General features: G+C 37.2%; 8 protein-coding genes across 21 annotated transcripts; 4 read left to right on the forward strand and 4 right to left on the reverse strand.

Annotated features, from left to right (window-relative positions):
* Positions 1-978: 978 nt before the first annotated feature.
* On the reverse strand, positions 979-4,236 carry LOC137748027 (uncharacterized). The gene is made up of 3 exons (XM_068488131.2): positions 3,324-4,236; positions 1,531-3,098; positions 979-1,239 (listed from the first exon to the last, which is right to left on the reverse strand). Exons 1-3 carry the CDS (start codon positions 4,234-4,236, stop codon positions 979-981), a joined length of 2,742 nt encoding a protein of 913 aa, XP_068344232.2.
* Positions 4,237-11,953: 7,717 nt separating this feature from the next.
* Positions 11,954-15,361, forward strand: LOC137746498 (uncharacterized). 2 transcript variants are annotated; one of them, XM_068486519.2, is made up of 2 exons: positions 11,954-12,078; positions 14,382-15,361. In XM_068486519.2, the coding sequence occupies exons 1-2, from the start codon at positions 12,043-12,045 to the stop codon at positions 15,171-15,173; spliced, it is 828 nt and encodes a 275-aa protein (XP_068342620.1). In that variant the 5' UTR covers positions 11,954-12,042; the 3' UTR covers positions 15,174-15,361. The 2 variants fall into 2 exon arrangements, with proteins under 2 accessions (XP_068342620.1, XP_088537787.1); XM_088681661.1 differs by lacking the exon at positions 11,954-12,078 and adding an exon at positions 14,171-14,281.
* A 2,070-nt stretch (positions 15,362-17,431) lies between these two features.
* LOC137748981 (uncharacterized) lies at positions 17,432-20,054 on the forward strand. 4 transcript variants are annotated; one of them, XM_088681680.1, is made up of 4 exons: positions 17,432-17,571; positions 17,659-17,788; positions 18,976-19,019; positions 19,101-20,054. In XM_088681680.1, exon 4 carries the CDS (start codon positions 19,107-19,109, stop codon positions 19,908-19,910), a length of 804 nt encoding a protein of 267 aa, XP_088537806.1. In that variant the 5' UTR covers positions 17,432-17,571; positions 17,659-17,788; positions 18,976-19,019; positions 19,101-19,106; the 3' UTR covers positions 19,911-20,054. The 4 variants fall into 4 exon arrangements, with proteins under 4 accessions (XP_088537806.1, XP_088537804.1, XP_088537799.1 ...); XM_088681678.1 differs by having other exon boundaries at positions 17,659-17,727; XM_088681673.1 differs by lacking the exon at positions 18,976-19,019.
* Positions 20,055-21,160: 1,106 nt separating this feature from the next.
* On the reverse strand, positions 21,161-22,272 carry LOC137748858 (protein SENSITIVITY TO RED LIGHT REDUCED 1). Its single transcript, XM_068489045.2, has one exon. It carries the CDS (start codon positions 22,169-22,171, stop codon positions 21,320-21,322), a length of 852 nt encoding a protein of 283 aa, XP_068345146.1. The 5' UTR covers positions 22,172-22,272; the 3' UTR covers positions 21,161-21,319.
* A 1,311-nt stretch (positions 22,273-23,583) lies between these two features.
* LOC137747264 (SUPPRESSOR OF ABI3-5) lies at positions 23,584-32,918 on the forward strand. Of its 3 annotated transcripts, none has more exons than XM_068487340.2 (16): positions 23,584-23,768; positions 24,315-24,434; positions 24,641-24,681; positions 24,895-25,672; positions 25,759-25,830; positions 25,927-26,019; positions 26,102-26,181; positions 26,855-27,008; positions 27,565-27,652; positions 27,732-27,823; positions 27,937-28,005; positions 28,460-28,624; positions 29,678-29,870; positions 30,636-31,640; positions 31,998-32,182; positions 32,501-32,918. In XM_068487340.2, exons 2-16 carry the CDS (start codon positions 24,387-24,389, stop codon positions 32,678-32,680), a joined length of 3,243 nt encoding a protein of 1,080 aa, XP_068343441.1. In that variant the 5' UTR covers positions 23,584-23,768; positions 24,315-24,386; the 3' UTR covers positions 32,681-32,918. The 3 variants fall into 3 exon arrangements, with proteins under 3 accessions (XP_068343441.1, XP_088537816.1, XP_088537819.1); XM_088681690.1 differs by having other exon boundaries at positions 23,630-23,768; positions 26,858-27,008; XM_088681693.1 differs by having other exon boundaries at positions 23,630-23,768; positions 24,901-25,672.
* Positions 32,919-33,664: 746 nt separating this feature from the next.
* DET1 (light-mediated development protein 1 / deetiolated1 (DET1)) lies at positions 33,665-42,632 on the reverse strand. 8 transcript variants are annotated; one of them, XM_068488226.2, is made up of 12 exons: positions 42,447-42,632; positions 42,086-42,210; positions 41,297-41,721; positions 40,961-41,189; positions 39,717-39,833; positions 37,877-37,945; positions 37,648-37,704; positions 35,843-35,923; positions 35,574-35,747; positions 35,365-35,460; positions 34,915-35,014; positions 33,665-34,242 (listed from the first exon to the last, which is right to left on the reverse strand). In XM_068488226.2, the coding sequence occupies exons 2-12, from the start codon at positions 42,197-42,199 to the stop codon at positions 34,103-34,105; spliced, it is 1,602 nt and encodes a 533-aa protein (XP_068344327.1). In that variant the 5' UTR covers positions 42,200-42,210; positions 42,447-42,632; the 3' UTR covers positions 33,665-34,102. The 8 variants fall into 8 exon arrangements, with proteins under 8 accessions (XP_068344327.1, XP_088537844.1, XP_068344330.1 ...); XM_088681718.1 differs by having other exon boundaries at positions 37,648-37,698; positions 39,717-39,818; positions 42,447-42,618; XM_068488229.2 differs by having other exon boundaries at positions 39,717-39,818; positions 42,447-42,618.
* A 6,232-nt stretch (positions 42,633-48,864) lies between these two features.
* On the forward strand, positions 48,865-53,819 carry LOC137748026 (uncharacterized). The gene is made up of 9 exons (XM_088681723.1): positions 48,865-49,039; positions 49,238-49,380; positions 49,573-49,670; positions 50,331-50,536; positions 50,700-51,410; positions 51,535-51,683; positions 51,924-52,148; positions 52,332-52,481; positions 53,267-53,819. Exons 1-9 carry the CDS (start codon positions 48,865-48,867, stop codon positions 53,546-53,548), a joined length of 2,139 nt encoding a protein of 712 aa, XP_088537849.1. The 3' UTR covers positions 53,549-53,819.
* Positions 53,820-63,985: 10,166 nt separating this feature from the next.
* Positions 63,986-68,795, reverse strand: LOC137748682 (transcription factor GAMYB). Its single transcript, XM_068488853.2, has 5 exons — positions 68,386-68,795; positions 67,947-68,153; positions 66,782-67,204; positions 64,819-65,821; positions 63,986-64,624 (listed from the first exon to the last, which is right to left on the reverse strand). The coding sequence occupies exons 3-5, from the start codon at positions 67,139-67,141 to the stop codon at positions 64,341-64,343; spliced, it is 1,647 nt and encodes a 548-aa protein (XP_068344954.1). The 5' UTR covers positions 67,142-67,204; positions 67,947-68,153; positions 68,386-68,795; the 3' UTR covers positions 63,986-64,340.
* Positions 68,796-69,596: the final 801 nt, after the last annotated feature.

The raw sequence follows: 69,596 nt of genomic DNA on the forward strand, positions 1-69,596 counted from the left end.
GCGCGCTACTTGCTTAACTTCGGAGTTCCCATAGAACCCGAAGCTAGTGAACTCCCAAAAGGTCTCGTGCTAGGTAGAGATGGGAATATACATATAAGGATCACTCCCCTGGGTGATGTGGGATGTCACAATCCACCCCCCTTAGAGGCTCAACGTCCTCGTCGGCACACACGCGACCAAAGTTAGGCTCTGATACCAAATTGTCACATCCCGACCCGGGAAGGACCACTTCCCGGGCCCTTTCCACCACCGTAGCACGATGTTGTCCGCTTTGAGCTTACCATTCCCTCACGGTTTTGTTTTTGGGAACTCACGAGCAACTTCCCAGTAAGTCACCTATCATGGGATTGCTCAAGCCCTTTTCTCGCTTAACTTCGAAGTTCCGATGGAACCCGAAGCTAGTGAGTTCCCAAAAGGCCTCGTGCTAGGTATGGATGAGAATATACATATAAAGATCACTCCTTTGGGCCATGTAAGATGTCACAATCCACCCCCTTAGGGGCCCGACGTCCTCGTCGGCACACACGCAACCAGAGTTAGGCTCTGATACCAAATTGTCACATCCCGGCCCAGGGTGGATCACTTCCTGAGCCCTCTCCACCACTGTAGCACGATATTGTCCGTTTTGGGCTTGCCCTTCCCTCACGATTTTATTTTTGGGAACTCATGAGCAACTTCCCAGTGGGTCACCCATCATGGAATTGCTCTAGCCCTCTTCTCGCTTAACTTCAGAGTTTCTATGGAACCCGAAGCAGTGAGCTCCCAAAAGGTCTCGTGCTAGGTAGGGATGAGAATATACATTTAAGGATCACTCCATTGGGCGATATGGGATGTCACAATACGATCGATCAAAATTGGCCTAACTTGAAAGTGAGCAAGTAAGGCTTCCTCTCGAGCTTCCACTTCTAACTTCACTCCAGTCGATCTTAAATCAGCAAGAAGAGGAACACGGCTGGCGTAAAAAGCATCAATTCTGCCTTAAGATTTCCGACTAAGTGCATCAGCCACCACATTTGCACGTCTCGGATGATACTCGATTGTGCAGTCGTAATCACTTAGTAGCTCTATCCACCTCCGCTGGCGAAGGTTCAAATCTCGTTGAGTAAACATGTACTGGAGACTCTTGTGATCTGTGAAGATTCTACATCTCTCACCATAAAGATAGTGTCTCCAAATCTTCAGTGCAAACACGATCGCCGCCAACCCAAGATCGTGAGTAGGATAATTCATCTCATGAGACTTCAATTATCTCGAAGCATAAGCGATAACCCTATCGTGTTGCATTAGTACGCAACCCAAACTATTCAACAACACATCGCTGTAGATCTCAAAGTTACCACTATCATCGGGAAGTGCCAACACCGATGCGTGAGTGAAACAGTACTTCAATTGTTGAAAACTCTACTTGCAACTATCGTCCCCCTCGAATCTAACGTTCTTCCTGGTTAGCCTCGTAAGTGGTAACCCAATAACGGAAAAATCCTGAACAAACCGTCTATAATAGCCTGCCAGACCAATGAAACTCCGTACCTCAGAGACAGTTTGTGGCTGTTCCCAATTTTCCACCGCTACTATTTTCCGGGAATCCACCTGAATACCTTGAGCTGAGATAACATGTCCCAAGAATGCTACTTGATCTAACCAAAACTGACATTTACTGAATTTAGCGTATAACCAATGCTCCCTCAATTTCTTCAACACTAAAGTAAGATGTCTCACATGATCTGCTTTGGATTTGGAATAAATCAAAATGTTATCAATAAAAACAATGACAAACCTGTCCAGGTACTGCTTAAATACCCAGTTCATCAAATCCATAAAAGCAGCATGTGCGTTAGTTAACCCGAACGACATCATTAAAAACTCATAATGACCATATCGAGTTCTAAACGCCATCTTAGGGACATGCTCACTCTTAATCTTTAGCTGATAGTAGCCAGACCTTGAATCAATCTGCGAAAAAACGCAAGCTCCATGTAGGTAATCAAACAAATCGTCGATATGTGGCAACGAATAACGGTTCTTAATCGTCACCCGGTTCAGCTGCCGGTAGTCTATACATAGCCTTAAGGTACCATCCTTCTTTCGCACGAATAAGACTGGAGCTCCACAAGGCAAAGTACTAGGTTGTGTAAAACCTTTATTTAATAACTCCTGCAACTGAATTTTCAACTCTCTCAACTCAGCAAGAGCCATCCGATAGGGAGTCAAGGGTATAGGGTCTATACCTGGCAATAAGTCGATAGCGAACTCTACATCACGATCCGTCGGCAATCCCGATAAGTCATCCGGAAACACGTCGGGAAAATGCTTGACCACTCTAATGTTCTCCACACGACTAGAAGCGTTATCATTTAGTACAACATGTGCCAGATATCCCTGACAACCCTTTTGTGGCAACTTCTTGGCTCTCACTGCCGAAATAATGTCGTGTCTCAGGCCACTACACTCTCTAACAAACATAACCATAAGTAGCCCCGGGCGATGAAATGTAACTTTCTTCTCGTAACAATCAATATTGGCTCGATTAAAGTGTAGCCAATTAGTACCCAAAATGACATCGAACTCAACAATATCCAACGAAATGAGGTTTGCTGGCATAACCTTATCCTCCACAAACACTGGGCACCCTGGGTACATCCAGCCCATCTGACACGTCTCTCCTCTAGGCATCGAAAACTCTAACTCTAACTCGAGAGGTGTGGGATTAGGTTGTGCCAATTGAGCAAATGTATGAGAAATAACTGAATGGATAACACCACAATCAATCAACATTCTAGCAAAATGACCAAGGATATTTAACGTACTCATGATCAAATCTGGGTTCTTCTGGGCATCTTGCACTGTGAGGTTATGAATACGGCCTTGAGGCTGCTGCCAACCACCTCGACCTCTACTCGACTGACCACTACGTCCAGGTGTACTACGACCCTGACTAGTCTGTCTTGAAGACCCTGTGCTACTAGAAGCAACCTCCCTTTGCTGAGGCTGTACTCCGAATACCACTACAATCCGCTGGCTGGATAAGGAGGATATGAGGCATACCATCCAGGGTACTACTAATATCCGCTCTGGTAGCCGCTCGGATAATACGGATCCTAAGGATACGAGTACGTCACTGCTGAATAAGTAGCAACATCTCATTGGTAATGGTAAGTACCCCCACGACCTATCTAACCATAACCGCTTGGCGTTGGAGCATGCTGACTAGGAATTGGTGGTGGTAAAAAAGGCATTTGGGGCCTCTGCTGACCCTGTGGACAATTTGCTGCCCGATGTCCAACCTATCCACAAGTAAAACATCCTCGACTGCTTACACTTACCAAAGTGCTGGCTGTTACATTTCTGACAAAACGGAGCTCCTGAACCACCAGAACCGCCAGCATCTTGCTGCCTTTGAAAACGTGGGCCTCCGGTGAACCTACCACCTCTACGTTGGCCCGTAAAACTCATGTCTCCACTGGACGAACTAGAGCTAGCCTCGCTTCTTTTAAAACTCTGAGTCTTCCGAGGTCCTTGAAATGCTTGATCTTTACCTCTATCATCTTTCTTTTGATTACCATCATTCTCTTCTTCTTCACTTTCACTAGGCATATTCTCAGAATCCTCAATCCTCAACAAAATCTCGTAGAACTCCTTATAAGTATCGTAAAGAGTAGTGGTCGTCATAGAACACCACTTCTTCTTAGTACCCAATCTGAAATGACGAAGCATTTCAACCGGATTAACAGCAACTTTCGGTTGATAACAGGACAAATCAGTGAATCTTCTGTAGTACTCATTCACCGTCAACTTCCCCTGCTTCAAATCAGTAAATTCTTGCTTCTTGCAATCAATATACTCAGGAGGAACAAACCTTTTCCGAAACAACCATTTAAACACTTCCCAATCCGCAGCTTCCTCTGGGGTCAAATGACGAACCTCCTGTCCCCACCAGGATGCCGATTCTTTACTTAAGAACCATGAAGTCGTCTCTACCCACCTTTCAAAAGAAAGATTCCCTTGACTTTGCAACACTAGAAAAGTCTTTTCAATATGCTCAAGCCACCGCTCAACTCTCTCATATCCTTCATGACCCTCAAACTTATCCAGCTTTAGATTATACATGGTCTTTAGAAGAGTCCTCTGAGGAGGGCGGAGTGTAAACTGAATCGCATGAGCTATATCTTCCCCCAACTGAGCTATATCGGGGAAACTAGGCTCAGCTGAGCAACGTGGTTCTCGACGATGCGACATAGTTCTGACAGAAAACACCAAAAATAATTAGAATACTCACAATAATGCAGGACTGCCAAACCTAGGCTCTGATACTAATCTGACACGCCCCTGATCAAAAATTTTGAAATATGTTGGCCGTCACGTGAGGGTGACAAAACCAAGTGCTCAATGCGGAAGTAAAAGAGTGAAAATATGAGAAAAATAAAGTCAACAAGATAATTTACAATAAAAAGATCAGTGAGTGCTAGTGATAAACACAGAAGGAAAAATGCAAAGCAGAAGTTCAAGTATCCTAGGTGCAGTCCAGAATAAACAAACACTACACAAGTGATAACTAGAAAATCCTACATTGAGGGTGCTCTGTCAGAAATGCCTTGATGCCTATTTCGTCACCCACGTCCTCGCTACCTAAAACCTGAAGGGGCGTAAAACAGAAAACATGAGTGGGCAAAAACAAAGTTTTCTAAACCATTTCAATATCAAGTAATAACCCATCTCTGTAAAACCCGTATACTTCCCAGAAAATATTATACGTACTCATATATCAAATCATGCTAAAAATGATAAAGCTCAAATATGCCATGCCAGAATATGTTGTGTCAGAATATCCAAACAAATAATATAAACATCAAGCAGGTGAGATAACATAATTCATAATATGTCGATAATATCAGTACGTCAGCTGGAGTCACCTAAAGTGACCTGCACGGCTGAAACTATAGCTCCTCAACCACTATCCTGCATACGAGTCGAAACCACCTATAGTGGTCTGTACGACAGGTTGGTGTATATAAATACGTTCAGTGCTACGATCATGTGAAGGCTATGCGATGTATCGCAAGTCACCTACGAGTTAGAACCACGTAAAGTGGTATGTACAACAGGCTGGTGTGCCTTGGATCCAAGGTGAGCATACGGTGCAGGAGGTGAACGATCACGTGAAAGCTAGGTCCTACTCTGGCGGAGCACAATCACCGAGGTGCAGGAATATAAGTTATAACTCAATCTCATCAACACCACATCAATCACTAACAACATACTCACCTGACTTACCTGAGCGTCTGCGGCATCAAAGCATAACCAACACAATCACAATAATAATATCGGCGATATTCGACATGACATTTTAATTATAAAACCAATAAAACGTAATTTCTGGAAAGATACCAATCATAATATATATATACACACATATATGTTGAAAACAAAAACCCACTCATTGATACGTAGACTTGTCGTAAGCCCCGAGCTTCGCGTGGCTGCACTCGTCCTCTGTATAGTCCTCACTTGACGTTGTTAGAATATTCCATTAACTTTGACAGAATATTCGCCTTCTTCTCAGGTGAGCCTCGCCGGTCTCCACCGTCCGCCGCCGTCTACAACTCGAACTTTCGCCGGTTTCATTTTTGGGACTTAAATCCAACAGAATCTCCCCGGAGGAAGCTCGATAATCCGGCCAAACTTGCAACTCGATGAACTCGAGCTTCTCGACGTTCAAAACACTTCAAAATTGCACCCCAAGTTTTGTGAGAAGGTTCTAAAGCTCCTTATAATCTCAAAACTCGATGAAACCTCTGTGATCATGAGTGCACGAACAGTGCATGAAAACTGGGTTCTCAGGTTCTCGATTCAAGTTCTACCAACACCACCAATCGACTCCTGAGCTCAAAAGGAGTCCAAAAACACCAACAATAAACACATTCCGTGCCAGAAATGGTTGGATGGAAGTTGTAACGGGTGTGTGTGTGTGTGGGTGTGTGGTCCTAGATGAGTTCACAACCAAAAAGAACAAGTAAACAACACCCCAAAATAGCAATTAACCACGAAGGGAAAAATCGTCATTTCACATCTACGGTACAAATAATTCGAGACGGGCTGTCACATGCCCTGGGCTATAGCCCAGGTAGCTTGTGGTGAAAAATAAAATTTTGTATGTAATTTTGATTGATTTTCGAATGTAGCCCATCAAATATTTAGTCTCTCATTCGAATTCTCTAGGTTTAACTATATAAAATTATATAATACAGTTTGCAAATCATCTTTTTTTCTTACATTATTTTTCTCATTGCTTCTTGTACATATACAAATTTGAATCTGTTTAATTTTAACACGTTTTTGGCTCACCTTGTGAATTTTTTTAAGCTGGCTGATACTATGAGAAATAGGGTATCAAGTTTCTTTATTTAAAAAGATTTAAAATTTTAAACTAGCCCACCCGGTAAAAAATTCCTAGCTCTGCTATTGGGTAGAAAAATGCTATTCATGTCAAAATTTAGCTTGAGATATCTTCGTTCAACAAACTTGGCTGCTATTGATGTCACACCGTAGCATGATATTGTCCTCTTTGGGCCCCGACCACGCCCTCACGGTTTTGTTTCTGGAAACTCACACGATAACTTCCAATGGGTCACCCATCCTGGGAGTGCTCTCGCCCCCTTCTAGCTTAACTTTGGAGTTCCTACGGAACCCGAAGCCAGTGAGCTCCCAAAAGGCCTCGTACTAGGTAGATATGAGAATATACATATAAGGATCACTCCCCTGGGCGATGTGGGATGTCACAATCCACCCCCATTAGGGGCTGACGTCCTCGTCGACACACACGCGCCCAGTGTTAGGCTCTAATACCAAATTGTCACATCTTGGCCCAGGGGGATCACTTCCCAGACCCGCTCCACCACCGTAGCACGATATTGTCCCTTTGGGCCCCAACCACACCCTCACGGTTTTGTTTCTGGGAACTCTCATGAGAACTTCCTAATGGGTCACCCATCCTGGGAGTGCTCTCGCCCCATTCTCACTTAACTTTGGAGTTCCTATTAAACCTGAAACCAGTGAGCTCCCAAAAGGCCTCGTGCTAGGTAGAGATGAGAATATACATATAAAAATCACTCCCCTAGGCGATGTGGGATGTCACAATTGAAGCCCGAATGTAAGTAAGCCAACAAAAAATAGTACAAGGATTGACTTTTTAGTGTAAAAATATGGTTTTTACTTAAAGTAAATAGTACCGTGCGCTTTTCGTTAAAACTCCTAATAAAAAAAGTTTGCATGTGTATGATTGCGTGCATGAATGCTGTATATATAGTCCGGCCAAAACTATTCCATGTGAAATCTCTCTTCGCCACTCTCTACTCTCTCTTTACTAATATTTTTCATTGAAATCTTGACGGAGTTATTTATTGAGAGGAACACTTGTACACAAAAAAACTCCTATATTTCAGTTTCGAAGTATCAAAATAAAGACTTAAGGCATTTAATTTTCGGATTATGGGTGATCTGGGAGGAAAAGTTGAAGGAAGTCAAGTTTTTCATGGCTAAACATGAAGAATCGTGTTTGAATTCGTGCCTGGTACTCAAAACGCTAAGAACAATTCTTTTGTTTAGATCCTATTTTTGTCCACTTCTTAGTTTTCTCCAACATCCTAACAAGTGCTGTGAAAATTATGCGATACTATTGTCTAAAAGTCTCATGATAAGTCTTATGCGAGAAAAAAAAGTTTAATTAACCTTTAATATTTATTTTTAATTTCGTATGATGAATGCGTGACTGTTTTGCTAGGTAAATTGTACACAAATGTCCATGGTTTTGCCATTTCAAATTGGGAATGGGTATTTTATGAAATATCACTTTATATAATATCCATTTATTCAAAGCAGATTGTAATAATTATTTTACTTGCTGATGGTTTCGCTACGGCAGTTTACTCTTCCAAAAAATTAACAAACATATTAGATATATCGTAAAAAATAACACATATCCAATTTGTTTTCCAAGTGTTTTTACCCAAATAAATATGCAAGTGTGGCATTAAAAAATAATTGATCCAAAGATTTGAATGAGACTACGATTAATTTGTATATTTGATTCACATATCTATTTTTACCTTCCAAACACCTTTATTAATTTTTTATTTTTAATTTTCTTCAATTAATTTGATCTAACAGTCAAAAATTAAGAAAATATAAGAAATAAAAATGAATGTGTGAATAGTAGTGTCTATTTGAAATCATACTTTTTTAGTACAAATTGATCTCAACGCCAACAATTTAAACTAATTTACAAGGATGAGTTGTACAACCGAATTGGACAATACTTGGATACTAATTAACGGTTTAGTACCACAAGTATACTGACTATGACGTGACCCATTAACAAAAATCTATCATTCAAATATATTAAAATTATAGAAGAATTAAGTTTATGAACACGTGTCAATCAATAATAAAAATAATAAAGATGACATAAACAAAATAGCTGCATAAGATCTTGAACTCTCTTACCTCAGTCTAGAAGTTATGGGAGCTTGGCCCTTGGCACCACCACTTCTTTTAACCGGAGAGGATCCCTTTCCACCTTATCCACTTTAGTTTAGGATCCAGTCATTGAAATTTAATCAAACGGTTATAGTTATTATCACTTTTAAAGAGGCTCCCTGTTTATAACTGTTGGATTAAATTTCAACGGTTGAAATCCTAAACTAGGTGGATTAGGTGGAAAATGATCCGAAGAGGATCCCTTCCCCTTTTAACCATCTTGAAATTCTGGCTCTTCCTCTCTCAGCCGTATCATTAGCAATTTGTTTAGAAATGTATTGTTAAACTAAGTTAGTTGACAGCGATAGACTTAATTTGGGAGACAAAAAATATTTCTCCATAAAATTCAGAAGAGTATGGAAAACGGAAGACCAAAAATGTATCAGTTAGTATCGTAAATTTGTTTTACAAAGTTGCAACAAGTTATATGAGTTATCCAAACAACATAATTAAACATTCTGTCATTTAAATTCCAACAAATATACAAGGTTAAAATACAAAAAACTACTTCAACTATTGATCTCACGACACTTTCATACCTCATCTTTTTAAAATGACAATGTCATACCTCATCTTACAAATTTGTACAAAAGTCATACCTTCGTCAGTTTCTCTGTTAAGTGCTGATGTGGCTAAATACAGGGGTGACTTACTAATCCAACTGGATTAAAATATAATTATATATATTTTTAATAATTAAAATTTTAAAAATTAAAAAAATATATATATTAAATCTCTCTCTCTCCCCCCCTTCTCCCTCGCCTCTCTCTTTCTTCTCTGCATCCCCAAAACGCCTTCCCACCCAACCCCCCATCCCCGTCCCCCCAACCTTCCTCCACCACCCTCTCTCTCCCCTCTCTCTCTCTCTCGCATCTCCCTCTCCTCTCCACAATAGTCTCCTGCCTCCCCACTTATCTCTCTCGTCGTGCCCAGAACCCCCCAAACCCACTGGATTTTTTCATCTGCCCTCCTTTCTCATATCTACCTGCAAGCTCTGACCCACTTCCCTCTCCCACTTCATTGCCCATCTCTGATTTGCTGTCGTTGCCGTCTCTGAAGCTGTCAAGATGAAATGGAGAGAGGGAAAACTGTCAAGGTTGGGGCCGACGAGGTTGCCGTCTTCCCTTAACCCAAACCCAGATCCCACCCCAAACTAGCCACTCCCATTCCCACCAGGTGCCTCTCTTCTCTTCCTCCACCGCTCTCTCTATTTCTAACCTACAAGCATGCATAAAAAACAAAGCACCCACCAATCTTGAGATCACACCATTAACAAAAGTTCAAAAATCCATCTTCCAGTTTACCTCACTTTTCTAAGAAAATGGAACCTTCAGAATATAAAAAAAAATCATTTCCTTTCTCCCACATTTTCCGAGCAACCAAACAAAGCAAAACCATTCAATTTTTCCCAGAAAAAGAAAAGAAAAGAAAAGAAAAGAAAACCCAAGTTGTATTCACAAGAGACTCGGCAGCGGTGGTGGGCGCGGGATTGCTATTGTATTTTGATGGGCTTGAAGATGGTGCTAGGCCGCGGGAGCAGAGGGAGCTGGCAGAGGCGGTCCTTAACTTCTGCAACCCTGACGACGAAGTCGATTACTTGGTAATCGTGGGGTGACAAGGCTGTCAAGGATTCGCAAAAGTATTTGAACCCATATGGGTAGTTTGGTAAGGAAAGGGAGGAGATCAACGGAGGGAGTGGGTACCCGGAGAGGGGTGAGGTTGGTGTGTCGGAGATCGGTGACTTCGATGTCGTCAGTTAGAATGGGGAAGAAGGTGATGGTCGTTGGTGGATGGAGTCGATGATGAAGAGGAGAGAAGGGAGGGTGAGTGCGAGTTGCATATGAGAGAAAGGTGGGTGGGGTTACAGATGAGAGAAGGGAGAAAGGGGGTGGATCGGATTTGGGGAAGACGGGAGGGGGAAAGGGGGTGGGTCCAAATGTAAAAAAATATTAAATGATTTTAATTTTTAATTTTTTAATATTTAATTAAAATTTTAAAATTTTATTAATTTATTTAAGCCACGTCACTATTTAAGTCAAGCCATGCAGCACCTAACAGAGAAACTAACAGAAAAACTGACGCAAGTATGACATTGACATAAATTCGTAAGATGAGGTATAACATTGTCATTTTAAAAAGATAAGGTATGAAAGTGTCTTGAGACCAATAGTTGAGGTAGTTTTTTGTACTTTACCCAATATATAAATTTGCAATCGATGAAAATTTAAATTTGGTTAGTTTAGAATTTCTAGTAATTTATAATTTGTTCGTTTAAACAATAAATATTATTCAGTTTTTTGGAAGTGTTTTTAAAATGATTGAAAGTACTTTTAGAGAAAATATTTTTGGATTGTAAAAAACTTAAATGTGCTTCATGAAAGAAACACCATCTGTGCTTTTTTCAAGAGCATTTTAAATGCTTTACTAGAATTCAGTTACGTTTTTATTAAAGATTAGTTTAAAAATTATTTCCACAAAAAATACTTTGTAAAAATTGTAAAAATACTTCTAAACAAACTAACAATGAATTTCATTTTCTCTGCAAAAAGTCCCAAGAATATCATTGGGCCCCATTTAATGACAACCAATGTAGAACAGCTTTAATATGGAAGTATTTTTTCTTACTATCATAATTATAATGTATGTTTATCATATATTTAATGAATTGACATGTATTCTTGCACCTAAATCTTGTTAATTTTCACATTAAATATTACTTTTTTAATTTTAAAAAAAATTAACCAAGGTTAAGTAAAAAGACACATATCAATTAACTAGATTTCAAGAGCATTTTAAATGCTTTACTAGGATTCAGTTACGTTTTTATTAAAGATTAGTTTAAAAATTATTTCCACAAAAAATACTTTGTAAAAATTGTAAAAATACTTCTAAACAAACTAACAATGAATTTCATTTTTTCTGCAAAAAGTCCCAAGAATATCATTGGGCCCCATTTAATGACAACCAATGTAGAACAACTTTAATATAGAAGTATTTTTTCTTACTATCATAACTATATTGTATGTTTATCATATATTTAATGAATTGACATGTATTCTTGCACCTAAATCTTGTTAATTTTCACATTAAATATTACTTTTTTAATTTAAAAAAAAAATTAACCAAGGTTAAGTAAAAAGACACATATCAATTAACTAGATGTATAATGAAGCATAATTTATGATGGTAAGCAAAAATGCTCCCGCTTTAATATATGGACAAGGATTCTCTTATCTTCTATTTCCATTCCATTTTCTCACATTCTTTATTTTTTCTTTCTCTTTCTATAAAAAATTAATATAACATATTAACGTAGTTTAACTGTAACCGTTCAAATAAAAGAGAGATAAAAAAAATAAAAAAAAAAGGTGAAAATCCTACTCCTAAATATATTTATTGCCCGTTCAAATAAAAGGCTGAGTTCCAGACGCGAAAGTTCTGTTGTGAAAAGCCGAGTTGCTGGCGCGCGAACCAAAAAATTCTATCCGCTCCGGCGAAACAAACAAACAGATGAACCGAAAAGTGAAGGGGAAAGTTCATGCGAAGGTTAGTTACTGGTGCTGATTCTGATTTTGATTCTCTATGGGTTGTTTTCTTGTGCAACATCCATGATTATTTTCTGTTGTTGAAAGTTGAAGAATTGAAAGCGATGCTATACATGCTTGTGTGCATAAGTTCAATTGACCACAAAGCAAAAAGCTTTACCAACAAATTTCAACTACAACATAGTGTAAGTTGTGAGTTTGTTTGATGTAATTGCAGTAACTAGCTGAAATACTAGTTATTGTACCACTGAACTTCTACTTTAGGGATGATAGAATTATTGAAGTTATTGAATTTGATGTTATGCATGCAAAGGTCGCGACTCTTGAAAAAAATTACGGAATGAGAACCACAAGAAAGTGGGTCAAAATGGCTGTCCCCCACATCCTGAACCATATGTATGTGAACTTTAGTTAATGCGTGGGACGTCATTGTAGGTCTTACTCCACATTATAATTGAAATGATCCAACCGTTTTATACCAATAATTACTCGTATCAGAAACCATACGACTATTTGGATTAAATGGTAGGCATTTTAAAGGAGTGTATTCAGTTGCAATTTTGAGGGATTTTAATTCTTTTAATGAATCTACGGGTATTCAATCAGGATTTTAAAATGATTATCTGAAATTCAAGGTGTATTCAATTAGGATTTTAAGATAGTTTATTAAAATCCGGGTGTATTCAATTAGGATTTTAAAGAAGTTTATAACATTCTAGATGTATTCAATTAGAAATTGATTTTAAAGAATTTGAGAAAGTTGAAGAATTATAGGGAATTGGAGAGATTTCGTAGTGTATTTTAAGCATCCACAAATCTCATGTCTCCCCATGAGATTTCAAGGAAATTGAATCAAAATTTTATATGGAATCTCTACAAATCAATTAAACTCCATAAAAATCCATTAAAGTCTCTCAAATTCTCAATTGAATACACCCCCCTTATTGTTTCTTTGACCAACGGAAAAACTCTTAGGGATTAATATAATTGCTTCTTTAGATTGAGAAAGATTACAGTCAGTTCTCTTCTTATTTTCTTCTAATGAATACCTCATTGTTTGTTATTGCTTGACTACTCCTCCAATATTTTGTGGTGTATAATGAACCTAAAAGGGTTTTTAGTGTCTTCCTGCCTTTGCTTCTTCGGCCTCTTGTCTCGCACTCAAGTGTGTCTATGTGTTTGTTACAGAGTAGTTAAGTTAAAGAAAGTTATACGGGCAAACCATGGTACGCCCAGTTGGAAGTGTCATATTAGTTTTAACTAATTTTTTTTCTTACGCTTATTGCTTGTTATAAGTTGTAACTTGTAACACAATTTTCTTGAGTGTTTAGTAAATAATTCTTAAGGTGGTCTATATATCAAAAGAGGTAGCATGCCAGGATAGTCCCAACAGAATAGTAAGTCAAAGCCATCCTGTGAGATGAACTTATCACCAAGATTCATCAAAATATATTTTGGCTTCATCAGGGATTGTACTTTCTGATGATACTGCGGGTGATGGTATGAGGGACTAGTGGTATGAGTTAGAGGCTAGTTACCTCAATAAACAGAACACGTACGTGAATTCAGTCAAACAGCGTGCCATTTGTGTCATCTAGATTAGATGAGACCGATGTGGTATCTTGGAGGAGGGATAAGCCAAGAGGTGATTGCGATGCTTAGGGTCCTTCCTGGAGTTGAAGAGAAGATGAGTATACTTGTTATCTTCCAAATTTTATGCAAGAATAACATAGCGTTATTCATGGCCTATAATGATCCTGATGCTCAAATTGATTGGCTCAAGAAATTTATGAATCGAATGCCTCTCGTCATTTCCCTTTCTCTGTACCTGTTGAATGACTTCTTCTCAAGTAAAGCATCGCTTGTGTTTCTTAAGAGTTGTATTAATTATGAGAATAATTCTTAGGCGTTTTTGTTGTCAAACTCAGATTGATGATGCAGTCGGCTGTGTTACTTGAGTCTGTTTTCTGATTGGCTTTTCTAAGAAAACCAAAGAAAAAGTGTACTGTGTTCCATCTCTTGAGAGTGCTTATAAGTTATAAATTATTAATATTCTTACAGCTATACCATCCATTGGAAATGATTTTGTCATGGTGGATACTGTGATGATACTGATGGTGAATTTTTGCTTTAGCTTTTATACTAGACTCCTATGTAATCTTGTTTGGTATTTCTGAAGTTGGTGGACTTCAGCGGCATGACGGGTAATTGCTAAGGTGGCTAGTATGCTGTTGGCTAGACTTAGAATAGTCTCTTGATTGTGCAGTTGTATGGAAGCTAATGTTTTGTTTGTTTAATTTTCAGAAAGATATGCCTAGAACAGGTGAAGCTACTTCATCCAATCCCAGGGCTCCATATGATGAGGACGTGGCTAAGGTTTTTCAAGCCATCAAGCAAATGGCTGACCTTGCGCTTGAAGGCACATCTGCAGTAAATCGGAGGCTGAAATTTTTGAAGGTTTTCATTAGTCTGTCACCCCCGCAGTATGCAGGAAATCCTGATGAACCTTTAGAAGGGGTGGAGTGGCTCGAAAGGATAAAGCAATGTTTTGATGTAAGTGATGTCCCCGAAGACCTAAAAGTTGGTTTTGCCACATACTGTCTTATTGGAGCAGCTCACTACTGGTGGGAATTTGTTAAAAGGATACGTGATGTTAAATCCATCACTTGGGCAGAATTTGAGGAGCTGTTTTTGAATATGTATTATCCTGAAACTGTAAGGGATGCTAAATACGAAGAATTTCTAGGGTTGACCCAGCAAAACATGTCTGTTGCTCAGTATGCATCTAAGTTCCTTGAGCTAGCATGGTATGCACGAACTAATCTTGTGAGTTCAGAAGAATTTACAGCATCGCAATTTCTAAGGGGACTGAGGCCTTCCATAAGAGCAAGGGTAACTCAGTTCAGTACTTATGGTGACATGGTGGCAGCGGCTTTAAGAGTGGAACAATCTTTTGAGGACAGCGAGGAAGAGTCGTTTGAGGAAGCTTCTGGTGTAGGGGAAAAAAGGCCAAGAAAGCAGTACATTTGCCACCACTGCGGGGAGCCTGGTCATATTCGGCCTAATTGTCCGGAATTAAACTCGCGTGCTTTTTGAAAGTTCTATCAAAATCTCATCCTAATGATGGAAGGCAAAAATGGTTTCAACTCCAAGTAAGTAGTGTATGGATAATAGTTTGTAAGACTTTCAATATGCCTGGCTTTTGTTTTGGTATGTATCTATGTATCTATGTATCTGACTTTTGTTCCTTTGGACCTTTGTGAATAAAGAATCTGTTTTGTAGATGTCAAAGTGTCACTTGCTAGTTGCTAATCAATGGAATCCCAATTATACATACAAGGTTTAAGATCCAAGACATACATTTTGACACATAATTTGTTGGGCTTACATTGTAATGTATTTAAAGATCTGAACCGTCTATATTTTAGTACATCATTCGTAGATGATTCTAACAAAAAATTAGACATAAAAAACCATTAAGACATTTATTTGTAGGGAAAAAAATAGATGAATACAGTTCTACAAAAGAAACACAAAATATAATTCAACGGTCATATAGTTTTAGATTTGGGTTATTTTTGGTAAACAATGATCTTGGAGGTAAGATATAAAAGACAGTTAGATCGTTGAAATACATTACGGAGTGGGTCATACAAAAACGTGTGTCAAAAGCGTGTCCCTGAATCTTAACCTATATATATGTATATATATGTGTGTGTGTGTGTGTGTGTGTGTGTGTATTTGACAAACGATGAGAAATTGACACTAAAGTCATGTGTAAACTACGAGAGGAGGATTCGAACTTTGTTGCAAAGACTGCTTGCTATTGTATTAAGATAGAATGTTTGACCCCTTGAACTTTATTGCAGTTCAAATTAACCCTCTGAACTATTTATTTGGTAATCTAACCCCCTCAACTATCAATCAATTAACCCCTTGTCACTAGATTTCGTCCACTATTCCGTCAAATTCAAGGGAAATTAGTCTTTTTATCATGAATTCCCCCATGATAGGGTTGATAGGGGTGGGGAATGGGTGGTTGGTCATTCGGGATTTTCGTTTTGTTTTATTTATTATAATAAAAAAGTTTTCTTATTATGTTATAAGTTTTTTTATTATTCTGTTTCCACGTGTTATAATTTTATTGGGGATTACAAATGACAAGGAAGAATTCATGATGCTAATTTGTCCTTGAATTTGACAGAATAGTGAATCAAATTTAACAATAAGGATTAATTGGCTGATTTTAAACAGTTTAGGGATTAATTTATCAAAAAAATAATTCAAGGATCAATTTTAAATGGAATAATAGTTTAGGAGGTCAAACCGTAGTTTACCCATTATATTAATCGCTTCGTTTTGATTACTTAGAAAGCCCTTGTCTTTTTTTTTTTTTTAACCCACATTTGAGTAACATACATGAACCAGAAAGTTTGGTGATTAGTGTTACAGCTTAAAGAAAGCACAAAATTGTGTCCAAAAGATAGAGACAACATGAAAGGACCAATTTCAGTGATTAGATTTTTGCGGTTAAGAATTTCATAAAATAGTTCTGATGATATATGTGCGAGTATTCAATTCCATGTCGTATGAAAGACAAGAAAACAATGTAAGCATTTACCATTTGTGGTTCACAAGGCTTGTTTCCGTCCTAGAAAAGGCCTACATTGTGTTCTTGTCTTTCATACAATGTGGAATTGGTAACTCGCAAATGGTAAAGGCCTATCTCGGGCGAACTTCACAAACTGCGAGACCCGTGATATCCGTAATATTTTGTACCGGCACAAAGGATCAACTCAAAGCTTCATGCTCTTGTAAATTTTATTTTGGTTTATAATGGAGGAAAATAATTGAAATTTTATTGAGGTCATATGATGATTTGGACATCGCACAATGCAAGTCAAGGTGATTTACGCGTTGGTAGTATTTTTTGGGATTGGTTGTTTAGAAAGAGATCCTTTTCGGATCTACTTTATGGAAATCTTAGAGATCTCCACATCTTAGTCGTTCATTGTATATCATACTGTCAGTTTTCGTCAGATACTATTTGAGTTTAATTTTAAGTAAAAAAATCAAATAATTTATAACCGTACGATACAAGATGAATGATTAAGATGTAAAAATTATAGGATCTCCATAAAGTGGGTCAGGATGGATCCAATTCCTGGTTTTTTGAGCTCGAGTGGCATTTTCAAATTCCACGGATGAGTGAGCCACGTGGCATCCGAGGAGTGGCTGATCTTACCACACGTCTAAGATTTTGTCTTTGTCCTGCCACATGGCCAGCTACCATTGGACAACTTAAGTGAAGCGGAGAGCGGCAAAAGCGCGGGATAACATCCCTGCTTGCTCTTCGTCTTCGATGACAGAAGCACGAGCAGAAAAAAGAGAAACAGAGAAAGAAAAAACTTTCCTGCAATCTCTCAAAATTCGTAACTTTCATTCCGGAAGTCCGATTGAAAAACAGTGAATCGAACCCAAAGAGCGTTCTGTGGTAAATTTTGAGGATTATTATTTAGATTTCAGTCATTCGTTCAGTTTGGGATTTTTGACTAATTAAGCTCAAATCTTCGATTTCAAGCTTTTTCTTGCCCAATTTGACTTCTTGGAGCTTAACTGAAGGCTAGTGAACGAATTCTGAGACAATAAGGTAAAGAAATTTGTACGATCGGATCAGAGGGCTGGAATATTTCTGCAGATTTGATATGGAGGTTGGTTGGTTAGTTACTGGTGGAAGTTCATTCTGATTCTGTTGTTTTTTTTTTTTTTTTTTTTTTTTCTGGGTTTTCTCTTCTGCTACTTGTTTTGTTGTTTTCTGTTGTTGAAAGATGAAGAATTTGTAGCGATGGTATGCATGCATGCATGGGTGCGGTGTGTATAAGTGCAATTTAGCTGGAAAAAAAAAGCTTGACCTATAAATTTCATCTATTAACTTAATGTAATTGTGAGATTAATTAATTACAGTAACCACTGGTAGATTAACCAAAGGAAGAAGCCTCAGGGATTGATACAATTGTTTATTTTATTCAAGAATGATTAGGTTTCGCTGTTTAGTACTACAGTATAGTGATATTCGTCTCTACTGGTAAGTGCTGTCTTAAGTTCGACTCATAAGTGCCAAATTACTATGGCTAAGCCCATTGGGTGGCTTATCTCAAATCCTCAACCCTTTGTGTAATTTATCGTTGTGGTAAAATAAAGAATGATCGCCTCATTGCTCTTTTCATGTTCTCTTGTGATGTTCACCTCATCATATTAATTCAAGCAATTTTCTCTTAAACTTAATGATTGTTATAACATATTACCTCAATAAACAGACCACATTTGTGAACACAATCAAGAGTAAGCCAGAATGTGGCATCTTACGGTCCTTCCCGGAGTGAAGAGAATATGGCTGTACTTGCTATCTGCCAAGACTTTTAATTAAAATAAACATAGGATTTTTCATTGCCTTTAATTATCCTGATGTTCAGATTGATTGGCTTAAAAAATTTATGGAGTGAACGCCTCTAGTCGTTTCCCTTTCTCTGTACTTATAGAATGATGATTTTTTTCTAGTAATTTAGCATTGATTGTGTTCACTGATTGTAGTTTTTTGGGAGTTGTAGCAAGTACGATGATGTTTGTTAGGCGTTTTTGTTGTCAAACTCACATTGATGATGTATTCTGCAGCGTTACTTGAGTCTGCTTTCTGATTTGCTATTCTAAGAAAAACCAAAGAAAAAGTGTACTGTGTTTCATCTCTAGAGAATGCATTATAAATGATTAATATTCTTACAGCTATGCCATTCGTTGGAAAAAATTTGTGTCGTGGTGAATACTGTGATGATAGTGATGGTGTATTTAAGCTTTAGCTTTAGATTCGAGTCGTATGTAATCTTGTTTGGTATTTCTGAAGTTGGTAGATTTCAGCGGCATGATGGGTAATTGCTCAGGTGGCTGGTACGCTGTTGGCTACACTTTGAATAATCTCTTGATTACGCACTTGTATGGAAGCTAATGTTTTGTTTGTTTAAATTTCAGAAAGATATGCCTAGAACAGGTGACGCTACTTCATTCAATCCCAGGGCTCCACATGATGAGGACATGGCTAAGGTTTTGCAAGCCATCAAGCAAATGGCTAGCCTTGCGCTTGAGGGCACATCCGGAATTGATCAGAGGCTGAAATTTTTTAAGGTTTTCATTAGTCTGTCACCCCCACAGTATGCAGGAAATCCTGATGAACCGTTAGACGGGGTGGAGTGGCTCGAAAGGATAAAGCAATGTTTTGATGTAAGTGACATCCCCGAAGACCTAAAAGTTGGGTTTGCCACATACTGTCTTATTGGAGCAGCTCACTACTGGTGGGAATTTGTTCAAAGGATCCGTGATGTTAAATCCGTCACTTGGGCAGAATTTGAGGAGCTGTTTTTGAATATGTATTTTCCTGAAACTATAAGGAATGCTAAATGCGAAGAATTTCTAAGGCTGACCCAAGGAAACATGACCGTTGCTCAGTACGAATCTAAATTCCTTCAGCTGTCACGACATGCACCCCATCTTGTGCGTACAGATGAACAGAGGGCAGAAAAGTTTCTAATGGGACTGAGGCCTTCCATAGGATCAAAGGTAGCTGTTATACCGCATGATACTTATCTTAAGGTGAGGGCAGCGGCTTTGTTAGTGGAAAGATCTTTTGACATTCTGGCAGAGCAAGAGTCGTTTGAGGGAGCTTCTAGCGCAGGGGAGAAAAGGCCAAGAAAGCAGTACATTTGCCACCACTGTGGCGAGCCTGGTCATATCCGGCCAAATTGCCCTGAATTTCAGCCTCCTTCCCCTTCCTATCCCTACTGAAGCCACTTAAACTCGCGTGCTTTCGGAAAGTTTTATCAGAATCTCATCCTAATAATGGAAGGCACGAATGGTTACAACTCCAAGTGAATAATGTGTGTGTAATAGTTTGTAAGACTTTCAATATATCTCGCCTTTGTTTTGGTACGGAACCGTCCTTCCGACTCTTGTTCCATTTGATCTTTGTGGATAGGGAATCCGTTTTGCAAGTGTCACTTGCTAGTATGATTCGAACTTCGGTGCTAAGGTTGGAAGCACACTACTTGCTCCAGCCAACTTGACTAAACCTAGTTCCGTAGAATCCCGATATTATATTATCACTACGGTTTGATCCTTTGAAAGCCCTTGTTTTTTAACCCCACATTCGAGTAACATACGCGAAGCAGGTTCCTTATCTTGTAAAGTTGGGTGATTTGTGTTACTGCTTAAAGAAAGCACCACAAAACTGTGTCCAAAAGACAGAGAGATAACGTCAAAGGACCAATTCAATGAAACAAATTATTTTCAATCAAGTGCCGCATTTGCGGTGAGATTTCCATACAACCAGTTTCTAAGATATATGCGCGAGTTACCAGTTACATGCAATATGGAAGAAAAGAAGACAATACATGCATTTACCATTTTGCGGTTTGCAAGGCTTGCTTCCGCGTGGTCGAACTTCACAAACAAAATGGGCAACCCGGGCCAACAAGGTTCCCCACTTTGTGAGGTCTGAAGGGTGGCGTCTATCGCACGCAGCTTACCCTTGCTTTGCAAAGAGACTGTTTCCACGACTTAAACACCAATCGGCCACAAAAAGAGCAACTACAGAATCATTTTACAACAGTCAATATGAACATAAAATTAACTGGAGCCAAGTCGCTGCTGTGAGACCTGCGTCATAAAAAAACTACTCCTCCTACGGGTATGTGAGATCCATTTGTTTTTGGCCTAATCCATAAATCAGAACAAACAATTTGAGATAATGTCAATCCTTACACAAGAAAGAAAAAAAAAAAAAAAATCACCAATGCAATCAGCAAACACAGTTTGCAATAAAATATGGATAATTTATAATTAATATGCCTCGATCATCAAGAACTTTCTCAACATCCATTGACTACGCACAACAACAATAAAGCCTTATTCCACTGAGTAGGATCGTCCGCATGAATCCGGCTGTATGAATCCTAAAACCCATTGATTATATAAAAAATTGCTGAACTACAGGTTTGTTTCAATGCCGGCTTGAATCATGAAAACAACCAAAATAATTAATCTGAAACTGCCTTAATTCGATTCAATAGAACAACAACAACAACTAAGCGATATCTCACAAATGTACGAATACTAGAGGATGTATGAATACTAGAACGCTATTGAGCTCGATTCAATCATCAATAAATTTCTCAACAAGCATTGAATAAACATTATCAGCAACTGGTAAATTGCAGTGCTGTCTCAAGAGCAGGGCTGAAAAAATGCCAACTTGAATCATGAAAAGCGCCAAAATAATCATCAGAAACTGTCTTAATTCCAAACTCATCTGTGAATTTTCGAGCAGCCAAGATATGCGTAGTCGAATCGACAATGGACGAGTTCTTAAACTCCGACAGGTGCTGCTCGTACGTCTCAAAGCTATTCCCAAACAATACGATGCAATTCAACAGCCGCACTTCCCAATTCGCCTGCAGAAGATTATCGTACAACTCTGCCTCGCAATGCGGCATGAAGAACATCATCGGCTTTTGAGCCCGACGCCGGCCTTGCTCGTTTACAGACAGCACAGAGCAGCCAAGAGCTTCCAGAACTCGAGTTTCGGTGGCAGAAAGCACGGGATCAAACACCTCTATATCTCCAATCCAGCTGACATTTCTCTTCAGCAAGATCGCAAGGCTCAACTGCAACCGAGGCGAATCGTAGGTCTCGAGGCTGCCAATTCCGTATACTACCATGTTCATTTTCGACTCGGAGCTCAGAACCTTGAGGAAGCAATTGGTCAATTCCGGAGTTCGGATTTGATCCAGTAAAGTGAGAAAGAAGCGAGACGTCTCCAATTTCTTCATGTAGATCTGCATCTTCTGCATCAGCTTTGATTCTCGGACAAAGTTGATTTCGGAATCGGTTGGAGCCCAAGGATGGTGCTGCTGCTGCTGCTGCTTCTGTGCTAGGGTTTGCGTTCTGGGCGGGTTTCTTCTTTTGATGCCACGACGAGATGAAACGACCGTCCACTCTTCGTTTAAGGTATGATTTTCAGCAGTGAGAGTCTTTGCAGAAGCAGCCATTGCAATTCGAGAATAATTCACTTTGTGTCCAGGAATGCAAATGCGCAATACAGAGGTTTCACAATTTGCACAGAGACAACACAAGTTCAAGCGGTGGTAATGCAGTGTGGCAGTTTGATATATACGAGGCCGTGGATTTCACGTTCCATTGAACTTCAATAATCTAAATTATTTATTTTTTAATTTGCACCTCATAGGTTATTATTATAAAATATTGGTCAAATCAGAAATATATGAGAGATCTAATTAAGTTTAAAAAAATTAACAAATACTTTGTTTTATAAGAAACAAAGAAATATCATTATGATAATTAAATAGTCAAATAGTTTCAGATTGAATTGAATTTTTGTAAAGATGATATATGACTTGAGAGTTACAAAATAAACAGTTCGGATTATTGAAGTTTAGTGTGGGGTCGGTCCCATAACTAATCCCTATTTTTTTGAAAAAAATGAGAATCCCCTATATAAAGGGCCTGTATATAAAACATATACACTTGATATGTATTACAATAGCTTCTGTAGTGTAATTTCACTCTTGAGGGACCGACTCTTATAAAGCGTATTCGATCTCTTTATTTTTAATAAAAATAAGGTCTATAAATACATGTAGTTCTCATTTTTATTAGCGAGAAGATATAAATAGGAAAATGTTATTGACACTTCAAAAATCTCATTTTACCCTCCTTACGAGTGTATTTTTCTTCCCTAATATAGAAAGTTTGAAGTGTAAAATATGATTTTTATAGTATCAATAACAATTCCTTATAAATATATGATAAGAGCAACATTTTTGTTTTATAAGTCTCAATGAGCCCTAAATAAAATCCAAGCCTCTTAAATGGTCGAACACGTAAACACCATCCGTAAGCTATTTAAAATGATAGTATATTAGATTAAAACATAATTTTTTTGATGCATTTTTCCTTAAATTAAAGGGTAATTTTTATTAAAAATTTGTTTTGTGGGACATTTTTCATTAAAACTCAAAAAAAAAAAAAAAAATTATAATGAAGAAGGTACCCTGAGGACTTGGGCTTAATCAGAATTAAAAAGAAAAATTAAAAAAAAACTTTAGTTTCAATAAAAAAAGACAAATAAAGATATAATAAATAGTAACAAAAAAAAGATAAAAATTTGTTTTTTCGTTAAAAAATGAACAATATCAAGAATGTTTCGTTGAAATACCTAAATTAAAATAGTCAAAAGAAATCCAATATTTAGGTTTGGGCCTTGCGGATTATTTTTTGGAAATTTAAAAACCACATTTTTACATTAAAAAGTCAATCCTGATACTATTTATTTTATCTTTTATTTTGTCCTTATTATTAAAATTCAAAATTTTCAATTACTATTAATTAGTTTTCTTTATTTTTTATTATTCAAATACGCCAATCCATGTGCGTGCGTAGCACACGAGTCGCAGTAACTAACGTTTAAAGTGCACGAGTGAATTCTTTGGGTCCAAACGAGCGACAGCCGGAAAGGCAGGAGGGGAGAGGAGACTGGACACAGAAAGAGCAGGAGAGGGGCGTCGAAACTAGAGAGATCGAGCGAGCGAAAGCTGGCCTTTGATCTGAAGTTTAGGATCTGCAGAGGTAAGCCTTTTGCTTTTCTTCCTCTTCTTCCTCCGGATTTATGGTGCCTGCTGGGAATTCCTAATTGCTGGAATTTCTAATTTTGTGAAACTCCTTTTGGAAAATCAAACTTCCCCAATCAAATTATGCTAGCCGTTTTCTCAAATTTCAATCCCCAGTTTCCGTGGAATTGAAATTCAACCCATTGATTTTGTTCAGGTCTGCATTGTGTTATTTGAAGTTCTTTTCGATTGTTTTAGTTGGTTCGATTAGAGTTTAGGATTACTTTCAGGTAATTTGTATTTTCAATTATGATCTTTGTGGTGCCTGTGTACAAGGGTAAGTCGTGCTTCGGTCATCTAACATTTTGATTGCTCAAGATTTGGTTGAATGGTATTTATCTGTCGAGGGTGTCGTATGTTAAGAGAAATTGGGACTTTCTGGAAAGGATTTTGGTTATTCCGGTTATGACTTGTGAAAGGGAGGCCAACAAGGTCAAAGTCATGGGATGTAGGTTATTGGTTCATCATGGGTATAACTGTGTGTCTGTTTGTGCATTATATACAGGAAAGATATTCAAATTCTGCACAATATCGTCATCAAGAGCTTTCTTGGGTTTTGCTTGCACGCAAGAAAGAAATGGATCACGGTCGCTATGGTCATCAGCAAAGATGGGATAATAACAGCGTAATTGTGGTTTCCTCCTTAATAAATCACCTATATGGGATGAATGATGATAAATACCAGAATTTATTAGGGCCCATTCTGAATATCCATTTTTTTGGGAGAAAAATGAGAGAAAGCCGTGGGGGCAATGTGGATATGGACTGACTGGTAACCTCATATCATCATTGATCTCTTGCTGACATTACCTTATTCTCTTGAATCCACAGGCTCTGGAGGGGTATGGTGCAGTCCACGAGCCAAACTTTCGGTGAGTGCTACTAAATGTTGCTTCTCATTTTCACTACGGTTGCTACTTAAGTTTGTATGTGTTGTAGATTGAGATTTACATTTTTGTTTTACTTTTAAACTTCATAAATGATTGTGGAACGGTATGTATTCTTTAATTTTGTCATGTATCTTTTTAGTTGTATTGTATTACATTATTTCTTTTCCTTTCATCCCATTATATTTTTTTTGGCAGGGTCAGTGGTTCATATGATGAGAGGAGGTTTATAGATGAAAGATACTCAGGGGACAACGTCTATCCAAGAAACTCTTTTCACCGTGATGTTCTAGATAGGGATAACTATCCACCGCCACCTCCTCATGCTGTTGGTGTCTGGCCTCACTCAAGAAGGAGAAGTTATGAGGAAGATCTTCCAATTGAGAGGGAAACTAGGCGACATGAGAAGCAATACATGGATTCATATCACGAGATGGATAACTTTCTTGATCGTGACAGCGATACGTTTCAGGATTTTGATAAATTTCGGGATAGCTATCGCAATGTCAACTATCGTGATCCTGGGTTTGACAGGATTGCTCGGTTTGGTGGACGTGATCGTGATGATTATGCTTATGATGATTTTGACTCTAGGCCCCGTGCTACCCATCAGAACAGGGAGGATAGTCGTGAAAGGGATTATGACTATGGTCGATACAGTTATGATTCTGATTATGACGGAAGTAGTAGGAGAGATGGCAATTGGAGGCGTCGGGGATCTCGTGAATCTCGTGATCGAGAGCGTGACAAGAAATGTTTGAGTAGGGAGATAGAACAGAGTCCACATAGAAGGCATGAGCAGTCCCGTTCTCGGTCCATTTCTCGTGGGCATGATGATCGCCCTAGATCAAGGTCCCCTAGAAGTCGAAGCCATGGGCGAAGTCATCGAGAGGACAGCTATGATGATGGACGGTATGAGGGAACTGATAAGAGAAGGGATCGTGATGAGAAACGCCATAGAGAACATTATTCTGTGGTATATTTTTATGTCCATCTTTTGTGTTCCAATTTCCTTTGGGTTTACATGCCTGATAACTTCACAAGTATGATATTGTTTTGTAGGCCCCATCTGCAACTATTGTTGTGAAGGGTCTTTCCCAGAAGACAAATGAGGAAGATTTATACCAGATCCTTGTAATATTCATCTTGATGTTTTTTTGTTTTTTGTGAATACTATTCTTTTACTTCTATCTTCTTTTTTAATAGCATTGCAATTTGTGTTTCTACCAGGCTGAATGGGGACCCCTTCGACATGTCCGTGTGATCAAAGAACGTAATTCTGGCACTTCTCGTGGTTTTGCGTTTATTGATTTTCCCTCTGTGGTATGTATTATTCTTTATATTTAACTATTTTACATTTGATTTAAACGAATAATTCAAAATGGAGTTTATGTTTGTTAAATAGGGAGCAGCACGCGCTATGATGGACAACATTGGGGATGAAGGACTTGTGGTCGATGACAGGAAGCTTTTTTTTGAGTATAGGTGATTTTTCTCCCACACTCCTGATTCATATATTGTTGTGATATACTTTTTTGTAATGAGTATTATAGTAATGGTAGTGCTGTGTTAGTAACTGGCCAGTGCTGTGCTAATATCTTTACCTCCTGCCAATGTTATGTATATAGTATATCTTTATGTATACTTTGTGTTAATATCTTCTCTCCCTCTTCCTTAAGTTCTCTTTCTTTCCCCTTTTTGGTTGGAAGTAGGAATCCACTAGAAAGTTTTAAACAGCCACATATACCTCCTGTTGGTATCATAGAAACACATAATTCTCTTGGTATGCTCACCAATAGGGTTGGGGAGCACTGGTGCAGTAGTTGGGTTCGTAGTTCTTCAAGGTTAAAATCATTTTACACAAACTTTGATAATACTGAGGAAAAAGCAGTGAGATGAGGTATTCTGATAGTAGGTTGGAAATATAATAAAGGTGAAGAAGATTGCATAACTAATGTAAAGAAAAACTGACATCTGATATGATGTGCAGATACTAATGTCTCAAAAAATGAAGGGTTTATTCTTTGTGTCAGATGTGTCCTCAGCCGTTGGATGATAGAACATCTAAAGGCTGAAATTGTGTAGTTTTATTTGTGTACTAGGAACCCATTTATTTTTCTGCAAGTATACTAATTTGGATTTTCAATTGTTGTTGCAGTAGTAAGCCAACTGGGGGTGCAGGTGGATCATTTGGTCAGGAGAATTCCATTAAATTAGGCCATAATACCCATAAAAGCACCACAATGCCATCTGATTGGATGTGCATAAGTTGTGAATATGTTAATTTTGCAAGGCGCACTTCCTGTTTTCAGGTATTCCTTTTTTTATTGTTAGAACACAGGCATTCCCATGGTTATGTTTTGATCTAATTCTTAAACCTTTCAAAGTCTTCATTGTGTTATAAATAAATTTGTAGTGTGGTAACTGCTAAATGCATACCATCAAGCAATTTTGGGAATAACAGTTGGACTTATATGGAGATAGTCCATAATTTTATATGTTTTAAGGTGGTTGTGTCAAATATCTGTGCATGCTCGCTGCTTTTTCAGCTGCTTTTATGGTATTTTGTTATTGTATACAGGCTTTTACCTGGTGTTGGAGTTACTTAGATTTTCAGTTATTCTAGGCTTGGGTACAGTGATTTGAGAATGAAATCTTTTTGTGTCCAATAAAATATAAATTGAGTGTAATGGAAATATTTTTTCGTTATCTCATTTTTCTGTTTATTATTTCAGAAAAGAAAATTTTCGACATGCAGAAATTTGTAGCATATGACTTTTCTCATGTTAATTTAAGAATAGTTCATGTATGTTTATTCTTGAAAAGCAGTTCATGTTAGTAGATCTCATTTTTTGTCCATTGTTGCAGTGCAATAAGGCACGAACTGAGGATGCTCCTGCAGCAGATATTTCTTTGTCCAATCAAATGACTTCAGCAAAGAAGGGGTCTGAAGCTGGTTGGTTTACTTTGTTGCTTTTAGTTGGCGTAGTTGAGTATTATTTGTTATGAACTTCACTGAGTATGTATGTAATTAGGTCCTACTCATGTCTTGGTTGTTCGTGGACTGGATGAAAATGCTGATGAGGAAATGCTGCGCTATGAGTTCTCCAAACATGCTGCAATTAAGGTGCAAATGCTGAACAAATCAGTGGACGCTGTAGTTACTCATTTACTTTCATCTTAAAGTTAAAAGACAATTTATTTTCTATTTTGGAAGGTTTATTAACATAATATTTGCAGGATCTTCGTCTTGTTAGAGACAAATTTACTCATGTTTCAAGGGGGTTTGCGTTTGTACATTTCCATTCGGTATGTCCCTTTTGTCTTTGGTGATTGGTTGGTTAATTATTGTAATTTGATTGTCTTCCTCTATTCATCTGGTTGTATCAATCATGATTTTAATGGTATAATACTAGAATTCAAAGACACTGAAGTTAACTGATGTGGGGGACAGGAAATGATGCCAGCAATTAAAAGTACAGAACTTCGAAATATAACCAAAAAAATGCTACCAACTTATATTTACAATTTTACAGAACTTGTACAAAATTTACTTTCCAAATGTATATGTTCAGAACTTATGAGTTTAGGTCTTCAGCCTTTTATATTCTCATTATATGCTGTACTTTTATGGTTGTAGGTTCATTGTATAACTACTAGTAAATAATCTTCTTTCCAATAGGGAATATGATGTTTATTTTACATGGATATTATCATAGTTCTGGTAAAAATTGTTTTGGTTTAAACAACCTATGATTTTCAGGTAGGAGATGCTACAAAAGCTCTTGAAGCAACAAATGGAACAACACTTGAGAGGAATGGGCAAATTTTGAGAGTAGCATATGCAAAGAGTGTTCTTGGTCCAGGATCTTCGCAGTCAAGCAGCCTGGCAGCTGCTGCGATTGAGGCAGCCACATTTGCCCAACAGGTGAATTGAAATTTGAATCAAGCTTGCACTAGTATTGTTTGTGATTAAACTTCCTCAAGTAGTGTTTACTACTATGGGTCAGTTTAGGAGTGCATTAGATAGTGCCAAAAGCGGTTCATAAACTAAAAGCAAGTTTCATAGTTTGGTATAAAATTAATAGACAAAATTACTTGCCAGAGAAGGACCTAGTTGCTTTTCATGTAGTTCTTTTAACTAACTACCAGTATATGCCCATACAGTGTGTGTGAAATTTTTTTTATTTTTGTTTTTTTGAATTAAAATTGAAAGAAAGAGGAAGAGAGTGAGGGAGAATGTGGGAGTGGGGAGAGAGGTTTATTTTTTAATTTTTAAAATTAGATATATTAAAATCACTTGTAGGTGAGGTTTAAACAAAAAACAGCAAAATTTCATGGTGTGAAATTACTTTACTGCCCTTAACTTTTTTGTTGTGATAATACTGAATAGTCTTTTCACCCTCTTTTGATTGACAAAGAGAATTCTATTAATATTTCATGGTGTGAAATTACTTAATTCGGGAAAACGACCATATTGTCTAAATCAGCATGGAGATTGTGGTAATGTATCATACTTGCCAGCCAGAATTTCATTTTTTAAATTTTGATCTTTCAGCCACCACCGAGCGCACCACCCCTATTACGTACTGGGAATTATATTTTATTTTTTCTGAATTTTGGGTGTTTATGGAACTTTTTGGCTTACGAACTTATGATTAACCTTAAATTTCTCTCATTTGTCTAAAGATAGTTCATAGTTTAAGCTGGGAGCAGGCAAAACCCTAAGGGTTGTTTACAAAATCTTAAAAAAAGGAAAACCTAACAGAAGAAAGGATCCTTAAGCAAGTAAAGTGAACACGAGAGGGCCAGTGTAATTGTGCAAGGCAAAAGTAACTCAAATTGCTGATAATCACCCTTAGTCATTGTTTATGGTGCCGATGGATGTCAACTGTCTGCTGTTTTGCTTTCTTATGTATGTGTTACTGTACTGTATATTTTATTAAACCTTATGCATTTTGGTTTTGTTTTGTTGTTTTAGTACGATGCTGTTGGATGGGCTCCAAAGGAATATAATCCAGATGACAAACAATCCACTGCAGGGAACGAGCAAAATGGCGGGGAGATGGCAGTACAAGAAGATGGTTTGGCTCCACAATCTGGTTTTGTGTGGGATGAGGCATCTGGTTATTACTATGATGCTGCTTCTGGGTTCTACTATGACCCAAATACAGGTTATTTTTATTTGTGTTTCATTTTGCCTCATTCAGTTCATGTTGTCAAACTGTTTGCAAACTAATAGTTCTGTATGTTTTTTTTTTTTTTTTTTTGCACTTGTGTTAATGAACCAAACTGTTTATTTTATTATTTGTTTGCTGTTGAAACCAATTGGCTCTGATTAACTTGTTTCACATCTTGGAAATGCTCTCTGAAGTTGTAAAACTAAGGACTCTTTTTCTCAATTCAGTACATTTTTCTGTCTATATTAAATATGAATGATTGTTAGGATTCCATGGGGGGTTCTGTCAAAGATTCCTGACTTAAATATGTTTGTTGTATTTCCCTGTTTTTGATCTGGAGTAGTTCGCTGGTACTTTAATTAGTGGATCATTTATTTTTAGATCACAAGGTTCTATTAAATAAGATAATAAGTTACATTTTTGTGATTGTCAATTGTCTGGACTTGTTTTTTTGCCTAAATTTTATTATTATTTTTTGTTCTCCGGCAATAATATTGTGGCAAAACTAAATTCAGAGACCAGAGAGCTCGAACAGTCATTTAACAAGTAGCCTAGTTTTATGTGCTGTCATTATAGGATGTTCAAATCATGAATTTTCACAATGGTTCTGTATTAATTTGCAACCTAAGTTCTCCAATATCAGAGGAAAATCATTAGAATTTCTGTTCCCTTCCTCTTACCCCTCTCTCACACGCACAGATGAACATTCTGCCAGTCTTAATTCATGTTATTGTATCTTATATACATTTCTCAACACAGGCCTTTACTATGATGGTAACAACGGCATTTGGTATACATATGACAACCAAACTCAGAACTACATCCCTTGCACTGATCAAAATGATAACAAAACATCTGCTGATCAATCTGAGCTTTCCAAGGCATCGGATGGTTCAAGTAATAGAAAAGCAGTAATTTCTGCACCAGCTACAACCTCAACATCTGAGAAGGCTGCATCGTTACCAGATGCAGTCCAGGCTGCTGCAGCAGCAGCAATAGCTGCAGAGAAAAGGGAAAAGGAAAAGGCAAAAGAGATCAAACTGGCTTCAAAGAGCAGTATTTTGGCAAACAAGAAAAAAATGAGTAATGTGTTGACAATGTGGAAGCAAAGGAGTCACGAAGGGCAAGCAACCCGTGTAGCTCTGGATGACAACCAGCCAAGTGGTTCGGCTGATGATAGACCAGTTTCTTCTGTGCAGTCTGCAAAGAGCAAGTTTAAAACTGATGTGACAAAGGAGAATACTACATCCAGTTCAGGGGTTACTGCAACTGTTTCTGCTGCACAGATTACGTCCAGTTCAGGGGTTACTGACACTGTTTCTGCTGCAGAGACTGTTGGTTTGGAGTGTTCAGTTATGCCAAGGCCTGTGAGTAACAGTATAAGAGGGACAGTGATGGGAGTCATAAGGGGATCTGGAAGAGGTGTAGTGAAATCAGATGCCTTGTTTTCAGAATCAAGTGTTGGAGTTTCCACGCCTTCAATGTCTGCTCCCGGCATGGCAGGTCCATCTGCATCAACAAATGCAGTCACCCCCACAGTTTTGACACCCTTTAGAACGGATGCATCTGCATTGGGTTCTTATACGCCACCTGTTGCTGCTGGGAGTGGAAAGAGAAGATTTTCTGAAATGCCACTAACTCCTGCTTCTGCTCCTAAAGAACCTCATACTGCGTACAGGGATCGTGCGGCTGAGAGAAGAAGCTTGTATGGTTCATCGGTGTCTTTTAGTGATGACGTATCTGACCTTGGTTTTGTAGAGTCAAGTAAGCTTTCTTAAGAATTTGTTTTTCATTGGCTGACCCTTCTATTTTTTTATTACATGGTCAATATATAAGGGTGCATCAGTCTAAAGTTTTCTCGAATATGGTTTTTGATTGGCATGGCCCTTATTTCTGTCGTACAAGCTCAATCGAATCTAGTACTAGTTTCAAATTTCATTTATTAGAACCATCACTCATGCAACCTTTCATACTGGTTTGCATATTTGATGTGAAGATGTCAGTTCAATTTTGTTATTCGATACCCCAATAGGGTTATCCAAGTTGGATGAGTCATTTTTGCATTTCACAATTGTGATTGACTTGTAAACATTTTCTGTGATTACCATTGTTACTGTAAAGATCGAGATTCTGCATCAAGAAAGGGTTCTTTTGATTCAATGCCTTTTCCCCCTGGTGTTGGTGGAGGACGTGGGGTTGGAGATGCTAACATTGACAGTTACGAGGTGATTACAGCTGAAAAAGCAATTGATGAGAGCAATGTGGGCAACAAGATGCTTCGCAACATGGGCTGGCATGAAGGCTTGGTAGCATATTCTTCTTTTGCACTTCATAATTTATTCTAAATTTTTATTTAATCACTCAGTTGAACCAGATAGCACCCTAAAAAAAATACCCCTTATTGAACTCGAATGAAATGATTCAGGCAGAGCTCTATTTTTGTATAGGTCAATAGGTGAATTTGGTAGTGCTACTCTTATAAACACAGCAGCTATTAGTGCCAATAATCTGACGCCCTTAAATTGCCTGTCTACGGCCCTGGCTTGTCGGTGCATGTGTACGAGGTTTCTAACTAAATATTTTGGGTATTGTTTGTTCTTCTTTTGCTGCTGATCTGGTCACAGGGGTTAGGAAGAGATGGAAGCGGAATGGTAGAACCAGTGCAGGCTCAGTCTGTGGAACGGAGAGCAGGACTTGGGAGTCAGCAGAAGAAGTTAGATCCTACTCTCAAGGTGCAGGCCGGAGATAGTTACAAGACTCTCATTCAGAAGAAGGCACTGGCCAGGTTCCGGGAGATGTCTTAAGGCACTGATAAAGTTGATCTTTATTTTGTTCGACTTTTTTCCTTGAAGTAGATATAGCCGATATTGTCTCCTTAAGGATCGATGATTCGAACAAAGCCATGGAAGCAGTCGTGGAGCAAGTAGTCTATGTCGTAGTGATGTGGTATTGTCCTTGCTTTGCTCCTTGTAAAAACTCACTTTCTAGCACTCCTTTAAAATTTTCAGTTTTTCAAGAATACAATTGCACATTTCATCCGTCCATTAGGTTCGTTTGGAAGTACTTTAAAATTTTAATTGGAGTATCATGATTCGCAACATAAAATATGTACACAGATTAACCGCCGTGGATACGCTGCAACTGCAACGCTTTACAAAGACAAGTAAGAGGGATTTGTAACGATACTTTGCAAGGCTCCTGACATGACTTTGTAGGGATATGAGATTTTCTAATCCCTCTTATCGCATTTTGTGTTGCTTTTCTTATTAACTTGACCTCAATCCATGGGGGACTTGTACAAGGGAAACATTTTGTATATAATTGTACCCTAATCATACTTTTCTACAAGGTCCTCTTTAAATACATTATTTGAAAACCATACATCTTCCAACTCCACTTGTCTCTCAATATATTTCCTTTTGTAATTTTCACAAGAGCTTAGATGGTGATTCCACACTTTAAATGCTTTTAATCAACAAAATCTGCTTATGATGAAAAAAAAAAAAAAAAATCATTTACAACACTCTACTATTAGAATTAGTCCAAAAAATCACCACGTACTATTCAATTTTAAGAAGCTGATATTGACGCTATCAATAAGTAAAATATACTTTTTAAAGTGCTAATAACAATACTCTGGAATTGGTTGTGGTACATACATTTAATACATTTATCATCTAACGACCAGACATGCAACCAAAAATATCCAACCGACCGTTAGATAGTGAATCTATCAAGTAAATGCATATACGGCCTCACAGCATCGAAAAACAATGGTTGAGACTTGATTTGAGAGAAATGAAAGATTTACCAACAGTAATTCTTATACACGAAAATCAATGTGTTGGGCTCATTATAATTTGATTGTACAAAATGGATGCTTTCCATAACTAAAATGCTTAAAACCAACCAATATCCTCAAAATACCCTTAACCTTCGACACTTGTTTTGTACAATTTATACGGTGACCGTCATCGATGCCTCGAACAGAGACCGACATCACCAGGGCGACCAAAAGACCAGTTGCAGCTGCCCTCATCGTCACGATGAAGCTCGTCACTACTAGTCTTCTCCTAAGAGAGAGGCCATTGAACACGGGCCTCACCGAAGATGAGTAATCCAAGACTGATATTGAACTTGTAATGTACAATTGATTCATTGAATTACATATTTCACAGAAAGGCTGCTTAAAATAAGAGCCAGTAGATAGCAAAGAAATACACTACTTATTTCCGGAAGTGAATATTCAAAACTGATGGCTGCAAGGACATACTCTGCTGGATGGACAGAGCAAGAGGCAAAAATGGATGAAAAAGAAACGAAGAGATCTTTTTAGTCCGATTGTCTGCGCTACCAGCTTCTGGACCTATTCAAAAGGCCACAGCATCATTTATCTGTTTAGTTCACGTCACTATGAAAACACAAACACACGCACGCACGCACACAGGCAAGCACACTATGAGCCAAATCAGAAACTAATTGATCATCTAACTGCAATCCAATTAATAGATGAACATGATATATTCGATAAATACTGTTTTTATGCAATATTCACCAAACTGAAATTGTTTAGCCATTTGGCTGTAGTCATAATCATTCCAGTGCATCGCAAGCACCAGGTTCGTCTATTTATCTTATCAACTGGATACACAAATGGTCTCGATTTCGATTATTCTTTTGCAAGAATGATCCTTACAATGGGAACTTGAAAATGCAGGGTCCTAATGATGTGATCACATTGCAAATTGGGTCTCATGCTCTCATGACGTGGTCATTAGGTTTATTTACTTTTTATTTTTCTTATTTTTCATTTTGGTACCTAAACATGGAGACCAACTTACATGGCATGCGTACACTGTCACGTGGCATCCCCTTCCAACGAAATAAGGACATTTGGACAAAAAAAAATTACGTCTTTATTTCATTGGAGCGGAATGCCGCGATGGCGGTGTACCCTTTCCATGTAAGTCCTCCTCCTGAACATGGGGTCCTTAGGTTAAATTTCAATCACAATATAGGCATGCACGTAAATAAATACCTGGTTTCATCTTAAATTTGAGTACTTTTGGTTTCCTTCTTAAGCAGAACTTTATGTGTTGATCTGGTGAGGGTCTATGCCGATCCATTGGAGAAATTGACTGCAAGAGATACATTTGAAATTGTGAAACCTTAAGGAGGAGATTGAACTGACAAAACTTATTTGCCCATAACATAATTAATCTAATGCCACAAAGTGCACTATAGAGAGAAAAGCGCACGAGATTAGGTATGGGCTTTGTGGACTTTAGGGGGTGGATTGACAGTACATACGGTTTCAGAAATTGAATTCGTTTATTTCATGAACAAGATGACTTCATAGGTTTTCCTTTGCTAAAGATATCTGGAGCATATACATGCACATGATGGCACTGACAAAGACTATCCTCAATATAATTCAAAAACAAAGCAGTGCATGAAATGGGGAAAATTTGTAGTTTCTGAATCAAACCTTTTCATCAAACTTAAAAAGTGATTGGTCAAAGTAGGGAGAAGGACTCTCCGACTGACAACTAAAAGGCAAAGAGGCTAGCACCTTCTTCACAAACTGCAGGATCATCAGCAGATTATAAGTGAGGTTTGAGCACATAGGTAATTAACCAGGATAACGATAAACCTTGTTCTCATGCCTTGATGATGCAAAAATAACCGAAAGATCACCTGTGAAGAGGCTGAAGAGCTACTTGCTTTATTTTTATTACTTCTGAGTTGTTCTCGAGCATGCATGTTATTTGAGTGAGATGAAGTGAAATTTAAATACAATGAATTTCTCGAGGTTGCATGGAAGTGGTCGCCGAATTGCTCAAACAAGAGATAAAGCTCATCTGCCGAATTCTACAAGTAAAAATGTCAAATAAAGCAAGTTCTACATTAAATTGTACAAAAAAAAAAAAAAAAAGAGCGAGAAAAAACAATTGTCACAATATTACCTGATAAAAAGCTACAATTTCAGTTGTCTCCATGTTATATACTGCAAAAAAGGATCGGTGATGATCTACATTGCGAGATACCTGCATAACACATATACAATAATGACCAAAATTGTCATGTACTCAGACAACGAAAAGGCCACATCAAGGAAAATAAATCAAATAGTCAGAAACCCACAATTTGAAACTGATAAAGTTTGTTAGTTTACCACCATTCCCAAATGCTTCAGCTGTTGGGATTTGTTTTACTATTATAAAGCTCCCACTCACTTGTGGGCCTCTCTCCACAACTAGACCCCAACATGTGGAATTCAACTTATTTGCAGGGATTCAAACTAAAGATATCCTGATCTGTTACGATGATAAATTCCATTCCATTACCACTTTCCAAAATCTGTCAATGGATTGGATTTTGATCTCAATCTGACTTGAATCCAGTGTAATTAATAAGATATGTATTGAAGTTTTCAATTTTGATAATCCTATTATGCTCCGAATCTGCTAACCCATTAACTTAATAAATAAAATATGGTTTAAGTTGATTCGATCTGCTAATAATTTAGTTCCACTAAATAATATTAAGTTTTGCAAACCTTTTTTTTTTTTGTAAATATTGTACGTGTGAAGATAATTGAGTTTTGTTGTGCACTAGTGCCATACATAAACTATTTACCAAGTATAAGAGTTCAAACTAAAATATAAAGTAGATAAACACAATAAAAAGAACAAGGTCATTAATGAGATCTTAATTTGTCAAACTCTTAATATAAATCAGATAAAGGTAGTCCGACTCTAACTCGATTATTCTCAGATATGGACTGATAAGTTAAATCTGAATCAGGTAATCAGGGGTTCTCTCTTGAAAGTTCCCAGAATTTTAGCTAGCAAACAATCAGCTGCACCTATCAAGGCTTAGATAATACACTGCCTAATATTACCTTCATAACAGTTATTTCAGAAAGTATAGCAATTTGAAACCATCCAATTTTTCAAAGGTGTGGGCATGTGAATAATGGAATAAAGAACACATGAACATGGAAACAGCAGAGAAAGTTAACTAATTATGTCATTCCATGTCACATTTTCATGTTTGTCACAGCCTTCTACTTGTAATCACCCAATGAAAAAGTGACCTCTCGCCGGTTTCCTTTTTATGTTAAATTCAGAGGAGAAGACCTCTGTATTCTTCCTCAATCGTGTGTGATGTGCAAAAATGGAGCAAAGAATGTGAACCATTCGTTCCTGCACTGTGCAGCTGTTTTCTAGTGTCTTTTGTGTATTTGCTGGTCCTCTGGTGTTCTTTAGGCTGTTATTCCTTTACAGTTCTCTTGTTTCTTTGTTCTTGTGGACATCTTGTCCATTGTTTTATACTTTTTGTCTCTTCTTATTGAATTTTTGTTTCCTATCTAAAAAATATTGAACTAATAAAAGGCATATTGACGAACTTTGTGCAGTAGGCTCACGTCAAAGAAATCTTGGGAATGGGATGTTGACCAACAAAAATTACTGAATGAGCTCTGTAAGTAATGGATACTGTAATTACCCGCCTCAGAATCATCTTATACACGATGGAAAGGTGGTCAAATTGATAGTGTCAACTCTTTTAGACCTGATGCATAACTACAATGTTGGGGTGACTCATTCCATAAGGCATCTGGGTACAATACTCCAGAGTAATTGATATCCTTTCTTTCAGGGACTCAATTGGAGAGGGAGGATGAAATTACGTGGTCAAAGAATGCCCAAACATTTAGATACTACTTTGAAGCTAGTATGATATTAATGGAATGCTAGAAAGATCTTACCACTCCATCTACACTACCAAACTTTATTAGCAGGTGGTGCCGGTCCAAGAACTGTACCTGCCCAAGAGTTGCGTATAAACAACTTGTTACAAGTCATATTTGATGCGGAATATCAGATTTTCCTGTTATATAGAGCAGTGAAGATTATGCAAATGACTTCAGAATTCTAAAAATGGCAAAACACAATATGAATGTATTTGTAGAGAGAGAAAACAAACTTAGGTCATACCTTCCAGATAATCAAGTCAACATAGTCTTGAAAATGGAAATAGAACTTCTTCTTCAGCAATTGGACCCTCTAAAGTTAAAAAGAAAATATCAGTTAGCTAATTGAATTAAAACTATTTCCTTCAAAACACATAAAATTATTTCCTCCACAAAAATCAAACAAGTAGAGGTCTGTTATGCATTTTAAAGTAAAGCCTGCGTTGCCCAGATTCCCAGCAATAGGTTCTAATGCCTCCGGCCTTTACTAGAATACAATAAAAACACAGCACAACTTCCGGTGGACTTATATCACCCTTTCATAGGCTCGGCTACGTTCTGAAATGATATGTTTATTTCCAAAGTAATATTAATATCATTTCAGACCGTAACCGAGCCTAGAAGGAAAAAACACATTTAAGATAAGTAACTTGAGGCTACTGTTTCGAATAGAAAGTCCCACATCAAGCATCCCAAGCCTCGCATCTCCACCTGTTGCAGGTTCAGTAGGATGTTCAAAGTTTAAGATGTGCCAGCACATGCATTTCATCCAAGTGTGAGGCCCAATTTGCCCGCACATGCTCCACATACCCAATAATAACTTGCAAATTTCTTTAGCTCAATTCAACAAAAGGTGACGGTGCATGTTAATCTCATATTGATAATTCTAAGTCATGCATCTCAATATGCAAAAGTTATTGGCTTCTCCACTCAAAGCCAATTGGTTTTGGCTGGATTCTCCAAATTTAACATGATACCATGGAAACAATTATTCACATGTTAGGTCCAAGTCACAACACATATTCCACGTCACCCATCATAATTAATCCACGTATTTGGCTCATCCAACCACATGGGAGGGTGTGTGTTAAAATGTCTCACATCAGGCATTCTAAGCCTTGTATTCCAGTCATACAAATATTGGACATCAATTTATGGCTATTTGGTATAGGTTGGAAAACGTCATATTAAATACTTCTGCTTCTATCTTAACTATTTCAGTGCATCGTATAAACGAGATCTTAATCTAGTCCCACTTGCATATGCATATTATTGTTACCCTAAAGTCTATAGGATGGCGGAACAATTAGGTTCATGGTACAAATTTAGAAATTTGATATGCTTCTGTTGTTCCTGGTAATGTGACTTGCACCAGTTCCATGTACTCTCTGGGTCAGAGACATACTGGGTTCACTAGTTAAGATAGTGGTTCACACTTGAACACTTATCATTCAGGTCACTGGTACACAATCTGGCAGTAGGTCTCTACATTAATTCATAATAGGCTAATAGCATAAATACTTGCATACAGGCCCATTTAGATTACACATCCTTCTACCTAAGTTTGACTTTTCTGTACCAAAAAAAGAGCTTATGAAAAGTTTCTATAAATTTGTCAGGCTCACTTAGGTTTTAAGGCCTCTAAGTTGGAACCGAACAATAGGAATAGCAATTGCCATCAGTTTCTGTGCATCCTTGCTCTGGCTTCTGGACCAATGTAAACAAGATAGTCTAGAGAAGCACTAAGCAAACTGAGAAAAGACATATAACTAGCTTAAGTAGGAGGTCACCCAGGTGCTACATCAGAACAAGAATGATAAAACAATATGAAGATGGAGCTTCTAACAGCTCAAAGTCACCGAAAACTCTCCATGGACTGAAATGGGATGACGTAAATGTGACAAGACCAACACACAATTAATACAAGAAAAGCATTGAAAAAATTAACTAGGAGAGTATAAAAATAGTAGTAAAGAGTCAAGATTGTGAAATGTAAATGGATGCAATCTCCTGCCTGAACCATGCTTATAGTGATATAAAGCAATAATAAAACAATGAGCCAAAAAATGACAGAGAGAACCAACCGATGACTGATCTGATTCTTCATTCCATATTCCTCTAAATACGAAAGATAGCAACCGTTGTTTGATTCCGCTAAGAAAACAATAATCTGAAGAAGGCTGGCCCTGATGTAAATCAGTCTGCCATCAATAGGTGATTTGTCAATAGACTACTCGACATATCAAACATGAGAAAGAGTTCCTGATCACCAAACTTTGTCAATGTGATGATAAAATAAAGTAGGAAAAATTTGCATTAATTACTAATCTCTGGATCTATAAATGAAAAGGCAAGGTGAATGTGGTTGAAAATTCTTACTTTTGATGGTCAGGTTAAGGGTTAAAATGGCAGAAATTTACAACATCAAGTTTCAATCAAAATCAATCTCCAAGTTGTAAAGAACCTATACTAATGAGCAACGACACACCATAGCCAGAAACAGAATAAAAAACTCAGGGGCCATTTGATAACAATTCATTTTTGGTTTTCATGTTTTTGTTAGAGGTAGAAAGAAAGCATATTGGTGAAAAAAGAGTGAAGAAGAAGGCTGGAGGAAGGGTGGTGAAGGAATCTAGAAAATGATTATGAAAAGCTAAGTAAATGTAAAACAAAAAATTGAAAACAAATTGTTCACTTTCAAGCTTTTGTTTCACACATTTTCAATTCTCCCTCCTAACTCCCACCACCCTCCCTTTCACCTTTCTTCATCCTCATTTATCCCATGTAATTTCCTTTTTCCCAGCAAACAATGAAAACTTAAAACAAAATGGTTACTAAACGGCCCTAACCTTTGAGGCTGTAATACAAATTCATGTTGCCGCTGAGTCGCTGACTATGGAGAATGCATATTATCTTCAATTACTCTCATGATTTACCACCTAATTCCATATAGGAATTAGGAATATAAGAAACAATGACAAAAAACCCAATTGTTTTTATTGAAACATTGTGCATTCTCAAATTGTATATGCACACACCAGATAAATACCCTATTTCTTAAAAGGATTATGAAAAATTAAAAGAATAATAATTGGATAGATAGCTAAAAATGATTGTCCTCCCATTAATAATAAATATTATTTCAGTCTAATACCCTTTTGTCTCCAAATAGTAAGTAGGGAATAAAATATTTGTTCAGTCTTGCTTATTATTAGCAAAAGGTATTACAAATTCTTCATAAGTGAATTTCAAGTTTCTATATATTGATAATCTTAGCCAAGATATTAGAAAATTTCATCCATCAAAGTCTCAGTAAAGGCTTACTAACCTGAGTATTTGAAGTGAGAAAAAGCTGATCATCTTCACGACAAAATGTACCAATTGATCGTACATCAACAAGGTTGCCAGAATCCCTGATTTGCAGAATGTGTATCGTCTGATAGCGAAGAGACACAATCGCCAGTAAATCGTCATACAAGAAGACACCCATATTATGGGCCAGATTAATAAAATCATTCTGAAAGGACTTCTGATCCAGAACAACTCCATCCTCCAATCTAGTGAAAAATCAATCAAATAAGTAACATATAGACTAAGCTTCCAAACATAACCAATTAATTTTTTTAAAAGTAATATCCCGTACAAGAAAAAGGGAAACGCACACCTCAAGAGGTGAAATGTTATCTTTTCTATCGATGGGACTCCCTGAACAGCTCCTCCAACAGGGAGTGCATCATGAATTTGTGCAGTAGAGGTAGCAAATATTCCAAATTGGTTACTCCCCGTGTAAAGAAAAAAGTCTTTGCATATAAGATCGTTGCTAGAAGCAAGTGATACACAGTATAACTGGCTAAAGAAGCTCTCAAACTTCTTTGCTTTTGGGGGAAGATCATTAGTATTGCAATCTTCTTTGCATGAATATGAAAGCCATGCTGGTCTATAAACAATCAGATCTTGATGATTTCTGCTGAAACATATGAGGTATTGTCCATCATCAGTGAATTTACGGTAAATCTGATCTGGGCACTCAACTTCATATATGGTATAATCAGGGACTACATTCTCGTAAAATCGCCTAGTATAGCGAACCTGAGAGCATTAGCATGCATTAGTACTCAGGATTCTGTACTTATCCACAGAAGATGTTAAATAGGACAGACAACTATCAGGTTAGTTAGATATCAAACATATCTGGAGAACAGGTAAGGCTTAATAATATGATTTGATTGCTTTTTTTTTTTTTTTTTTTTTCTTTTTTTTTTCTTTTTGGTTCTCTTGAAGATCTTCTTAAAGTATCTTTATGAGACAGTCGACTCCAAGGAAAGCAAAATGTTGGAATTTCTTTTATACAAGCACGAGTTAAAAATTAAAAGAAGTTGTTGAGTCCATATCTTGTTGTACATTCCGCTAAATAATACAATAAAAGTAAAAAGTAATCAGAAGGAGAAGGTACACTGGTTCCAGAAGCACCAGACGAAATTTGGCGGTCGAAAATCCTGCAAACAACATTGCTTCTTTTTTTTGGTCTGAACACGTCCATTGGTGACTGATGATGCTGAAGCTCCATTGATATTCCACCTACAATCAATTACAATTACTTATTGGAAAAATCAAATGCTTCTACTAATTGAAAAAATCATTAGAACCCAATACAGATACACAAAAAGGAAATCTTTTCCTTTCTGGATTCTTCAAAAGACTTTCAATTTGACATCTATCACCAAATTGAATCAGAACAGTAAGCATAAGATTTCAAATTTCTCTCTTTGAAAACAAGGAAATTCATGAAAATTATACAAAAAGAAAAGCCTCACAGGCGGTGGCTGACGGCGGCGACAGTGTTTATTTTCCGGCAATATCGTGTCTCCGTTGCTTTTGAGTTCGATGAGAGAGCACAGAGAAAGAGAGAGAGAGTCGAAGGTGAGAAGCTGAGAGAGTGGTGTCGGGCCGTAAGACAGCTTCAGAAAGTTGATTCAAATGTCTATCGTTATTCGATTGGTAACAAAAGATAAAAGGACCACGCTCAAAAATAATTTTTCTAAAAGCATTTTCAATTATTTAAAAATATTTTTCAAATAAACCCGTAATGTCATTGGCACTACGGTTTCTCATTATTTATAAATGAAAATTTTTAAATTTGATTATTATTAATAATGATTCTGATAATACTTTATAGATGAGAACGAGTTCCTCTTCAATTCATTACGTGGTTGATTTTTCACATAATTTTATATTTATGATTGGAGCCATTCATATTTCAAAACATTTTGTAAAAATCATCTCTGCAACAAATCAATAAAATATAATATTGTTTAGTCATTAAGCGATATAAAACTAGATGAACGGATCCGGTAAAAAAATTACCAACCGTTTATCTATTTATTACAATTAATTAACCAAACAACATTATTTTTAATTAATTAATTTTTTTTTAAAAATAATTTTTACAAAGTGATTTATAATTCAAACAATTTTAATCATAAAATACGGAGTTTGATGAATGGATCACAACCTCCTCAATTTAATGAGTCAAACTTCTTCTTACCCGATATGGTTGCAATGAAAATAAATGTTTGGTCCTTGTGCCACCCACTTATTGAAGGTTTGATTTTTCAACAAGTAAGACCGTGGCATGTTACTCGACCACTCTTTTTGGTCACACCTTGCAAGCTTCCCCAAACTTTTAGGAGAATCAAAGGACTTGTTTTCTCCGATTTGAATTGACTATTGAGTTTGAGATCATGAGCTTCAATATTCAGTAGCAACTAATCGAAAACTAAACAGCGCTTCAGTAATCATTAACTAAATACTCAAACCATTTGATTGTTTTTTATTTAATACTAGAACAAGTTTCATAGTTCTATTCAGTAGTTAGCATCTGAAAAATCCTCAAACAGTTTCTATGGCATGAACAAAGGTTCAATAGCTCACCTAACATACCCAAAATACACATAACTACCATAGTGAACATACCCAAAATACACATAACTACCTGTTGATTTTAAAAACTACCTAACTTACATGGCGCGCAAGCTGAGTAATTAATAAGCTAACTACGTCTTTCAGTCGAATACAGGGCGGCCAACTCATCAGCCTAGCTCGACCGGGGAGTAAAAATGAATATTGATGTGGTGTTGGGTGTGTTGATGACTTATGGATCTTGCAACTATGACGGAGGAAGGAACATGTCTCGGCCTTCCGTTTCTAGAGCCTAAAGACAAGGTTGCTAGTTTTGCAAAGTTCAATATCAAATTCGGCTGTTAGTGTGCCGAATGTAATAACCTGGTAACACCTCATTCCACCGAGAAGGCTGATGAGATGACCTCTACCAACAAGGACTCGGAAATCCTTGCTGACCGAGACTTGGATAAATAACCAATCAGTCTCAAAGTAGTGTTGTTTATCCAAACTGAAGGTGCTTCTCGATCGACTAATTCTACGGCTCCAGTGTTGTTTATCTAAACTGAAGATGTTGTTAGTTGCTTTCACAGTGCTCTTTATCCAAATTGAAGATGTGTTGGCGGGAAAAAGGGGGGCAGTTATGTGTTGAATTGGAAGGGTTTGAATGATGCACCCCTTTTCTATTTATAGTAGCGATTTCCACAATAACTGAACTAGAATTTTACTCAGACTGGAATTCTCCATCCCAATCTGATTTGGCCTCGACCGATCTTAACTTCTATAGGATTCTGGACCAAGTTCTTTAATCATTTAGATTCAACCCTTGACTTACGGCATCATTTTTGATTCATAAGCTTTTAGCCTCTGAAGAATCCCTATTGAATTAGGGTTCGACCACTCCACCTTTATCTAGGCGGAAATCACATTCTGATAGGATTTGGCCGAACTCTATTGGGCTCGACCCATGGTAGAGAATATTCTTGATACTCCTTATTGGACCGAGAGCAACTCCAAGCTCGGCCCAAAGTGTTATTTTGGACCCAAACACTACCATACTTACTATGTGTATTTTGTATGTTAGGTGGGTCGATTGTTTTTAATTTAATACTCGAACAAGTTCCATAGTTTTATTCACACGAACAATAGAGAATACAAGGGTAGAGAACCAAGAGTGAAAAAGAGATCTAGAGCAAGGTTTTGATGTTTAGCATAAGAGTTTTTAATAAGTTCTTGTAATAGAGTTGTTATTCTCGATAGTACAGGTGATTTCTCAAGAGAGATCACATAGAGAGTAGTCAAATCCGAACCTCACTAAATTCTTTGTGTTTATACGTGGCGTGTTTCATATATTCGTATAACATTATCTTATAAATTTGCATAACACTAGAGACTATCGATAAACAAAATCAACTAAAAGTATTAAAATCTACAATAAGAAGAAGCAAATGAAGTGCAAATGGAACGACTCATAGCACTTTCCAACTTGACGCAAAATATTTTCAACTTGAAAATGAGACGAAAAAAAAAGTAACGAGGATTCTGAAACCAATATCCATAATAAAATGAAGGAATAGATTGATTCATTTGACTATAACAAAACATAGACAACAACTCAGGGTCTAAATATGCAGAAATGGAAAATATAAATGCGATGTAATGTCTGATTTGGTTTGACTTAAAACAAAAGCTCCCAAAGAAAAATGAAAAAACCCTTATCTATCCCTTGAATTGACTCTTATGGTTGGAACCATTTATATTACACTTTATTATGTAAATGTCATCTCTGCAAAAAAAAAAAAAAAAAAAAAAAAAAAAAAAAATCTATAAAATATAAGATAGTTTAGACATAGAACTATATAAAAACAAATGGTCGAAATCATTACAAGTATTATGAGCCATTTATCTAGTTGCTTCAATTGATTGACTAAATGATTTTTTTGTAAAGATAATCTTTACAATGTATTTTATATATAATATGAAATGTTCTAATCATAAGTAGGAAATCTCATGAATCAATCACGATGTTTTTGTATAGAATTTTTTTCATAATTTTTGCGCAGCCAAGTATCTCTTGTGATTTGTAGATGATGCTTTACTCTAATGACGAAAAATAGTTGTGCCTATGTACTATGGTGCGTGTTCGATCCCTACTAATTCATCTCATCCTAACAACTAACTATTTAACTCTACTAACAATATCGCACTACTAAAAGAAATCTCTCCTGAATTAGTTCGCTGCCAAAAGAGAAGATCTCTTGTCACACAAGAAACCTTATTTGTTTATATAATCTAGGACAATGATGAATCAATGAACCTATCTTCAAGTTATGGGCTCATTCGTAAGACCCATCGTAGTCATGGTGGCTTAACTCATTTGAAACATCAAAGTTGGTCAACCAATCGAAGATTAAATTTCCCATTGTCTTCATCGGCTGAAAATTGTGGAACTTTGACTCCATTAGCAACAATAATTTGATACAAAATCCATCACTATACATTTCCCAATTGAACCAGGACAGGATTAGCGCTAATCTTACTTGATCACCTTCCCATGAATGGACTAATGAGAATTAACAAACGTTAGATCATAGTGGATGAGATATATATTTAGTATTATTAGAACCTACACATAGACAATTATCTGACCTTGTAAAAAATTTCAGTGTACCGAGAACATGGCTTAGTATTTTAAGTGTTATAATACAAGTGTTGAATTTATTTTTTTTCGAGTATTCAACCACTTGTATTATGACACTTAATGTACAGGCTCTTGTTCTCAGCAACCTGAAAAATATCTCTTGACTTTAAGATGAGCTATCATTTTTAAGTTAAGTTTTAATTAAGAAGGCTATAGTTATTTTCTACTCTAATCATACTCTCTAGCAAGAAAATCCTCACTATGTGCCATTAGAATGAATTTTTTTAGGCAACGTTAAAACAATTATCGTTAATAACAAGCGCCACCAAGAGTCTAGTTGCGTGAAATCTATGTCTATTTGTGGATCTAGTAGCGATTGCATAACTTTGTTGTGGCTCGTTTGGTCTATTGTAAAGATAAGACACATGATTATAGTAGAATTTCTTTTTTCTTTTTTTTTTTAACTCCTCTTCAAATTTTAGTTTAAGAGCTCATTTAAGAATCTCAATGTCGATCCTGGATCTGACATATCAAAATATTCATATCACTCTCTATGTAGATTGACTTTAATTGAGCTCTTTATACTATAATAACATTGTTCTCTTACAAGTATTTTTATGTGATTTAACCTTGGTTTTACAGATGATAAGAATTCTATCACTTATCTGTGAAGAATGACAAAAAACAAAGATTTTCTTTATTAAGGTAACGTGCAGATTCTTAAAAAAAAAAAATAATAATAATAATAATTAGTTTTTAGCAAAAGGACGAGTTACCTTCACTTTCAGTTCATATCTTGCCAGTAGCAGGCACGGATGATCGGCGGTCGGCACAACCATATTCTAGCTTTGTTTATAGTACCAAGGAAACTGAACTTTTATCGAAATTCAGGCATTGTTCCAAACGTATGTGGAAATCTGTAACCTATAATTTATATTCTGTTTATTTTTCGTTACGACAAGTTTAAACTTACCAAAAAAACATGCATGCCAAAGCTCGTGTGACCTTAGTGTTGTGTTGACAGGTCCAATGGGGAACTTACGTATCCAAACTTGTATCGAGCCAAACTACACCAACGCTTGGCTTTCAATGAATAATATGTAAATGTGACATGATAACACCAGAAAATTAGATACTTTGAATTTATTAATTGTTAAATATTTGGACAACACAAAAAATGGGATTTAATAATTAAAAGACCTGAAAGATAAAATATGTCATAGAAATTTTTACATGCGACATCTGAAGTAGAAACAAGCACATATGACTCAATGTCGATTCTGTAATTTGGCCTACTAAAATTAGTTCCAATATGTTCCCATCTTCCAAAAAATAAATTTGTGGTCAATTAACAATTGAATAATCTGGGATTATTAGAATGTGGGCTTATTTTAAACTGTTTAAAATAATGAGCTTGAATAGAACCAACTCAATCCAAGATGATCCCTATAATTATTTTAAGTCAAATCAGTCCTATATATCAAACGTGAATATCTTATTTACTGAGAATATATATGAAAAAAATTAAAAAAAAAAAAAGACAGATAGAAAGACAAATTAGGAGTGGACGTATTTTCCTAATAGGTATTTTTTTATTGACACGATGATATTATGTTTTAAACTTTTCTAGCTTACAAGACGTGTTTCAAATCAGACACAGTAGAATGTTTTCATGCCTCGATTATATAATAATATATTTATAATAAGGGGTGGGGGATAAATTCATATCGAATTTACTATTAAGAGATTCAGATTTAAGATTTCTTATTTATAACTAATTAGAAACACCACTGTATGATAGTACGAAGTGAACACTGCTGATTTGATATTTTGAACAGTAACAAAATCATGACAAAAGTGACAATGGGCTGCGAAAAAAAGTCTTCCTCCAAACAAATGTTGATTACATGATGCTGTCTTAGGTTAGTGGTGATAAAACCCACCTACGTTTTATCTACTGTTAAGATCAAACTGAGGAAAATCCAAATCAAACCTGTTGATTATTTTTACACACAGAAATTCATAAACAAGTGGATTACCAACAAGAACAAAACTCAGAGTGCCTAGGTATTATCAATGATGCCCAACTGTTCTGGTTTGAGGGACAGCAATTTAATTACAGTTCATGCATCATAATCAAGCTTAGCATTGGTATTAACAACATACTAAACAAATGCTAATTACATAATCTCCCTATTCTCCACAACTTGAAGAACAAACACCCCCTGCAGGTCCCATTCTTGGATATCCGAATATGTGCTCGAACTAGCTCTCTGAGGCTGCTGATCTTGGATTCGCCACTACCATATTTCCTTACTCGGATTCTTTTCCGACATTCTAATTCTACGAAATCAGCAGAATGTCACTGATTGATAAAAGAATCATCTTTCATCATTTCTCTCAGTAAAATACTTCTCTCATTTTCCTAGCAATTGCTATATTATTGTGTTAGTTTCTTCCCTGCTATAAGTATATACATGTGTGTGTGTGTGTGTATGTATAATTAGTATGTACATATATATCCCAATGTACATATAGAACAATAGGAGAAGTTTACATGCAACCTAAAACTAAGCATTAATTTGGGAACATACGGTTTTGTACTTTCATTTTGTCAATCTTCTCTTCTGTACTGTATCGTTGTTTTGAAAATTCATTACGAGAACTACTTCGAGTTCTAGAAAAAAAAAATTATGGCAGCTGAAGTTCAGAAAGTAGTGGTGATCCAGGATGCATCCAAAGACTTTGTTAGTTCGTGCGCAATCCAATGGGTCCTGCAGAGCTTATCCCTTAAGCCTGGGGATGAGCTTACTCTTCTTTCGGTTCTTCACCATGTTAATAACCCTAGTACGTTAGCTGGGAGACTCTGTAAGAATTCATGCTTTTGTTTTCCTAATAAAAACGAAGAAAATAAAGTCCGAAAGTATGATAAACATAATCACCAATTAATATGATGAAAAAAAAAAATTTAGTTCTATTCTATGATTCTATCACAAGAACAGATTTTGCTAACTTTTTATTTTCCCCAATACCCCATTTTCCCACCTTCTCTATCCTCTTTCTCAGTGGGATACAGAACCAAGATGGACTCGAGTTCATTTATCGGAACCAACCAGAAAGTCATAGAAGAAGAGCTTGAGAGGAAAACGGAGGAGTATCGTAGCAAAGAGGAGATCACCATGATATCTAACATGTGTAAAAGATTGAAAGTGAGATAAGATTTTCGGTCACTATTTCTTACAACATGGAGATTACCTGCTGTTTGTTAAAGATATGTTTGATCCATTTAATTCACCTAGTTCTGCTATACTACCTATCATACCATTGCATTTTCCGCTCGGAACTTTTTTTCAGCCTCTTTTGTTAATCATAGGGATCATTTTGTGGATGACATTTCTCAGGTTGAATTCAACATGAAGGTGGTTGCTGGTCCCTCTTCGAAGATGGTTGCTGTAGAGGCTGCGATAAGATTAGGAGCAACATGGGTGATTCTTGATAGGTCAGTCATTAATAGATTTGAAGAATCTGAAATTGTTCTCCTTCATTCATTCGCAGTAGTGCTCATCCAGCCTTGTTTCACCCTTCATTTAGCAAAACAAATAAAAACAGATAATAAACTGTTAATGAGCTAAAATGTATGCGAAATATCAAAAACATGTATCAAATTGATGAATTTGTGTTATCAATCAGTCAATCATTTGATGAAGGATTAAATCTTTGATGGTAGTTATGGTTTCAAATTGAAGAGAACATAGTTAAGATACTGTCTGAATTGTGAACTCTGATGCCATCATATTATTTGTTAAAATGTGTATTTTCTGATAGGCGATTATTGATCGCTGCTTGATACATACATCAAGATCTTCTGTGATCTCTAGTATACTTGTAAATCAAGAGATTGTATACGTATGGAATGATAATTCAACCCTCCAGAGTATCGAGGGATTAAAATACAAATCTTTTATTTTCAAACTAGATGATGTGAAAAATCATGCTACTACCGATGAAGCTTCGTAATTCCTTGAAACTAGCGAACTTTCAAAGCTTGTTAAGTAAAATTATGTTTGTTACTAAAAAAACTGCAATATGGAAACAATACAATGTAAGAGAACATAGAGACACCAACCTTTGAATAGCTTGTTCTGATTTGATGATGCAGGCAGATGAAGAAAGAGAAGCAATTCTTCATGGAGAAGTTGCCATGTGGTATATCGAGGATGAAACATAATTCTGTTGAACAATTGAGAGGGCCAAAAGCAATTGGGAACATCAACAAACCAGTCGCCAAAAGACCCAGTCAAAGCTCCCATGTAAGATATGATGAAATGATACCAGGAAGCCCAGAGGAAGGACTTTCTCCTAAAAGTAAGAAATTTAATCACAACTCGTACAATCTAGGACTCAAAGTTCCAAGTTCATGGATTAAATTTACTATCAAAAGAGATTTTTCGCTATATTATCACACATAACTGCAAATTCTTATGGTCGGTACCAAATGCAACTTGACTAAAAGTGCACATTGTTTCAGAATCTCCAAGTCCTCGTGCGAGCAGTTTTGGAAAAGAACAAGATGGTTGTGGAGACCCGCGATCTAACTATAGGAAATCTACATCAACAAGTGATCTGCAGCTAGCAAGTAGAGTGTCAACTTCCACTCTGGGGAATACTGACCTATTGAATCCTAGTTTTGCTCGTAATTATGACGAGGAAGAAAGCTCGATAAATGCTGAAAGAGGAAAAGCAGGAGAGCGGTCCCCATTTCCACTTGCAGAGATTCAAGCAAGGGATCAAAAGGAAACACATAATGCTGGGAGTCCCGATGAACAGAAACAGCATAGCTACAAGGACGATTGGACAGGAGAATGTCGAATAGATGAAGAATTCAAAAATTCAGTATGCACGGGTTGCAAGAATAAACGGCCAACGATTGGATGGAAGAGAGACTTTACCTATGCTGACCTCCTAGCTGCCACGGATGGGTTTTCCGACAAAAATTTCCTGTCGGAAGGTGGATTTGGTTGCGTCTACAGAGGAGAACTTAATGGGCTTAAGATTGCTGTTAAGCAGCATAAGAACGCAAGCTGCCAAGGCGAGAAAGAATTTGAGTCTGAAGTTCATGTACTCAGTAAGGCAAGACATGAGAATTTGGTAATGCTGTTAGGATCATGCTCAGAGGGAAGCAAGAGGCTGCTTGTTTACGAATATGTTTGCAATGGTTCGTTGGATCAACATCTATCAAGTAAGTTGCGAACAACTTAGAAGAACCCGTAATTTTGGAAAAAAAATCAAGTGTTTTCCTTCATATTTCAGGATAAAGAAGTCTAACCCTAAATGCTGCATAACTTTTTTCTAATTTCATGCAGAACACAACAGAAGACCTCTCGGTTGGGACAAGAAGATAAAAATTGCTACTGGAGCTGCAAAAGGCTTACTATACCTACATCAAAACAACATCATCCACAGAGATGTGAGACCGAACAACATCCTCGTGACACACGATCATGAAGCACTGGTAACTAAACCGATATGTCTGCCCTTAATATCAGCTTTATGAACCTATAACATTACCGTTAATACGTGACTCGAATTTGTTATATGAAACGTCATGTATTCTTCATAACACAGTTTCTAAACTGAATAACCTAACCTATGGCATTTTAACAAAACCATCTGGGGCAGGTGCACATCCTATTTTCAAATATTAACCAAAATACCTACGTTCATGCTTCGTCTAACATGTTCTATGCAACAGCTAGGAGATTTTGGTCTTGCAAGAAGTCAACTTGAAGACTCAGATCAATCATCAGATACAACGAGAGTTGTCGGAACTTTGGGATATTTGGCACCAGAATATGCAGAAAATGGGAAGGTGTCAACTAAGACAGATGTTTATGCTTTCGGGGTCATTATATTACAGCTCATCGCAGGACTGAGGTCTACTGACAAGAGGCTTGGAGGAAAAAGTCTTGTGGAATGGGTAAGAGCTTCCATGCCATAAATAATTCTAAAAATATATCCACCACTGGTCATTACTTGTTACACAAGGAAACTTTAACTACTAATGACAAACAGATTACTAAGAAAAGGAGCAGCCTTCTAGTATGTCACTTCACATTCCATTTATTATTTTGAACTAACAATTCTATAACTTTCTTGCCAGGCAAGACCACTTTTAAAAGAAAGGAACTACCCAGATTTAATCGATCCGAGTAATGTGGATTGCCATGATGTTCACCAGCTTTATTGGATGGTTCGGGTAGCCGAAAAATGTCTCAGCAGGGATCCACACAACAGATTAACTATGGATGCTGTAAGTCCACCTGATAGTAGACTGTGATAATTTCGTCTGCATAATCTAGTCCTTCAACACAACAGCTGCAACATAAAGCATCAACCTAGGACAAAAGTTGAATGCATATAGATAAATAGTGGAACAAGCATAAAGATAAATATCAAATATTGGATATATAAGAACCGCTACATGACAGATAAAAAAAAGTGATACCAAATATAAAAAAAGGAGTAATTGCTAGACATGCAAAACTAAATTACATTGATGATCGCATGTCTAAGAATCTAATACATATGCATCCCACATATAATACAGGACGGCCAAGAATATGGTTAGTTTTGTATGGCTAAGTAATATTACTGAAAGAAAAATGAATAAAATACTAACCCAACAATTGACATTGGCCTCCTTTGGTATCTATGATTGGATGTGTTTATAACTTAATGAAGGTACGTTAAAGGAAGAAGTGAAAATTATGTCCAACTAAAAGGGATAAGATCTATTACTCATGAACAAAACTTACCCATTACAATCCATTCCTTAGAAGGGACGACTTTCCTTCTTGTCTAATCCCCTTCAAATGAAAAATCATTCACTTCTACCTTCAATATGCTTTGAAATTCAGTGGCTATCCATTCCTATTCAGTCCTAGACTCCAAACAAGACTTGCAGTACTCTAATTTGCTCGTCAATCATATTAATTCTACACATTATATAACCCTTATTTTGAAAGGAACCTACCTACCTACCTGGGGCAAAAGAAATCTGATGGGTATAGTTTTGTGTTTGTGGTGCAATGGCAGGTGGTGAATGCTTTGAATTCCTTGAATGCTGCCAATCCAGTTCGTTGCATTGGAGACTTCTCACCAGCACAATCTGAGTCAGCAGGAAGCATTCCAGGATCTTCTGAATCGCATGGTACTGATTATATTAGCATAGAAATTACTCCCACCAAAGACTACATGCATCCCAACTCTACTATTCCGTCAGAAACAGAAAGGTCTAGCATTTCTACTGTCTCTGAGAATTCCCCCTTGGGTACTACTTCTGCAAGTACCAAAGACAAGAGAGAAACGACGTTATAATAATAATAATAATGGTGAGATCTTCTTTACAGGAAATAATTTCTGCACACACGTCTTTTCTCCTTGAGCACGCACTCTTGTCTCGTAATTCTTTGTTTATTTATACAATGGGAAGATCTCTACGTGCAAGTCATGGGGAGAAAAAGAGTGCAGAAGTTAATCGAGCTTTTTGGGTTGAACTTGCACTGGTACGTCTCCATTGCAAAAGGCCGGAACGTTCTAATTTCGTATGTTTATAATTTTATTCATAAGTTTGATATGCATTATTTATTTTTCCTGGATATTTGTTATCTTTTTAATTCAGATCATATATAATTCTTTTGATACGGTTACACTAGTTCATAGAAACAAAAAGAGAATTAATTTTGAGAAGTGATTTTTGCACATCTTTGTCTCTTTTCACACATCTTTATTTTTTTTTTTTCATCGTTAAACTTTAAGGGTTTCATTCACATGGATGGTATAATGACAAAATTTGAAGGGCGCGTTTTATAACTATTTTGTTTTTAGTTTTCACTTTTTACTTTTTTGTGCTGGAGATAAGATGACATCATATGGAAGAAAAGAGCGACCAAGAAGGGTTATGGAGATATGGGAAAAAATAAGGAAGAATGAATAAAAACAAAACTTTAAAAATGAAACCAACCTAAATTAGATTTTGATTTTTTATTTTGATTTTGTTAGATTTTCCTTGTACATTTTTCCTACTTCTCTCCCATCATCTTTCATCGACTATTTTTCGAACCTCCTTGGTCCTTTTACCTATATAGTTTCCCTTCGTCAGTAACACAAAAAATAAAAACCAAATGGTTACAAATTATTTTTCTCTTTTCAATTTTTTTTTTCCAACTATTTTTCTTTTTTCGGTTGTATGTCTTTGTTTATTTCTATTCTTTGTTTTTTTTTTTTTTAATTTATTCAATCTCAAAATATATAAATGAAACAATAGTCTGCAAAAGGAGAAAGGAGTGCAAAATCACTTCTCATCAAGAAAAAAGAAAATTTTTATGGTGCTCCAGAATATCTCGTACTTTAAAGCATCGTGAAATGATTTCTATGATACTTCGGGCATCGTTACATATTAACTTTTGTATTTTTAAACAAAAATTTAATGATTAAAACACCTAGAATATCTCATTCCGAATTATAACAGTTTAAAGGTTCTAAAAAGTACCATCTACTCGAAAGTCTCTTTCCCTATTAACAAGAGATTTGAGAATGTTGGCTTATAGCCTATTGGGATCCCTCCGGCTCTCTCAGAGCATTTCTGCTCATTTTGGTGGATTTGGACATAGGACTAGACTTGGCACGTGGCTGTTACTGTTCACTATATACCCATTGTGAACAGTAACTGACATGGCTGTTACTCTTCTCAAAGATATTTATTTTTTAATGTCTAATTCAATTATTTAATAATTATTGAACATATGAGATTAATTTAGAATAGGTGGCTATGCTTATACCATGTGTCCATGCCTATCAAAAGTCTTGTTAGATTTTTAAGTCAATTTTAGTTGTTCTTATCGCATCACGTGTTCTCATCCTACCTTCAATCTCATCTCCCAATTGTCTATAAATATTAGGATTCATTCTTCATATCTTCACGCCAACCGTCTCTACCCATCTCAATTCTCAAATTTTATAAAAATAGTGTTATCTTGATGTCTTACTTTATCCGGTTGCGGAGGCAGCGTAAAGAAGAAATTGAGCAAAAGGCACACAAACTCCCAAGTTGTTTTAACAGTGGGTATGCTTGATGAAGAAAGCCAACAACGACGTGGCGGTTTACGTGTCGGTCGTACACCAAATATCAACAGATGTAGGTACGGCCGAGGGATGATCTCTTGGAAGATTACTTTATCCTTGGTGTTTTGTACCCTGCTCACAAATTTCGAGCCCGATATAGAATGCAGCCTCACATGTTCAACAAAATCACGCATGATGTGTGCAATTGATGGACTTAATTATAAGGAAAATTAATGAAAATGATTTGAAAACTTTGAGTTTTAATGATAAGGACAAAATAAATGGTAAAGTGAATAGTACCAGGATTGACTTTTTAGTGTAAAAATATAGTTTTTCGTTAAAGTGAACAGTATCGTAGGCTTTTCGTTAAAACTCCCTTAATTATATACTTCATTCAGAGATCGAGATCAACCCTGCATGATGAACTAAAACTGATATACACGCATGCATTTATACTAGTCCCAATATTCATTAAATCATCATTTTGCAGAAACTAGGGATGTACTTGCTGTCATAGACGAGATGATTGAGATGAGATTTGGACCTTCCTTTCTCTTGGAAACGGAATGGAACTCTTGCTCTCGATAGGACGAGCATTCACGTTATGAAAACCTTGTAACTTACCTGAGAAAGGGGATCAAAACCTGACTTATAGGATGCAACTGCTGCACCTATCATGGTAGTAGTTGCTGTCCGTTTCTTCTTCAAGTTTTGTAACTATCTTCCCTTCATAATTTGTACAAGTTATATGGTTTTCTCACTTTATATTAAATTTTTACTTAATGTATATAACGTATACTATAACCATATTTCCTTTATTAAATGGTTTGGACCATTTCTCACACAAAAGTTCTTACAGCAATTACGGCTCATACTTCATGCAGAAACTAGTGCGAATAAGATGGGGCCTCTTTGAGAGCAAAACTTATAGCCTCCTTTAGAATGCTTGATTAGGGTGCATTCGCGGACTCGATAGATGAGATTGCTGTTGGAAATTCAAATAAAAACAAGCTGTAAAAGGTTGCTTCTAGCTGTTAGTTTCTTTACAGGTTGTATCCACACATGCTGCAACTACAAAGACTAAAGTTTCCTCCATGTGCTAGCTGAAATGGTGATGAAAGACAGCAAGTGTGCTGCCATGTGATGTGCTAGCAGGAAGACAGCAGTGTGCTACTGTGTATTAGCCGAAAGAGTGTTGATTGCAAGCTGGAAAGATAGCTGCATATGTGTGCTAGACTGTCAAAAGTTCTTGCATGTGTTTTAAAGGGTGTAAAGATGTTAAACACCCCATTCATTGCATGTGTTGTTGCATTGTTTATCAATTTCTGTTTTGTATAAATAGGCCATCTTGCTAAGCTTAAATCATCCCATCCAAATCCCATTTCCATTCTCATTTTCAGCTTGTAAGCTTTAAGAGTTGTAAACTCTTCTAATATTTCAAAGTGTTTGTTATCACCAAGCTTGCTACTTCTTTCATATATCAAAGTCCAAGTGTTTTACCAAAGCTTGTTGCTTCCCTCCTTTCTCTATTTCTTTGTCCAATTTTATTGAGAGTGAAAGTGAGAGGTGTGATAGAGTTTGTAAACTTATCACCCACATATTTTGGTATTGAGTTAGTAAACTCTTGTGAATACCAACAATTGGTATCAAAGCCAGAATACCATTCTGGCAAGTGCAGTAGCTATGGCGTCCAATTTAGTGCAACTCCAAGTTCCCACATTGAAGAAAGAAAATTATGAAAGATGGTGCATCCAATTCAAAGCATTGTTTGGATCACAGGAGCTATGGGAAGTTGTCAGTAGTGGGTATGTTGTACCCACTGCCGAGCAAGAAGCCGTATATACTGCGGATCAAAGGAACACTCTCAAGGACTTACGAAAGAAGGACTAAAAGGCGCTGTATCTTCTATACCAGGGTTTGGAAGATTCAACGTTCGAGAAGGTTGCAGAAGCAACAACGAGCAAGCAAGTATGGGATACACTCAGTACAATCTACAAAGGAGTAGATCGAGTCAAGAAAGTGAGGTTACAGTCACTTCGAGCAGATTTTGAAACTGCTCACATGAATGAAGGGGAGAGCATCTCCGACTATCACTCAAGGCTCATTGTGATAGTAAATCAGATGAGGAGAAATGGCGAGAGACTCGATGAAGTACGAGTTGTGGAGAAGATACTCCGGTCACTCACATCTAAGTTTAAGCATGTGGTGACTGCCATTGAGGAATCCAAGGATTTGGAGGTGATGAGCGCAGAGGAGCTACTAGGATCCCTCCTAGTTCACGAGCAACGCATTCAGAAGAATGCAAACCCCACAATGCTAGAGCAAGCTTTGGAGTCAAAGTTGAATATTGACAAACCAAATGGAGGTCGTGGGCAGTGGAACTCACGTCGTGGGAGTTCATCTAACCGTAGCCGAGGACGAGCTCGAGGAAGAGGTTGAGGCTATGCACAAAATCGAGGTCAGTCTCAAGAGTGGAGATCTACTCGAGGAAAGGCGCATATCCAATGTCACAATTGCAAGCAATATGGACATTATGCCAATGAATGTTCACATAAAAATGGTGAGCATGTCAACATGGCAGAATCAAGTGGAAATACTGATGAAGAACTTACAGTCTTGCTGGCACACCATGATTCCAGTAGCCAACAAGATGTTTGGTATTTGGACTCTGGTGCAAGCAATCACATGTGTGGAAAGAAGGAGTTTTTTGCCGAACTAAAAGATGGGGCCTATGGATCTGTAAGTCTTGGTGACTCCTCAAAGTTGCCAGTTGAAGGCAAAGGGAAGATCAAGATCATCCAGAAGGATGGTAAAGAAGAATACATCTCCGATACCTACTACATACCAGGTATGAAGAGCAACATTCTAAGCATTGGTCAACTGCTCCAGAAAGGGTACATTATACATATGGAGAATATGTTTCTCACTCTCAGAAATGCAAGGAGAAAACTTATTGCACGTGTTCAAATGTCAAAGAACCGAATGTTCCTGTTGAAGTTGAACACAAAGATTGGGAGTTGCAACATCGGTGTGATGGAAGATAAGTCATGGAAATGGAATCTTCGATTTGGCCATCTTCATTTCAATGGCCTAAAGTTGTTGTCAAGTGGAGGAATGGTTCGTGGTTTACCCCAGATTGAAGCCACACGCCAAGTATGTGAAGGTTGTGTGCTTGGCAAGCAAGCACGACTATCGTTCCCTGTTGGTGATACATGGAGAGCAAAGGCACCACTGCAGTTGGTGCACACAGATATATGTGGTCCATTGGATCCCATGTCTTATGGAGGTAATAGGTATTTTATTACCTTCATTGATGATTTCAGTAGAAAGACTTGGGTCTATTTTCTCAAGGAGAAGTCAGCTGCCCTAAAAATTTTCAAGGAGTTCAAGGCACTCACAGAGGCTGAAAGTAACCACAAGTTTGTGGTTGTGAGATCAGATAGAGGTGGATATTACACCTCCAATGCTTTCCAAGCATACTGCAAGGAGCAAGGAATTAGGCATCAACTTACTGCTGCCTATACCCCACAGCAAAATGGGATAGCCGAAAGAAAGAATCGAACCATCCTTGACATGACAAGGTCCATGCTTAAGGAGAAGAATTTGCCAAAAGAGTTATGGGAAGAAGCTGTAGCTTGTTCGATTTATTTGTTGAATCGATGTCCAACAAAGAGTGTCAAGAGGATGACACCACAAGAGGCTTGGAGTGGATACAAGCCGAATGTTACACACCTAAGAATTTTTGGGTGTGTTGCATATGCTCAAGTTCCAGAAGCCAAGAGGAGGAAACTTGATGATAGAGGTGAAAAGTGTGTGTTTGTGGGCTATAGTGAAGAGTCCAAGGCATACAAGCTCTACAACCCACTAACTAGCAAACTAGTGGTTAGTAGAGATGTCATCTTCAGTGAGGAAGAGACATGGAAGTGGAACAACAAAGAAGTCAGTAAAGAGAAGATCGTCTCCACTGATTTTGAAGAACCACAAGTTGTACCACCTATTGAGCAACAGCCTGCTCAAACAATCACAACAACTCCAGTGCACAGAATTGCAAGGAGTGGTCTTACATCTAGTGAGGAAAGCAGCTCCTCAACTCCAGTGAGGTTAAGGAGTCTCACAGAGATTTATGGACAAGAAGAAGAAGAAACCAATTTTTTCTGCTTCTATGCAGACCATGAGCCTCTCTCATTCAATGAAGCTGTGGAAGAAAATTGTTGGAAGAAAGCCATGGAAGAAGAGATCCATGCCATCGAGAAGAATGACACTTGGGAGTTGACAAAGCTTCCACCAAATCAGAAGGCTATTAGTGTTAAGTGGGTGTACAAGATCAAACGCACTGCAGATGAGAGTGTAGATCGGTACAAATCAAGGCTTGTAGCAAAGGGCTACAAACAGAAGTATGGAGTGGACTATGATGAAGTCTATGCTCCAGTTGCAAGACTTGACACGGTAAGATTACTAATCTCTCTTGCCGCTCAGCATAAATGGAAAATTTATCAATTAGATGTCAAGTCAGCCTTCCTTAATGGAGTTCTTGAGGAAGAAGTGTACGTGGAACAACCGGAAGGCTTCCAAGTACAAGGAGAAGAAGAAAAGGTGTATCGTTTGAAGAAGGCTTTGTATGGCCTCAAGCAAGCACCACGAGCTTGGAACTTAAGGATTGATAACTACCTTCACCAAAATGGATTTCAGAAATGTCCATACGAGCATTCAGTTTACATGAAGAATGGTGCAAAAGGGGAGTTCTTAATTATTTGTCTCTATGTAGATGACTTGTTGTTTACAGGAAACAATGAAGCAATGTTCTGTGAGTTCAAGCAATCCATGTTCAATGAATTCGAGATGACTGACAATGGATTAATGTCATACTTTCTTGGCATAGAAGTGAAGCAAGGAAGTGACGGTATCTACATCTCTCAACAAAAGTACATGAGAGATATATTGGAGAAATTCAATATGGACAAGTGCAATATTGTCAACACTCCAGTTGCAATTGGATTGAAGCTGTCCAAGGAAGGAGAAGGTGAGTTTGTAAACTCAACCGTGTACAAAAGCTTGGTTGGAAGCCTAAGGTACCTTACAATCACAAGACTTGATATAGTTTATGGTGTTGGACTCGTGAGTCGATACATGGAAACACCAAGGGAGTCTCATTGGCTGGCCGCCAAGAGAATTTTGAGGTACATAAGAGGTACTCTAAACTATGGTCTATTTTATAATTTTGGTGAAGATGCAAAATTATTTGGTTATTCAGATAGTGATTGGGGAGGTGACCAAGATGAAAGGAAAAGCACAACTGGCTATGTGTTTTTTCTAGGATCAACAGCTTTCTCATGGACTTCAAAGAAGCAATCAATTGTTGCTTTGTCATCATGTGAAGCCGAGTATGTTGCTGTAGCCTCAACCGTGTGTGAGGCAATTTGGTTAAGAAATCTGTTGAAGTCAGTGTGTCATCCACAAGTGGAATCGACTGTGATTCATGTGGATAACGTGTCTGCAATCAAACTTGCAAAGAATCCTGTTCAACATGGAAGGAGCAAGCACATTGATACCAGGTTCCATTTTCTAAGGGACCATGTGAAGCAAAAGACAATTGAGCTTGTCTATTGTCACACAAAGGAACAAGTGGCTGACATCTTCACTAAACCACTACCAGTTGAATCATTCCGGTTATTGCGTGAAATGCTAGGCATGAAGGCGTTTTGATTTGAGGGGGCGTGTTGGAAATTCAAATAAAAACAAGCTGTAAAAGGTTGCTTCTAGCTGTTAGTTTCTTTACAGGTTGTATTCACACATGCTGCAACTACAAAGACTAAAGTTTCCTCCATGTGCTAGCTGAAATGGTGATGAAAGACAGCAAGTGTGCTGCCATGTGATGTGCTAGCAGGAAGACAGCAGTGTGATGCTGTGTATTAGTCGAAAGAGTGTTGATTGCAAGCTGGAAAGATAGCTGCATATGTGTGCTAGACTGTCCAAAGTTCTTGCATGTGTTTTAAAGGGTGTAAAGATGTTAAACACCCCATTCATTGCATGTGTTGTTGCATTGTTTATCAATTTCTGTTTTGTATAAATAGGCCATCTTGCTAAGCTTAAATCATCCCATCCAAATCCCATTTCCATTCTCATTTTCAGCTTGTAAGCTTTAAGAGTTGTAAACTCTTCTAATATTTCAAAGTGTTTGTTATCACCAAGCTTGCTACTTCTTTCATATATCAAAGTCCAAGTGTTTTACCAAAGCTTGTTGCTTCCCTCCTTTCTCTATTTCTTTGTCCAATTTTATTGAGAGTGAAAGTGAGAGATGTGATAGAGTTTGTAAACTTATCACCCACATATTTTGGTATTGAGTTAGTAAACTCTTGTGAATACCAACAATTGCAAGGATGGGCACATCAACGGTCTTAGAGTGCTTGAACAGATTCTGCAGGCAATCGAAGCTATACACACCACCGAGTATCTCTGTAGTCCAACACTTGCGGAATTCCACACGCTACTACAAAAAACTGAGGCACGAGGTTTTCCAGACATGATTGGAACCATCAACTGTATGCATTAGCAGTGGAAGAAGTGTCCAAGTTCCTGGTAAAGAGATTTTGGGAATAGGAAGGGGCATATAAGTATCATTCTAAATGCTGTTGCGTAACGACACCTGGATTTGGCATGTTTTTTTTTTGTTGTTTCATGCTCTCATAATGACCTCAACGTGCTTGGTTAATTCCCAGTGTTCAAAAACGTCTTGAGAGGGGATTCTCCTCAAATCACATATGAAATCAATTCCCTTACATACTCGATCAGGTGGGTATTACCTTGCAGATGGAACGACAATGTTTGTCAAGACAATTGCACAGCCCAATTCGAGCGGCAACAATACTTTGCCTATAAGCAGAAAGCATATAGTAAAGATGTGGAGAGGTGTTTTGGTATCCTTTAAGCTTGTTGAGCAATTTTAAGGGGCACTTCTCATTTGTTCAATCAAGAGGTGCTTCGAAGTATGATGATGATGTGCATCATGCTTAATAACATGATTGTGGAAGATGAGTATGATTATGATGTACTAGAAGTGTTCGAACCGGACCCGATGAACACGAGAACGACAAGACTTTATGATTCACCTAGGGTGTGCCTTGGTGGACCACCTATGCAACACACCCCTTATTAAGAGATGGTCATTTGTTCAGCAGAATGATGGAACGTTTTACTGAAATGCAATCTTCTTATATTCATGACGAATGTGAACTTGACTTGATCGAACACAATTGGAGGTTGAAAGAAAATCAGGGAGATTGAATTGTCCTTTGGTTCATGCTTTCTTGAATGATGATATTTTTAATGCTTTGTTGAATGATGATATTTTTAATGCTTTGTTGAATTATGTTTAATAAAAATGCTTTGTTATTTGTTGGAATATTTTTTTTTAATTTTCTTTACTTAGTTATTAATTTTCTGATTTTTTGGATAATTTTTTTTCTTTAAATGTTTTTATTTTGAAAAATAATTAGAACCGTTTGATTATAGTGAGAATTTAAAATGAACATTTGAGATGCGGTCACGTGGCTCAAATATTGTCGTTGGAGTTAGCTGGCTGTTGTGTGCGGACCACATGCGTAAGGTTGTGATGCACTACCCTCCCTCACGGGCACACGTAGCGCCGGTGCCTGACGTTAAAAAAAATTAAACTAACCCGCTGACGTTAACCCGACGTCCACGTCATGAATTTGAGCTTGGACTCATAATTGACATGGCTGGAGCCATGACGGCTCAGCCTTGGCGCCCAAAAATGGGTAGAAGGGCTTTCTGGGTTGGATTTGGATCTAGCCTTGTCAATTAAGGATGTGTTGAAATGCTCTCAGAAAATGCTTCTTGTGCGTATCCAAATCCAACACACCACGTGGCCCAATGACGCCATGGATATCAATTGACAGAACGACTCGAATTTAACGAAAAGGACGCTTGAAACGAGACTTTCTTTTATTATGAAAGCACCCTTCTGAGAAACAATATTTGACTACTTAAAAATGAGTAGAAACTTCTACTCCAAATTTCTCAAAATTATTCATTGTTAATTTATAAAACTTTGTGTTTATAATCAAAACCCTTAATATTATAAATCACCCTATAAATATCGCATATGCAAAAAATCAATTAAAACTAAGGTCGTTAAGTCATCAAACTGTTTAAAAACAAATGAACAAAATTGGTAAAAACATTACGAACCGTAAATGTATTTGCTACAATAGATTAACTAAACGACCTTAGGTTTAATTTATTTTTTGCAAAGATGATATTTACAGTGTGATTCATAGTATGAACGATTCTAATTAAAAGCACAAAACTTTGTGATTAAAACACTAAGAATTTTGAGTAAAAGTTCCTACTCATCTTTGAGTAACCAAATATTGTTCACTTCTAAGTACTAGAGAGTACAACGACAACCTTCCATTAGGCAAAGGAATTGTAATTAAATATGTTGTAAAGTACCCCAACCCTTGCGAATAGAACTTTTATAGCACGAGTGCACTACCATTGTACTAATTGTATAATGATACAATGCCATTATGGTGTGACACAGCACGGGCTGCGGTGACGGTGTACCTCTGCCATATGAATACATTTGATCATGTGTTTCCCACATTATTAATCAGAGGGAAAAAAGAAAAGACAGAGAGAAGGAAGAAGGGCATAGACAATGTAGACCAATTTTAACGGTAAACAAATTGAAACCAACTAGGCAGGTTCCATAGTATGAGAACGGTTCCATGTTCGAAAATGCATAGTTATTCTACAATCATAGCAAAACCCTGCAAGCAAATGGTACACCACATATGGTTCTGTTTAGGCATACATGCATTGCATTGCATTGTTTGAAAAGAAACCGAATGAAAACCACAAACGAAAACACAACCATGACTCGTGCATAACAACAGACCCCACAAGTCTCGATCGCAAGTGACCTTTTCTCAGACCAGGACTCACTTCCCCCTACATTTAACAAATCATCAGCATGAATTAGGTGACAAAAGTTTCAGATTCATACAATTGACGGAGCGGTTTCTTAAGGATGCTGAGCAGACATTTGACAGACGGGAGGCATGGTGTTCCACGGACATGAACTAAAACCCAAACCTTGATCTGATGTAGGGCTGCCAGAAGCCAGGTGCTTGCATTCCGCTGCCAAATCATCACCCAACAGCGATGCAATACTTTCATGCATGCCGTTACCAAACCATTCTGAAGCAAGTATAGCATCAGGACGAGTATAATCCATCAGAAGTCCCATTTCTTTTTCTTTATCTGGTGCCCAAGCTTGGTCTACCGGTTCTGATTTCACATTGCACCCTGGCAGAACAGTCAAGCAACATAAGTCATAATAAGAGGCAGGACAGTACTTATCCTGCACTTAGATACAGAACTTATCAAACTGCTAACACAAAAAATGTTGCTACGGGACTATCAAAAATGAATTAAGAATCAATTTACAATGTTATTGTCAACCTCATTCGTCTCCAGGTCTCATAGATTAAGATACTCACCAGTAAAGGTCTCAGCAGGTGGCGGTTCATCTAATGAACTTCCACTGGCACTAATAGGTGTACACTCACTGAACAGCGAAGTAGCAGAATGACCCAGTGGAGAAATCGGATCTCGTTCTTCCCATTCTGTCTCACAAATGTTCAAATTGGAACCTATAGCCAAATCGCCAGGAGTAACACTAGATGAATTTGAACTCTTCTCAGATGAATGATTCTTTGCACTACTAAGAGCTTTTGCCTCATGGAGTAAAGCATCTAGCAGGCCACTGTTACGTGGTGAAGTGCAATCTGGCTCAAATGTACCAACCTGTGGGGGTGATTGGATAAAAGCATCAATTGATTCGAGTAAGGGCGGCGGAGGAGAAGTGCTCCAGCTACCTAAATCAGTTTCTGGATATTGGAGTGAAGGGAGCTCCAGCTTCACGGCCCCGGATGTGGGCTTAGAAGCAGAAGAATTGCCATTTGAAAGGGAATGGCTACCCTGAATTACACCAAAAGATAGCGGACTCCTGGTGGTAGGATCAGGATCATGAGGAAAAGGCAACCCAAACGTTCGAGCAACTTTATCATAAGTATCATTTTGAAATTGATCAAACTGGTTGAAACTACCACCAGAAGTAGAGAATAAAGCTGTTGATTCTCGAAGACGCTTTTGGCGATGCATCGTTGGTGGCATAAAACCACAATATGGAGCAGAACCAAGACCTTTCATCAGCATGCCACCAGGAGAGATATCAGGGAGGTCAGGAACATAAGGTAAGACACAACCGTTTCCTTTTAAACTGTCAAATACAACATCAGGTATCTCAAAACTGTTAGCTTGCATAGAATCATGCTGATCTCTGTCCGCACCATTAATTCCACCGCTTGACTGGCCTTGTTGACTCTCCTGAAATGCTTGCAAACACACCTCAGGCGGATAAAGTGGTAAGCCAGCCCTCTGGCGCCGCTTAATTCTAGTATTCCAGTAGTTCTTTATCTCATTATCCGTACGTCCAGGCAACTAAGGAGTGGAAAAAAGACTGTTAATCATTTCCAATAAACAAAGGAAAATACATTGAGAAGAATACTACGAAAATTAAGATTCTAATAAAGCTGAAAATAATTGATAATTTATTTCATCTTCAATTGGAAACTAGTGTGAGAAAAAACCATTCAAGGAACCCAAGAAATAGAAATAGCAAAACGTAGTACCAGTCTGAAGAACATTTAGGTGAGATAGGTTAATATGGTGCATCTGCTACAACATGCATTGTGTGCAACAGTGAGCTTTTATCTTGTTACATTAGTTTCCTAACATACACTTTAATGATCTCCAATTTTTAGCTTAAAAATAATGCCATATATTAATTTTCATTCTCTTACCCTATGGTAAGAAAATATACTTTACCCTTTTAGGGATGCAAACTATAATGTCAGATTATACATTTCTGTTACTGCATTCTACCAAGATTTTATAGTTTCCTTAAAATTCCCAAAACATATTAAACATAAACAACAAGAACAAACTGTAGTAAAATACATATATATATATGAATACCACATGGACTACAAAAAATTTGATAGATTCCACAGCCAAGTTACTTCCATCTGAGAAGTTGTGGAGAACTGAGATCAATGTTTAGAATCCTATCAAACTAGGGAACTGTTACTGTTATTTTTTTATGATTTTACTGGCTTTTAATTTTGTTTCTTATTGTGTTCTAGAAGCTGAACAAATATAATGACAACATTGAAATGTAATTAGGAAGTTTGGAGGAAAATAAGGGAATAATTGGAGAATATATCAATGTTTAATGCAAAAGATGCATGCCACTAACACCAAATCAAAAGTTGCAGCTAAAGCTTTGAAAAAAAAAATCCCAAAAGAATGAACCATATAAAACTAAGTTTGAGGCAATACAAGGAAATATAGGTTGGTACGAACCATATACAGAAAGACAAAAATAAACTATGTACTTACGTGTGCAGCCATGCGTGCCCATTTGTTCCCCATCTTGGCATGGAGTTCAACAATGAGACGTTCTTCTTCAGGAGTAAATGCCCCTTTCTTCAGGTTCGGCCTTAGGTGATTTGCCCATCGCAACCGGCAGCTTTTGCCACAACGGAACAGGCCTGAGTGCTTCTGAACGGCATTCCAGTTTCCCTCCCCATGCTTCTTAACATACTCCACCAAAATTGCATCTTCAGCCGAGGTCCATGGTCCTTTCTTTAGAACCATTCCACCATTTCCACTTCCTCCATTACTCTCATCCATCAACGGAGAATCAATCTGATCCTTGGACAGCACTCCATCTTCACTCTCATTTGTTGTCCGACTCATCTCTTGATTTGTGATCAAAACTCCTACCAAGAGCCAAGACCATGCAAAGAGCAGGCTGACAACCTGGAATAAAAAGATAAAAGAAAATGACAATAAACACAACCGTTGCGCCAATTGCGACCCACTTGTTTTATATTCACTCTAGCTCCGGCCACAAATATTTAATTATGGATCAGAACCAAAAAAAAAAAAAAAACAAATAGCCAGTGGTTTAAACAGAAATTTGCTCATGTCATAAATACAAAGGACACCCGATACTCCAAAGGACACAAATATTAAAAAATAAAAAATAATTGAACCCGTAAACAGAAAGAAAACAGTAAGGAAAATCATAAAAGCAGGTCCTGAGAGGCAATATGGGGGTAAATATGGCATCATAACTTATCCATGCAGTCATTATTCAGCACTAATGATGAGTAGATAACAACACTAAGATGCAAATTAATGATATGTTATAAAATCCAGATCTTTAAAACCCACAAAAGGATAAGCAGTGAGTTATATTCAAAGGTCGAATTAAATCCTTTTAACCCCATTCAGAAGCCAAAAAAAAAAAAAACAAGGAAAGTGTGGGATAGTATAATAAACTAATACAGAGACAAACCCATATCCAAATCATAATTAAATCGGGATTAAACACACACTTAACAAAACAAAAAACAATTGACTTTGTTGATTAGAACCAAGTCTATATATGGCAACCACATTAATTACAATATGGATGATAAATATTGAAACCCTCAGCTGAACTAATTGAAATTTATACACAAACCCAATCACATCAAAAACCCGTAAATTTACATACCTGAATCAGAGGGAAGATGAAGCCAGATGCAAATTTATCCAACAATTGAAGCTGCGGAATCGACCCAAAGCCAAAGACACGTCCTTTTGCGCGCAATTGAAAATCCGCCGAACCGGAAACGAAAAATTGAAAACGAAACCGAAATCGGAAGCTCAAACCTAGGGACGGAATGAACTAAGAGCTGAGAAAATCGTGACAAAGGAAAACCTGGAATCGACGAAAAAGGTCAGAATTCAGACGAAATCAGCTCGGAAAAGCGATAAATTGAAGAAATGAAAACATAATTCATTCTCGAATCGCAATTCTGAGAGCTCCGGCGTCTACCCAAATGCGAATTGCAACGAGTCGAATTGTGAGTTTGCAAACTTACAGATCCGGAAAAATGTAAACCCTAGCTGAAGAAAACGAAAGCAGAGATTGAGGCGAATAGGAATCTAACCGCAGTTTTTGAAATAGGAGAGAGACGATTCGAGCGTAGACAGAGCAACACATCTGCGGACTGAGACGGAGATCCGAACACAGATATATACACACACCAACACACCCACACCCACACCCACAGAGTTCCCCAATACACAGAAGAGAGAGGAGAGAGAGATGAGAATTTTGAAAAAATGGGAAAAAAGGGATGAAGAGAGAGAGAAATGAAAAGGGGAGTAATGCGAAATTGAGAATTAGAAGAAATGGGGAATTGAGAAGCGAAATGGCAAGTGCAGAGCGTTGCTAGGCTGAGATAAAGGAGGTGACTGTAGACTCCCAAGTCCCTAACACCTCTCTCCCTCTCTCTCTCTCTCTAAACTCTCTCTTCTCCCTTTTTCCTTTCCTTTTCTTTTTCCATTTTTCTTCCTCAATTATTTATTTTATTTTAGTTTAAATATATAATAACAATATCTAGGGTTTCTTTTTTTTTTTTTTTAAATAAAACTTCTTTTCTTTAAAAAAAAAAAAAAAAAAGAAAAAAAAAGAGACAACGGATGACAAATTACAGTTATCTACCATTCCGGTACGGGGAGACTATGAAGAATTTCACCCTGCCGAAAATTGATTTGGAGTTCCTACTCAAAATTATACGTTGCCGATTCACAAAACTTTGTGCATATGATCATAACCGTTCACATTATAAATCACTCTATAAGTATAGCTTCTGCAAAAAATCAACTAAAACTAAGGTTGTTTAGTCTTTGAACTGTATAAAAATAGATGAACGAAATTAATATAAACATTATGAACCATCTATGTATTTGCTACAATAGATTGACTAAACAATAATTTTAATTCATCTTTTGTAGAGATGATATTTACATAATGATTTATAATATGAACGAGTTATAATCATAAACACAAAACTCTGTGATTCGAACATGAAGAGTTTTGAGTAAGAGTTCCTAATCATCCCGTCATCCTTGAGTAGCCAAACATTGTATTTTTTTGAGTAACCGAATAATATTTTCTATTTTTGGTCCCGTTTTGATTAATGAAAATGATAATCAAACCTTTTTTTTTCTTTCTAATTTATATCTTTTTGTTTAATTATTTTTGTTATTTGTGTTTGATTTATACAATTTGATGACTTGAATTAAAGAGCAGTGTGTGGAGGGAGAAAAATTATATGTAGTTATCATTTATCTTGATTAATTTCTTTCACTTGTG

The sequence above is a fragment of the Pyrus communis genome, chromosome 2 (genome assembly GCF_041283825.1).
Source record: "Pyrus communis isolate YQ-2024b chromosome 2, ASM4128382v1, whole genome shotgun sequence".
In the NCBI taxonomy this organism is placed as follows: Eukaryota; Viridiplantae; Streptophyta; class Magnoliopsida; order Rosales; family Rosaceae; genus Pyrus; species Pyrus communis.

What these genes read in the sequence shown, in the direction of transcription:
- DET1 (XM_068488226.2), bottom strand. Translation starts at nt 42,199, where the DNA reads ATGGAGCTTCAGCATCATCAGTCACCAATGGACGTGTTCAGACCAAAA. An exon ending in AAATTGTAGCTTTTTATCAG is followed by an intron (nt 35,748 to 35,842) that starts GTAATATTGTGA and finishes TTTTACTTGTAG; the next exon opens with AATTCGGCAGATGAGCTTTA. An exon ending in GCTCTTCAGCCTCTTCACAG is followed by an intron (nt 35,461 to 35,573) that starts GTGATCTTTCGG and finishes ATGATCCTGCAG; the next exon opens with TTTGTGAAGAAGGTGCTAGC.
- LOC137748682 (XM_068488853.2), bottom strand. Translation starts at nt 67,141, where the DNA reads ATGAGTCGGACAACAAATGAGAGTGAAGATGGAGTGCTGTCCAAGGAT. An exon ending in GGGCACGCATGGCTGCACAC is followed by an intron (nt 65,822 to 66,781) that starts GTAAGTACATAG and finishes TCCACTCCTTAG; the next exon opens with TTGCCTGGACGTACGGATAA. An exon ending in ACCTGCTGAGACCTTTACTG is followed by an intron (nt 64,625 to 64,818) that starts GTGAGTATCTTA and finishes CTGTTCTGCCAG; the next exon opens with GGTGCAATGTGAAATCAGAA.
- LOC137748026 (XM_088681723.1), top strand. Translation starts at nt 48,865, where the DNA reads ATGGCAGCTGAAGTTCAGAAAGTAGTGGTGATCCAGGATGCATCCAAA. An exon ending in GAAAAAGTCTTGTGGAATGG is followed by an intron (nt 52,149 to 52,331) that starts GTAAGAGCTTCC and finishes CTTTCTTGCCAG; the next exon opens with GCAAGACCACTTTTAAAAGA. An exon ending in ACAGATTAACTATGGATGCT is followed by an intron (nt 52,482 to 53,266) that starts GTAAGTCCACCT and finishes GTGCAATGGCAG; the next exon opens with GTGGTGAATGCTTTGAATTC.
- LOC137748858 (XM_068489045.2), bottom strand. Translation starts at nt 22,171, where the DNA reads ATGGCTGCTTCTGCAAAGACTCTCACTGCTGAAAATCATACCTTAAAC.
- LOC137748027 (XM_068488131.2), bottom strand. Translation starts at nt 4,236, where the DNA reads ATGTCGCATCGTCGAGAACCACGTTGCTCAGCTGAGCCTAGTTTCCCC. An exon ending in ATGTAACAGCCAGCACTTTG is followed by an intron (nt 3,099 to 3,323) that starts GTAAGTGTAAGC and finishes TCGTATCCTTAG; the next exon opens with GATCCGTATTATCCGAGCGG. An exon ending in AGCCACAAACTGTCTCTGAG is followed by an intron (nt 1,240 to 1,530) that starts GTACGGAGTTTC and finishes AGATAATTGAAG; the next exon opens with TCTCATGAGATGAATTATCC.
- LOC137746498 (XM_068486519.2), top strand. Translation starts at nt 12,043, where the DNA reads ATGAACCGAAAAGTGAAGGGGAAAGTTCATGCGAAG. An exon ending in AGGGGAAAGTTCATGCGAAG is followed by an intron (nt 12,079 to 14,381) that starts GTTAGTTACTGG and finishes TTTAATTTTCAG; the next exon opens with AAAGATATGCCTAGAACAGG.
- LOC137747264 (XM_068487340.2), top strand. Translation starts at nt 24,387, where the DNA reads ATGGATCACGGTCGCTATGGTCATCAGCAAAGATGGGATAATAACAGC. An exon ending in GTCCACGAGCCAAACTTTCG is followed by an intron (nt 24,682 to 24,894) that starts GTGAGTGCTACT and finishes TTTTTTTGGCAG; the next exon opens with GGTCAGTGGTTCATATGATG. An exon ending in CCTTGGTTTTGTAGAGTCAA is followed by an intron (nt 31,641 to 31,997) that starts GTAAGCTTTCTT and finishes GTTACTGTAAAG; the next exon opens with ATCGAGATTCTGCATCAAGA.